The sequence below is a fragment of the Salvelinus alpinus genome, chromosome 26 (assembly GCF_045679555.1).
Source record: "Salvelinus alpinus chromosome 26, SLU_Salpinus.1, whole genome shotgun sequence".
In the NCBI taxonomy this organism is placed as follows: domain Eukaryota; kingdom Metazoa; phylum Chordata; class Actinopteri; order Salmoniformes; family Salmonidae; genus Salvelinus; species Salvelinus alpinus.
This window is the reverse complement of record NC_092111.1, coordinates 38,356,133-38,420,454: the sequence shown is the minus strand read 5'-3', so window position 1 is coordinate 38,420,454 and position 64,322 is coordinate 38,356,133. Positions and strand designations below refer to the sequence as shown.

Below are 64,322 nucleotides of genomic sequence, written 5' to 3'. Positions count from 1 at the left end.
TAAAAACACAGTTCCACTCACCAGATGATACTCATTTGAAACTTAACTTCTTTTTGAAAGTTATTCTTGAAAAAGGAGAAGCTAACAAATTAGCAACAACATAGCCTCACAGCTATTTTCAGGTCTCTCCAGAGATGATAGATTGGGTTCAAGTCTGGGCTCTGGCTGGGCCACTCAAGGACATTCAGAGACTTTTTCCGAAGCCACTCCTGCGTTGTCTTGGCTGTGTGCTTAGGGTCGTTGTCCAGTTGGAAGGTGAACCTTCACCCCAGTCTGAGGTCCTGAGCACTCTGGAGAAACCTTCATCAAGGATCTCTCTGTACTTTGCTCTGTTCATCTTTCCCTCGATCCTGACTAGTCTCCCAGTCCCTGCACACTGAAAAACACCCCCACAGCATGATGCTGCCACCACCATGCTTCACCGTACAGATGTTGTCAGGTTTCCTCCAGACGTGACGCTTGGCATCCAGGCCATCTTGGTTTCATCAGACCAGAGAATCTTGTTTGTCATGGTCTGAGTCCTTTAGGTGCCTTTGGCAAACTCCAAGCGGGCTGTAATGTGCCTTTTACTGAGGAGTGGCTTCAATCTGGCCACTCTACCATAAAGGCCTGATTGGTGGAGTGCTGCAGAGATGGTTGTCCTTCTGGAAGGTTCTCCCATCTCCACAGAGGAACTCTGGAGCTCTGTCAGAGTGGTCACCTCCCTGACCAAGGCCCTTCTCCCCCGATTGCTCAGTTTGGCCGTGCGGCAGGCTCTAGGAAGAGTCTTGGTGGTTCCAAACTTCTTCCATTTAAGAATGATGGAGGCCACAGTGTTCTTGGGGACCTTCAATTCTGCAGACATTTTTTGGTACCTTTCCCCAGATCTGTGCCTCGACACAATCCTTTCTCAGAGCTCTACGGACAATTCCTTCGACCTCATGGCTTGGTTTTGGCATCATGCAGCCTTAGAATGTATTAAAAATCAAAACATATAGCCCAACATTAGTATCGCAACTCAAGTTACATAAATAACTCTAAATGAAGCATATAGGAGGACCTGTTTCTTTGTTAACCGCTCAACACAGAATAGCCGCATGTGTTCACTCCCTCAAAACCTTTGGAGAAAATATATTTTCTATTTTAATTCAGCTTTGTTCAATTGTATTCTTCATACTATAAAATAATGCCACGGAATTCTAAACAAATCTTGTCTGCTAAATTAACTAGTGTAGCACACAGCCACATGGCATAGCCACATCAGGACCTAACATAAGGACAACTCAGAGTATGCTATTCTGTTCAATCTGAACAGACTACATTTTCTTCATATCATCCTTCTTTAGACCTACCTGTCTAAAATAAATAATGGATTTATTGTGACGGTGCAGACTATATTACGTGGATTTATTAGACTTTTTAAAATGTAGATGTTCCAATGGTCTGCATCAGGGGGTTGTAAGCTATGTGTGGAAGCCAAGAGATGATGCATGTGTTTATGTTAATTAACAGTCAATTACCATGAGACTGGCAGTTACTTGCTTGACAATCACCGGCTGACAAAATGTCATGAATACCACAGGCCTAGTCCCTGCCCATTCGGGTGTGGAAGGGAATTAAATTGTAGACCAGATAGCAAAAAGTGCTTTAAAACGAGATACAATTGATATTCATGTTCCACTGGATAAAGGTGAGGCCAAAAGTAAGATCAGAGCTATTTTGATAGATGTGTGGGCAGAAGAGATGGTACTCTGAGCAGAAGGGCACAAGGGCCGGCATATGCCCTCCAAAGAAAGGTCTGTGGACCATCATTCAAAGGTCAGATTAGGTCAATTGTGCCTAGGACATTGTACATTGAACTCGTCATTACATCTGGTTTGCAAGCATGTGAATGGATTGTGTCTGGAGTGTATGATCGATGAAACGGTGAAGCGTGTGTTGTTATGTTGTTGTAAGTATGGAAAATATATTGTTGTAAGAGAGGGAAAGATTGAAGTGTAGGGCCATTAATTGGATGTGGTTAGTGAGGTTTGGAAGGGATTTTGGGGAGGGTCTTTTAGAAGTTAGTAGGGTTCTACTGAGTTAGGTAAGAGGATTTAGAAATGAGACATGCTAGCTAGGTAGCTGGTATGCCAGGAGGAATCCAGGACAAAGAGAGTGCGCTTGTTTGAAATGGAAAAGCACCGCGGTAGATATTGATAAAGAAGAACATCAAGATGAAGCAGCTGCTTTATAAGTGGGATGCACTGTTGACCGCTACATCCCCAGGGGTTCCTGCTGATTGGACTGAGATTGTGACAGCCGGTTAAAATGGCGTCCCTTGACAAGACAAGATGTATGTCAGGAGAAGTGCAGCAATTGAATAAGGAGACGTATACTTGGAATACAGAGGACGAATGGAGAGAAAAAGAGAGGCAGAGGAGGTCTAAGAGAGAGAGAAAGAGGAAGAGGGTGAGCTAGAGTCGGATAAAAATGGCAGAAAAAAGGGAGATGGTTGTTAAAGAAGAATGGTAGAAATTGTAAGCAGAGGGAGCTGAAGACAGGAGGAGAAATGGAAGTGAATGAGGGTGAAGTATCAGTGGTGAAGTTCTCAGAGCCCTTGCACCGAGGGTCAGGATAAAGATGTTCCTGTGACAGTAGGAGTGAAGTTTTTGGAAAAAGTTAACCCTTGCCTTGTGGCTGATCCATTTGTGGTTTCAGGGTGGGTGAAAACAGAGTTGGGTGCTGTGGAATAGGTGAGGGTAACCATAAGTGGTCTTGTGATAACTGTTTGTGTTTCTGCTGGTCAGAGGGAGCAGGCGCTCCGTGTTAAACAAATGGGGTCAAGAGATGTGAATTGTTTTGCTCTCAAGAAAAGGGCGCCATTGAACAGAGTGATAACTGGGGTAGCTGTAAATGTGAAAGATGACCAACCGAAGGAGAAGATTCCCGGTGTTTGTGATACTCATCGTTTGGTGCGACGCAGACAGGGTGATGTGAGTGGTGAAACAGAAGAGTTATTGTCTGTTCTTTTGTGTTTTGATGTTGAGTCTTTGCCCGACAAAGTGATGTTAGGATATATAAGTTATCCTGTACGAGCTCTTGTGCCGAATACATTGTTGTTACATCTGTCAAGCTTATGGGCGTGTGGCAGCAGTGTGTAGGAGTGAGGTTCCTAGGTGTGAGAAGTGTGCAGAAGGACATGAGACAAAGGAATGTGTAGTATTGGGGAAAGTAGTGGTATGTGGTAATTGTAGGGGTACCCATGGGGCTGGGGATCAGAAATGCCCCGTGCGAGAGAGGCAGATTGAGGTTTCCAAGGTTAGAGTAGTGCAGAAGTTGTCATATGCTGAGGCAGTGAAGAAAGTAGAGGAAGATGGGTCAAGGGGGAGGGATCCAGAGAGGAGTGGTGTGAGTAGTAGATCTGTACCAGAACAGAGGGATAAATCAACAAGTGATATATGTTTCAGTAACATTGGATTTTTGGCATTTATAGCAATGGTTATCAACTATACTGGGCCGGCAGGTAGCCTAGTGGTTAGAGCGTTGGGCCAGTAACCGAAAGGTTGCTATATCGAATCCCTGAGCTGACAAGATAAAAATCTGTCGTTCTGCCCCTGAACAAGGCAGTTAACCCCACAGTTCCTAGGCCGTCATTGTAAATAAAAAAATTGTTCTTAACTGACTTGCCTAGTTAAATAAAAAAATACTGCAGTGATGGAACGTAAGCCGCAGAAAATAGAGGTTGTGCTGGCAGCCGCAGCGAGGTATTTGGGTGTGCGAGATTTGATGTCAGAGGAGTTACAGGGTGTGTTAAGTGTTGGTGTCCCATCCTTTCAGGCTGTTGGACTAAATAGATTTAAATAGTGGAGTATGGTATTTATTTATTTTATGTTTATTTTTTGTGAGTGTAGCGTTAGATAGTAGGGTATTTTGTTATATTTATTTATAGTTATTCTTTTTCAAGCAAAGTATTTTTTTTAAACTTCAGTTTATTTTAGTAAATACTTTATTAACACTTTTTTCCCCTAAAAACTACATTGTTGGTTAAGGTCTTGTAAATAAGCATTTCACTGTATTCAGCGCGTGGTGACAAATAAAATGTGATTTGATTTGAGTTATAGTCTAGTCTAGTAGGTGGCGGCAATGCAACATTTATTAGATGCCAACCGCGGTTAAACCTCATCGAAGAAGAAGGATTTATAAACGTGGAGCTCATGTAGTAAACCGTGATTGACCACACACTCCAGCACTGTAGGTGGCGGCATGCTTCTTAAACGTTTGTTTCCGGACCGCCATATGTCATAGATGAAGCAGAAGAAGAAGAAGCTGAAGAAGAAGTAGAAGAAGAAGCAGCTCAGATCGCGTTAAGAAGTGAAGATGGCGATAGCCTACGAGAGGTTCAATTTGTAAGTATTGTGCTTCACTTTTAAATGTATTTAAAAGACACCAATCAAGTATAAGCAATATCAAGTCGACGTTTTCAACTGCAGAGATGTACAATGGACATTTGTCATGATCTTGTCATGATTGTCAAAAGTCAGGTTGTCATTAGCTAGCTAACTTAGCTGGCTGAATGTTAGCTAAGTCAACAAACCCTTCAAATGTTAAATGCATTCAAGTGAGAAGTTGTGGGTGGGAGAGTTACTCATAAATATACATTTTTGGGGGTGGTTAAACGTAGTTATACCTTATCCCAACACTTTCTTACTAAAGCATACTACCAGAAGTAAACTGTCTGGCTCAGGACAGTTGTTTCACAGTGGTAAGCCACCAAGTTCTTGACATCTATTGCCATTTGCGGTGTAAGTTTGGGCACAAAACAAATCTTTGAAATGTGGACTCGCATATATTGCGTAAATCTGTTGGGAAGAAAAGTGCAATCATCACCTTGAAAATTAAGATTAGGGGCTCAATTCAATCCAACCCGCATTGCAGTATTTTCCGAATAGCACTGTTTTCAATGGTCAAATGAACTCAGATTGTTCTTGGGTACTGTATTAAAAACCTACAACCACTATCAGGGCGACCCTAATCACAGGTATGCTTTCACTTTTTCAGAATTAGAAGTGTGGGCACAGGATTAATATTATAAATAAAGGTCAAATATATATATATATATCTGCCCCCAACCTGTTCTCACAGCATTTCATATTATTCTGTACGTAAATCCGAGACGCTACATTTAGTTTGGTACATCATGTTACATTTTGTATGGTATATATTAATTTGTGAACGTTACGAATTACAATGTGTATGATATGTTAGGGGCGGCAGGAAGCCTAGCTCTTAAGAGCGTTGGACCAGTAACCAAAAGTTCACTGGTTCAAATCCCGAGCCGCTTAGGTGAAAAAATATTTTGATGTGCCCTTGAGCAAGGCACTTAGCCCTAATTGCTCATTTATGTTGCTCTGAATAAGAGCGTCAGCTAACTGACAAATTACGTTACGAATTCCAAGTTGTTGTTGCTAACAGCTGGCTGGGTTTTATTTATTTATTTATTTTATTTCACCTTTATTTAACCAGGTAGGCTAGTTGAGAACAAGTTCTCATTTGCAACTGCGACCTGGCCAAGATAAAGCATAGCAGTGTGAACAGACAACACAGAGTTACACATGGAGTAAACAATAAACAAGTCAATAACATGGTAGAAAAAAAAGAGAATCTATATACAATGTGTGCAAAAGGCATGAGGTAGGCAATAAATCGAATAATTATAATTTAGCAGATTAACACTGGAGTGATAAATCATCAGATGATCATGTGCAAGAAGAGATACTGGTGTGCAAAAGAGCAGAAAAGTAAATAAATAAAAGCAGTATGGGGGGTGAGGTAGGTAAATTGGGTGGGTAGTTTACAGATGGACTATGTACAGCTGCAGCGATCGGTTAGCTGCTCGGATAGCAGATTTTTAAAGTTGTTGAGGGAGATAAAAGTCTCCAACTTCAGAGATTTTTGCAATTCGTTCCAGTCGCAGGCAGCAGAGAACTGGAAGGAAAGGCGTCCAAATGAGGTTTTGGCTTTAGGGATGATCAGTGAGATACACCTGCTGGAGCGCGTGTTGCGGGTGGGTGTAGCCATCGTGACCAGTGAACTGAGATAAGGCGGCACTTTACCTAGCATAGCCTTGTAGATGACCTGGAGCCAGTGGGTCTGACGACGAACATGTAGCGAGGGCCAGCCGACTAGGGCATACAGGTCGCAGTGGTGGGTCGTATAAGGTGCTTTAGTAACAAAACGAATGGCACTGTGATAAACTGCATCCAGTTTGCTGAGTAGAGTATTGGAAGCTATTTTGTAGATGACATCGCCGAAGTCGAGGATCGGTAGGATAGTCAGTTTTACTAGGGTAAGTTTGGCGGCGTGAGTGAAGGAGGCTTTGTTGCGGAATAGAAAGCCGATTCTTGATTTGATTTTGGATTGGAGATGTTTGATATGAGTCTGGAAGGAGAGTTTGCAGTCTAGCCAGACACCTAGGTACTTATAGATGTCCACATATTCTAGGTCGGAACCGTCCAGGGTGGTGATGCTAGTCGGGCGTGCGGGTGCAGGCAGCGAACGGTTGAAAAGCATGCATTTGGTTTTACTAGCGTTTAAGAGCAGTTGGAGGCCACGGAAGGAGTGTTGTATGGCATTGAAGCTCGTTTGGAGGTTAGATAGCACAGTGTCCAAGGAAGGGCCGGAAGTATATAGAATGGTGTCGTCTGCGTAGAGGTGGATCAGGGAATCGCCCGCAGCAAGAGCAACATCATTGATTTTTACAGAGAAAAGAGTCGGCCCGAGAATTGAACCCTGTGGTACCCCCATAGAGACTGCCAGAGGACCGGACAACATGCCCTCCGATTTGACACACTGAACTCTGTCTGCAAAGTAGTTGGTGAACCAGGCAAGGCAGTCATTAGAAAAACCGAGGCTACTGAGTCTGCCGATAAGAATATGGTGATTGACAGAGTCGAAAGCCTTGGCCAGGTCGATGAAGACGGCTGCACAGTAATGTCTTTTATCGATGGCGGTTATGATATCGTTTAGTACCTTGAGCGTGGCTGAGGTGCACCCATGACCGGCTCGGAAACCGGATTGCACAGCGGAGAAGGTACGGTGGGATTCGAGATGGTCAGTGATCTGTTTGTTGACTTGGCTTTCGAAGACCTTAGATAGGCAGGGCAGGATGGATATAGGTCTGTAACAGTTTGGGTCCAGGGTGTCTCCCCCTTTGAAGAGGGGGATGACCGCGGCAGCTTTCCAATCCTTGGGGATCTCAGATGATACGAAGGAGAGGTTGAACAGGCTGGTGATAGGGGGTGCGACAATGGCGGCGGACAGTTTCAGAAATGGGGGGTCCAGATTGTCAAGCCCAGCTGATTTGTATGGGTCCAGGTTTTTCAGCTCTTTCAGAACATCTGCTATCTGGATTTGGGTAAAGGAGAAGCTGGGGAGGCTTGGGCGAGTAGCAGGGGGGGGGCGGGGCTGTTGGCCAAGGTTGGTAGTTAGGTTGAAGGGTTAGCTAACATCCTAAGTAGTTGCGAAGTAGCTAAAAAGTAAATAGTTGCAAAGTTACTAAAGTTGTCCGGGATGAGATTTGAACACGCAACCTTTGTGTTGCTTGATGTTCGCGTTATACGCCTACCAATCCACCCTGACCAACCACCCTCCTTTCGGGTTTTACCTTAAGTAACATTCTGTCTTATGTAACCATACTAATTGTAACACATCATACTAATTCGAGTGGCCTGGATTTACGTTAATCCATTTTTTAAATTGTATTTTATATTTCACCCTTATTTAAAACCAGGTAGGCCAGTTGAGAACAAGTTCTCATTTACAACTGCGACCTGGCCAAGATAAAGCAAAGCAGTGCGACACAAACACACAGTTACACATGGGGTAAACAAACGTACAGTCAATAACACAATAGAAAAATCTATATACAGTGTGTGTAAATGTAGTAAGATTAGGGCGGTAAGGCAATAAATAGGCCATAGTGGTGAAATAATTACAATTTAGAAATTAAACACTGGAGTGATTGATGTGCAGAAGATGAATGTGCAAGTAGAGATACTGGGGTGCAAAGGAGCAGAACAAATGTATAACAATATGGGGATGAGGAAGTTGGGTGGGCAATTTAGAGATGGGCTATGTACAGGTGCTCTGACAGCTGATGCTTAAAGTTAGTGAGGGAGATATGAGTCTCCAGCTTCAGTGATTTTTGCAGTTTGTTCCAGTCATTGGCAGCAGAGAACTGGAAGGAAAGGCGGCCAAAGGAGGAATTGGCTTTGGGGATGACCAGTGAAATATACCTACTGGAGCGCGTGCTATGGTGACCAGTGAGCTGCGTTAAGGTGGGGCTTTACATAGCAAAGATTTATAGATGACCTGGAGCCAGTGGGTTTGGTGACGAATATGAGCGAGGGCCAGTCAGCGAGAGCATACAGGTCGCAGTGGTGGGTAGTATATGGGGCTTTGGTGACAAGATGGATGGCACTGTGATAGACTACATCCAATTTGCTGAGTAGAGTGTTGGAGGCTATTTTGTAAATGACATCACCGAAGTCAAGGATCGGTAGGATAGTCAGTTACGAGGGTATGTTTGGCAGCATGAGTGAAGGATGCTTTTTTTTTTTGCGAAGTAGGAAGCCGTTCTAGATTTAATTTTGGATTGGAGATGCTAAATGTGAGTCTGGAAGGAGGGTGGCCATAGGGTGCCGCACAATTGGCCCAGCGTCGTCCGGGTTTGGCCGGTGTAGGACGTCATTGTAAATAAGAATTTGTTCTTAACGTTTTTGCCTAGTTAAATAAAGGTTAAAATATATATATGTGTGTGTGTATTGGGATGAAGTTTGAGCTCCCCACCTATTACAGCCCAATCCTTACTTCAGAAGGAACCTCCTAACCAATGAAAAAGCCCACTGCCACCTCTGCATGCGTAGCCTCCTCTTGGGTCACACGTTGGTGAACAACAACCCAGAGTCAGTAGGTGTAATTCAAATGAAAAACACACAATATGGAGTTGTTGTTATGCCAGCAGTATGTCCTGTTGTCCCCTGACTTTCCTGTGGCATGAGAATGTGTTGACATGTTGTGATGACCATAGGCGTCTAACAATAAGGATTTAGTCAGGCAGCCATTTTGTCTTCACCTGAAACTGCTAGGCCAGAGAAGTGGCACTCTAGGGCTCCGTAGTAACGCTTGTCCACTTGCCCGGGGCAAGTCAAAATTATTGCCGGGACAAGCAGATTATAGACTAAATTGTCCCAATGGACAACAATTAAGCTATTCCCATCAGAATTGTACCAGTGTTCTAAGGATGCGATGTGTTACACACTTGCCTCCCAATCTCTGCAGAGCCCATTGTAGTGTAATTATTGTTGGCCTGCATTGACAGGCACAAGCGGTCTTTTAAACATGCAGTCAGTCACAAGATGAGATTTAAAGTGAGCCTAGCTGCGTGTGCGCATTTTTGTTGCTACGGTATTCATTGTTAGTGAGTTATTTGCCCTGTTAAAGCTCATTTTTGGTCAGCAATGAAAAGTCCTGGAAAAGTCATAGTGTGGGCAGCTGCCAGGGGAGAGAGAGTGCGCAAGAGAGCGAGGCTTTCATACCATGTCATGTGTCTTCTCTGTCAGGTTGAGACTGGTCTACTACCAGGTCATGTGTATTCTCTGTCGTGTTGAGACTGGTCTACTACCAGGTCATGTGTCTTCTCTGTCGTGTTGAGACTGGTCTACTACCATGTCATGTGTCTTCTCTGTCAGGTTGAGACTGGTCTACTACCAGGTCATGTGTCTTCTCTGTCAGGTTGAGACTGGTCTACTACCATGTCATGTGTCTTCTCTGTCAGGTTGAGACTGGTCTACTACCAGGTCATGTGTCTTCTCTGTCAGGTTGAGACTGGTCTACTACCATGTCATGTGTCTTCTCTGTCGTGTTGAGACTGGTCTACTACCAGGTCATGTGTCTTCTCTGTCAGGTTGAGACTGGTCTACTACTATGTCATGTGTCTTCTCTGTCAGGTTGAGACTGGTCTACTACCATGTCATGTGTCTTCTCTGTCGTGTTGAGACTGGTCTACTACCAGGTCATGTGTCTTCTCTGTCAGGTTGAGACTGGTCTACTACCAGGTCATGTGTCTTCTCTGTCAGGTTGAGACTGGTCTACTACCATGTCATGTGTCTTCTCTGTCAGGTTGAGACTGGTCTACTACCAGGTCATGTGTCTTCTCTGTCAGGTTGAGACTGGTCTACTACCAGGTCATGTGTCTTCTCTGTCAGGTTGAGACTGGTCTACTACCATGTCATGTGTCTTCTCTGTCGTGTTGAGACTGGTCTACTACCAGGTCATGTGTCTTCTCTGTCGTGTTGAGACTGGTCTACTACTACTGCTTTAATGTATTATTATTCTCATTAATATTGTTTTTGCTGTTAATGGTAATCTCATGTCCACTACTACTTATTATTATTATATTATTATTATTATTATTCTCATTAATATTGTTGTTGCTGTTAATGGTAATCTCATGTCCACTACTACTATTATTATTATTATTATTATTATTGCTGTTGGTCCCACCATTTGTGTTATATGTATACTTTGACAATGTAAGTCATTTTAAGTTCATATGTCAATTGAATTGCGAGGGGAGAGCGCAAAAGAGAGAGAAGAGACATTTGCGCAACAGGTAAAGTACTGATATAGCCTACAAGACTAACTGGATAACCATCCAACCTACACAATATGTATTGAATTGGCTAACTCGCTAGTTAACTATAGTATTCTGTTATTAGCATGTATTAATCTCATGTCCTAAAATACCTTTCCGCCCGCTCTTTGTGTAGGCCATAATCGCATTTCGCTACGACCTCAATAACATCTGATTTTAAATGTGTATGCAACCAATAAAATGTGATTTGATTGGCCGACACACAGTTGATACAGGTGTGCAGTTGAAGAAACTGATGATGAATACTCCAGGTGTAAAACCATCTCTCAAGTGCTCCTAATTGGCTCGGATTCTCCTCTATTCTATACTGGCCATGAAATTCTGACAACAACAACAAAATAGCCTAATTAGAATAGCCTAATTAGAATAGCCTAATTGACAAGTAGCCTAACTCCTATGCTGTCAATATATCCCTGACTTGAACACGGACTATTTTAACCTTACAAATAGATCACCATCTAAGCTAGCTAACTCGCCCACCTTACCCATTTAATCCCTGGTTCATAGAGTAAGGTGAATTAATGTTTTGAAGACATAAAGACTATTCGGTGGTAATTGTTGTGTTGAAAGGGGGCCAACCCTCCTCCTGGAGAGTCCAGGAGAGATACTGGGGGAATGCAGGCTTTTGCTCCTGCCCTGCTTGAACACACCACATTGTAAAAATAAAAATAAAAATCAGCTGCTCAACAGGACCTAAACTGACTGTAGATCAAAAGCCTGCAGGCCCAGTAGCTCTCCAGAGGGGCTGACGGAAAACATGTGTTTTATACCGTAGCCTATCAGTGCAGTAATCTTACGTTGTGGGTGGTTAAGTGCATTGCTCAAGTCCACTACGGCACAGTTGTCATTATCTACATTTTATTGTCTGCCTGTAATAAACCTCAGGATTATTGTCTCATCGCTGTAATGTGCTGCATCTCAAGTGGCAGAAAGCCTTTCTGTATCATTGTGTTCCCTGATTGCTTTTCATGTCACTGGACGTTCTCTGTGACATGCTCCGTGGTGACCCAAGATCAGCATCTAAGGGAAACTTGACCCTACTCCACAACATGCCTGAACCTCTCCATTATTTTTCTACCCCCCCCCCCCCACAGGCACACTAGCCCAGAGAAGTTCTACATTGAGGCCTGTGATGATGGGGCCGATGCAGTCCTGGCCATCGACAGGGTGTCCAATGAGATGACCCTGACTGGTAAGACTTCGTGTACACCGTTGCGAAACGTTTTGTAACGGGAAACATAAACAAGCATTTGTTATTGGATGAATTCAGGTAGGTTCCCAGAGGCTTTATAGCTTCCTGATGGAGTAACTGAAGTGTGTAAGTTGTGAATAATTAATGTGGTTTTAAAACCTACAACTGCATAAAATGCTGGCAAAGTTTCTGCCCACCACTCTGTGGAGTGCAGAAAAAATATCTAGGTTTACAACTGAAGACTTACAGAATTTGCCTGGCCTACTCATGTGGATCGGTACAGGAGCTGGCTGTGTGTGGTCAATACAGGAGCTGGATGTGTGTTAACCATTGTGATTATAGTGTTTGTCCTCCATCTTGTTTCTTTAGGGAAGAAAGATGTTCCTCCGTCAGCCAACACCAGGCCCATCTGTGGCATCATGGGGACCGTCCGCTTGGTGGCAGGTAGGTCCACAGCCTGACCCAACACTGGACTGGTCCTTGTCACAGGATGTAGGCCTACCACTCGGTGCGTCCCAACAATATCTCCTTTCTCCTGAAGTGTGGAATCGTTCACTGATTCCCGCAAATCTTAAAACATTGGGATTGGTTTATGCACGGGCTAGAGCAGGGGTGTCAAACATACGGCCTGCGGGAGGTTTGAGTAAAAAAATAAACAAACTGTGAATAAATGATAACAAACCTACATTCATACAGTTTATTGACTTTATTATCTCTCTCGCTAATAATCACAGACATGAACGCTAGACAGTCAGGGAGCATCAAATGCCAAAAGTACAGATATGTTGTGGAGCCCGAGTGACTTTCAGATCAGTGAAGGGAATTGAACAAGTGCACACTTGGGGAGAAAGGGGTTATGTCCAAATAATCTCTCCTATCTTGTCTTTCAGGATATACCCCTGTACCTAACACACGTTACTGTTTTATATGTTGTGCTGACATGTTCACTGTGGTTTCCCCTTTTTCACAGGGATGTACCTGATTGTCATTACCAAGAAGAGGAATGTGGGCAGCCTCCTGGGCCACGCTGTGTGGAAGGCAGTGGATTTTGACATCATTTCCTACAAAAAGACTGTGCTTCACCTCACTGAGGACCAGGTGACAAGCAAACACACTCATACACTTTTAGGATATAAAAAAAACAAAAACATGTTTTACACTACAGACTACAGTTGGAAATGGAGGTGGAGACAGGCAAATGAGAGAACAGTAGGAAGAGTGGATGTGGGGATTAAACAGGCAAATGAGAGAACAGTAGGAAGAGTGGATGTGGGGATTAAACCCAGTCTCTGGCGGGGAATGTGATGCGAGAACAGTAGGAAGAGTGGATGTGGGGATTAAACCCAGTCTCTGGTGGGGAATGTGATGCGAGAACAGTAGGAAGAGTGGATGTGGGGATTGGACCCAGTTCCTGGCGGGGAATGTGATGAGAGAACAGTAGGAAGAGTGGATGTGGGGATTGGACCCAGTTCCTGGCGGGGAATGTGATGAGAGAACAGTAGGAAGAGTGGATGTGGGGATTGGACCCAGTTCCTGGCGGGGAATGTGATGAGAGAACAGTAGGAAGAGTGGATGTGGGGTTTGGACCCAGTTCCTGGTGGGGAATGTGACCAACAACGGGTTCTCCACTGGGGGGGTATTCTTAGAAGTTTTACACTCCCTATTCTAATACTCAACCCAGTCTGCTGGTTCTGGTTCAACCTCTTCCTGGTTACAGTAGCTATGGTACAGCTAACAGACAGTAGTGTTGAACTAGAGGACCTAGAGGACCTGTAACTATGGTACAGCTAACAGACAGTAGTGTTGAACTAGAGGACCTAGTTACAGTAACTATGGTACAGCTAACAGACAGTAGTGTTGAACTAGAGGACCTAGAGGACCTGTAACTATGGTACAGCTAACAGACAGTAGTGTTGAACTAGAGGACCTAGTTACTGTAACTATGGTACAGATAACAGACAGTAGTGTTGAACTAGAGGACCTAGTTACAGTAACTATGGTACAGCTAACAGACAGTAGTGTTGAACTAGAGGACCTAGTTACTGTAACTATGGTACAGCTAACAGGCAGTAGTGTTGAACTAGAGGACCTAGTTACAGTAACTATGGTACAGCTAACAGACAGTAGTGTTGAACTAGAGGACCTGTAACTATGGTACAGCTAACAGACAGTAGTGTTGAACTAGAGGACCTAGTTACAGTAACTATGGTACAGCTAACAGACAGTAGTGTTGAACTAGAGGACCTAGAGGACCTGTAACTATGGTACAGCTAACAGGTAGTAGTGTTGAACTAGAGGACCTAGTTACAGTAACTATGGTACAGCTAACAGACAGTAGTGTTGAACTAGAGGACCTAGTTACAGTAACTATGGTACAGCTAACAGACAGTAGTGTTGAACTAGAGGACCTAGAGGACCTGTAACTATGGTACAGCTAACAGACAGTAGTGTTGAACTAGAGGACCTAGTTACAGTAACTATGGTACAGCTAACAGACAGTAGTGTTGAACTAGAGGACCTAGAGGACCTGTAACTATGGTACAGCTAACAGACAGTAGTGTTGAACTAGAGGACCTAGTTACAGTAACTATGGTACAGCTAACAGACAGTAGTGTTGAACTAGAGGACCTAGTTACAGTAACTATGGTACAGCTAACAGACAGTAGTGTTGAACTAGAGGACCTAGAGGACCTGTAACTATGGTACAGCTAACAGACAGTAGTGTTGAACTAGAGGACCTAGTTACAGTAACTATGGTACAGCTAACAGACAGTAGTGTTGAACTAGAGGACCTAGAGGACCTGTAACTATGGTACAGCTAACAGACAGTAGTGTTGAACTAGAGGACCTAGTTACAGTAACTATGGTACAGCTAACAGACAGTAGTGTTGAACTAGAGGACCTAGAGGACCTGTAACTATGGTACAGCTAACAGACAGTAGTGTTGAACTAGAGGACCTAGTTACAGTAACTATGGTACAGCTAACAGACAGTAGTGTTGAACTAGAGGACCTAGTTACAGTAACTATGGTACAGCTAACAGACAGTAGTGTTGAACTAAAGGACCTAGTTACAGTAACTATGGTACAGCTAACAGACAGTAGTGTTGAACTAGAGGACCTAGTTACAGTAGCTATGGTACAGCTAACAGACAGTAGTGTTGAACTAGAGGACCTAGTTACAGTAACTATGGTACAGCTAACAGACAGTAGTGTTGAACTAAAGGACCTAGTTACAGTAACTATGGTACAGCTAACAGACAGTAGTGTTGAACTAGAGGACCTAGTTACAGTAGCTATGGTACAGCTAACAGACAGTAGTGTTGAACTAAAGGACCTAGTTACAGTAACTATGGTACAGCTAACAGACAGTAGTGTTGAACTAGAGGACCTAGTTACAGTAGCTATGGTACAGCTAACAGACAGTAGTGTTGAACTAAAGGACCTAGTTACAGTAACTATGGTACAGCTAACAGACAGTAGTGTTGAACTAGAGGACCTAGTTACAGTAACTATGGTACAGCTAACAGACAGTAGTGTTGAACTAGAGGACCTAGTTACTGTAACTATGGTACAGCTAACAGACAGTAGTGTTGAACTAGAGGACCTAGTTACAGTAACTATGGTACAGCTAACAGACAGTAGTGTTGAACTAGAGGACCTAGTTACAGTAACTATGGTACAGATAACAGACAGTAGTGTCAAATCCAATGTTAGGTAAATTCCAAGAATTCAATTCCCAATTCGATATTATCCCCAACAATTCCAAAAATTCCAATTTGAATTCAATTCCTTCATGCGTTCAGTCTGATCATGTTCAGTCTGATCATGTTCAGACAGCCTGGCTAAACTGGAAATATACCAATTTGTTAAAATGATTTAAAAACAAATCCTCTAGTCAATGTTTGATACTAAGTGCTTTACTGTAACTGGGAAATGTGCAAAAGTAGTGCACTATAAATGGAATAGGGTGCCATTTGGGACTCAGCCCCAAGTCATTGTAACTGAGCCCAGGGAGTTTAGAGCTGTTCCACAGTCAGAACAACGCTGGCTAACAGCACGGCTGACTAAAGGTCACAGTGAATTGCCTTTTTATTGTGGAAAACGGAAGTTGTCACACCTTTTACTTGATACGTAAAAAGAAAGACATTTTCTTATTAGAATTAGCAGTGACATTTTTGGGGTCTAAATGCTTCAAGTGTTTAATACTGTTCGTGGTTCAGTGGGTGTCGGCGGTTCAGTGTAAATTCACTTGGTGTTAGAAACCATGTATCATTTCAAATGGCTCCCTATTTCCTATACAGTGACCATCCCAAAGGTAGTGCACTACCAAGGGAATAGGGAACCGTTTGGGACACGAGGCTTGAATTGAATGTATTTGGCCGTCAGTCATCCAGAGAGAGAGGGACTACATTCATTGGCAAAAACAGGGAAATAAAGTGCTGACATAATGCAGGGAAGCAGCTGCAGCTTCGTAGGGGGGGGGCGAGGAGGGAAGCAGCTGCAGCTTCGTAGGGGGGGGGCGAGGAGGGAAGCAGCTGCAGCTTCGTGGGGGGGGGGGGGGGGGGTGAGGAGGGAAGCAGCTGCAGCTTCGTAGGGGGGGGGGGGTGAGGAGGGAAGCAGCTGCAGCTTCGTAGGGGGGGGGGGTGAGGAGGGAAGCAGCTGCAGCTTCGTAGGGAGGGGGGGGCGAGGAGGGAAACAGCTGCAGCTTCGTAGGGAGGGGGGGGGGGCGAGGAGGGAAGCAGCTGCAGCTTCGTAGGGAGGGGGGGTGAGGAGGGAAGCAGCTGCAGCTTCGTAGGGAGGGGGGGGCGAGGAGGGAAGCAGCTGCAGCTTCGTAGGGAGGGGGGGTGAGGAGTTAGAGGGTCAATCTAATTTGTTTTTCCTTTAATTCCTTGCATCCTCTCTCGTCTTCAGAACACATTGGAGAAGACATGAGTTTTAAGGTGTAATGTCACAAGTACAGTGAAAGGCCTTAATCGCAAACTCAAAACACAACAATGCAATAATTAATAACAATGTATTACTAGAAAAAAATAACACGAGGAATAAGAAATATGAACTCGACAAAGTAAGAAAGCATACTATATATAGGACATATTTAAGTCAGTTCCAATACCATATTTACATGTGCAGGGAAACTGGAGTGATGGAGTTAGATCTGTATAGGGGGAAGGGAACAGGAGTGATGGAGGTAGATCTGTATAGGGGGAAGGGAACAGGAGTGATGGAGGTAGATCTGTATAGGGGGAAGGGAACAGGGATACTGGAGTGATGGAGGTAGATCTGTATAGGGGGAAGGGAACAGGGATACTGGAGTGATGGAGGTAGATCTGTATAGGGGGAAGGGAACAGGAGTGATGGAGGTAGATCTGTATAGGGGGAAGGGAACAGGCATGATGGAGGTAGATCTGTATAGGGGGAAGGGAACAGGCGTGATGGAGGTAGATCTGTATAGGGGGAAGGGAACAGGGATACTGGAGTGATGGAGGTAGATATGTATAGGGGGAAGGGAACAGGAGTGATGGAGGTAGATCTGTATAGGGGGAAGGGGACAGGAGTGATGGAGGTAGATATGTATAGGGGGAAGGGGACAGGGATACTGGAGTGATGGAGGTAGATATGTATAGGGGGAAGGGAACAGGCATGATGGAGGTAGATCTGTATAGGGGGAAGGGAACAGGAGTGATGGAGGTAGATATGTATAGGGGGAAGGGAACAGGAGTGATGGAGGTAGATCTGTATAGGGGGAAGGGGACAGGGATACTGGAGTGATGGAGGTAGATATGTATAGGGGGAAGGGAACAGGGATACTGGAGTGATGGAGGTAGATCTGTATAGGGGGAAGGGAACAGGGATACTGGAGTGATGGAGGTAGATCTGTATAGGGGGAAGGGAACAGGGATACTGGAGTGATGGAGGTAGATCTGTATAGGGGGAAGGGAACAGGGATACTGGAGTGATGGAGGTAGATCTGTATAGGGGGAAGGGAACAGGGATACTGGAGTGATGGAGGTAGATGCAGTGCTTCCGGAAAAGTATTGAGACCCCTTGACTTTTTCCACATTTTACATTACAGCCTTATTCTAAAATGATTTCAATTGTTTTTTCCCCCCTCAATGTACACACAATAGCCCATAATGACAAAGCAACATTTTTATTTATAAAAAAAACAAACAGAAATATGACATTTACTTTCAGACCCTTTACTCAGTACTTTTTTGAGACACCTTTGACAGCAATTACAGCATCGAGTCTTCTTGGGTATGACACTAGAAGCTTGGCACACCTGTATTTGGGGAGTTTCTCCCATTCTTCTCTGCAGATTCTCTCAAGCTCTGTCAAGTTGGATGGGGAGTGTCACTGCACAGCTATTTTCAGGTCTCTCCAGAGATGATCAATTGGGTTCAACTCCGGCCTCTGGCTGGGCCACTCAAGGACATTCAGACACTGCATTGTCTTGGCTGTGTGCTTAGGGTCGTTGTCCTGTTGTAAGGTGAACCTTCGCCCAGTCTGAGGTCCTGAGCACTCTGGAGCAGGTTTTCATCAAGGATCTCTCTGTACATTGCTCTGTTCATCTTTCTCTCGATCCTGACTTGTCTCCCAGTCCCTGCTGCTGAAAAACATCCCCACAACATGATGCTGCCACCACCATGCTTCACCGTAGGGATAGTGCCAGGTTTCCTCCAGACGTGATGCTTGGAATTCAGGCCAAGGAGTTGAATCTTGGTTACATCAGACCAGAGAATCTTGTTTCTCATGGTCTGAGTCCTTTATGTGCCTTTTGGCAAACTCCAAGCGGGCTGTCGTGCCTTTTACTGAGGAGTGGCTTCCGTCTGGCCACTCTACCATAAAGGCCTGATTGATGGAGTGAGATGGTTGTCCTTCTGGAAGGTTCTCCCATCCCACCTGATTGACCATCAGGTTCTTGGTCACCTCTCTGACCAAGGCCCTTCTCCCCCGATTGCTCAGTTTGGCTGGGCGGCCAGCTCTAGGAAGAGTCTTGGTGGTTCCAAACTTCTTCCATTTAAGAATGATGGCGGCCACTGTTCTTGGGTACCTAAAAATGCAACATAAATGTGTTGGTACCCTTCCCCAGATCTGTGCCTTGACACAATCCTGTCTCGGAGCTCTAGAGACAATTCCTTTGACCTCATGGCTTGGTTTTTGCTCTGACATGCACTGTCAACTGTGTGACCTTATAGACAGGTGTGTGCCTTTCCAAATCATGTCCAATCAATTGAATTTACCACAGGTGGACTCCAACCAAGTTGTAGAAACATTTCAAGGATGATCAATGGAAACAGGATGCACTTGAATACTTATGTAAGGTATTTCTGTTTTTAAGTTTGAATACATTTTGTGAACATTTTGAAACCTTTCTTCGCTTTGTCATTATGGGGTATTGTGTGTAGATTGAGGAAAACATTTATTTGAATCCATTTTAGAATAGGGCTGTAACGTAACAAAATGTGGAAAAGGTCAAAGGGTTTGAACGCTTTCCCGAATGCACTGTACGTATAGGGGTAAGTTGTCTCGGCAACAGGATATAAGATAGTCAGTATAAATGTATCTGCATATTATGTGTGAGTGAGAAAATGGAGTTTGTGAGTGTGTAGGGCCGTGTGAATGTGCAGAGAGACAGTGCAAATACTGAAAAAAGAGGGGAGGAACCTTGAACCTTAACCTCCAATACTGTTGAGAAAGAGACGAGCAGAAAGACACATTGAGAAGTGCACACTTCAGGAGAAAAGAGAAATTGTGGACATAACCGTAGAGTCATTCATGTCTGTCTCTCTCTGGCTTTATTCCAAACACTTAAAAGACACACCCTATCCCCGCAGCCCTCAAATTAAGTGGACACTTCTGATGACGTTTGACAAGTATACACTTGCAGGGTAAGGGAGGAAGGAGTGATTATTATTATTATTTTTATTTTTTTACGTGGACCACCCTTGCCCGAAAATTCGTCACTCGTTCATCCTGCGATTATTGTGTTTTCATCCACCAGTAGCTTGTGGTGGCTTTACATGCGTTAGTCAATTATGAGTGCATGTCTACTTATGTTAACTATATAATTATTAATATATGCCTACTGTTTGATAGCTAGCAAATTCATTAGCTAGATAACGTTAGCCTGCCTAGCTGGAACTTCTGAAGGACAATGGTTTATTTCTACAATTTCCAAAAGATAACCAAACAATAACATATATTTACTTTTTTACATAGTAGCAACATTTCTAACTTATTTCTCCATGTTGAGGTTTTACGTTCCGGCTGACTTAGTGGATGTATAATCATTGCGAATTGAATTATGGGTAGTTTCAGGCCTCGGAGTGAACATAATTGTACACTAGCAAACTCGATCAAAAAGGAGGGCTTGAGGGGCTTACGTTTCAAACGGAGATTCCCCCAAGGGCATAAGGCGAGGGTAAGTGGACGAGGGTGTGTCTTTAAGTGTTTGAAATGTAGCTTTTCTCGCTCTCGCTTTCTCGCGCTCATTCAATTTGCTTTATTGGCATGACGCATCAATGTACATATTGCCAAAGCTTACGTTGGATATTTACAATATGAAAATAATAAGAATCAAAATTGTCAATGGGACAACAGTAACAACAATAACCAAGGGTCAAAATAACCATACATTGAACAATAACAATAAGCATACAGTAGAGGACATGTGCAGGTTGATTGGTCTGTCAGACACTGTCCCTCATTTTATGGCAGGCAGCAATGTAGTGCGCTGCCAACCCACAGCTCTCTGCGTTCTCCCTCGACAGGACGGGTAGCCTACTCATTAGAGAGGTCTTTGAAACCTTGAATAAGGGTTTCAAATTTGGGGAGATGATATTCTCTAATTGTTTTATATTTTTGACATTTTGTCAGGAAATGCAGCTCGGTCTCAGGTTCTGCTGTTGTGCAGTGGTTGCACAGCCTTTCCTCTACAGGGAGCCAGGTTTTCCTGTGTCTACCCTTCTCAATGGCAAGGCTGTGCTCACTGAGCCTGTACTTTGTCAAGGTTTTTCTAAGGTTTTGATCAGTAACCATGGTCAAATATTTAGCCACTGTGTACTGTCGATTTAGGGCCAGATAGCACTACATTTTGCTTTGTGTTTGTGCTTGTGTTTCCCAATAAGCCATGTAGTTTTATTTTGACTGTGTTGTAATTTGGTTTATCCTGATTTGATTGGATGTTCTGGTCCTGAGGCTTCAGTGTGTTAGTATAACAGGTTTGTGAACTCAGCCCCAGGACCAGCTGGATAAGGGGATTATTTTCTTTGCTCAGCTCTTGGCATTGCAGGGCTTGGTAATGATATGAGAGGGGGTCACTGTATTTTAGATGTTTCCAAAACTTAATTGCTCTTTTTTGAGTTTTTATTATTAGTGGATATTGGCCTAATTCTGCCCTGCATGCATCTCGCTTTCTCAAAATGCATCATAAGGGGATGCTGCCATTTGGGACATGAGATCATTGGAGGTTGTGCACCTTGACCTCTGTGCAGTAAACTCTGGGAGGGAGGTGAAGTGGACAAGGTTTAGAATGAAACACATTGACTCAGAGGGCTATTGTAATATGTAAGAGATGATTTCATCTGTTTTTGAAACCACTGGAGTCAGTTGAAGCTGTAATACTACTTCAGAACATCTGTTGCTGTCAATCTGATTCAGATGTATTTCATTTTGGGCTCCTGAGTGGCGCAGCGGTCCAAGGCACTGCATCTCAGTGCTGGAGGCGTCACTATAGACCCTGGTTCGATTCCAGGCTGTATCGCAACCGGCCATGATTTGGGAGTCCTATTGGGCGGTGCGCAATTGGCCCAGCGTCGTTTGAGTTTGGCCGTCATTGTAAATAAGAGTTTGTTCTTAACTGGCTTACCCGGTTAAATAAAAATAAATGTTTATTGGTCACCTAGTAAGATTTACTGTTAAATTTCATATGAAAAGTCCCTGGCTTTAACAGCCTCTCACATTTCATACACAACTCCTACTACAAAACTGCACTGTCATGATTGGTGCCCAGCCAGCTAAAATCCATTTTCTCCCCTCCCTCTCTCCAGACGCAAGACAACAAGACATTCCTGTCCATGATTAACAACGTGCTGACAACAGATGGATTCTACTTCTGCACTGACTATGACCTGACCCACACCCTCCAGAGACTGGCCAATGTCAGCCACGACTTCCAGGAGATGAGCCTGCTGGAGAGGGTGAGAGGGGGGGTTTGGAAGAGGATAGGAGAGGGGGGGTTTGGAAGAGGATAGGAGAGGGGGGGTTTGGAAGAGGATAGGAGAGGGGGGGTTTGGAAGAGGATAGGAGAGGGGGGGTTTGGAAGAGGGTAGGAGAGGGGGGGTTTGGAAGAGGGTAGGAGAGGGGGGGTTTGGAAGAGGGTAGGAGAGGGGGGGTTTGGAAGAGGGTAGGAGAGGGGGGGTTTGGAAGAGGGTAGGAGAGGGGGGGTGTGGAAGAGGATAGGAGAGGGGGGGTGTGGAAGAGGGTAGGAGAGAGGGGGTGTGGAAGAGGGTAGGAGAGAGGGGGTGTGGAAGTTGGTGGGGGGGAGAGGGGGTGTGGAAGTTGGTGGTGGGGAGAGGGGGTGTGGAAGTTGGTGGGGGGGAGAGGGGGTGTGGAAGTTGGTGGGGGGGAGAGGGGGTGTGGAAGAGGGTAGCAGAGAGGGGGTGTGGAAGAGGATAGGAGAGCGGGGGTGTGGAAGTTGGTGGGGGGGAGAGGGGGTGTGGAAGAGGGTAGGAGAGAGGGGGTGTGGAAGAGGGTAGGAGAGAGGGGGTGTGGAAGTTGGTGAGTTGGTGGGGGGAGAGGGGGTGTGGAAGAGGGTAGGAGAGAGGGGGTGTGGAAGAGGATAGGAGAGAGGGGGTTTGGAAGAGGGTAGGAGAGAGGGGGTGTGGAAGTTGGTGGGGGGGAGAGGGGGTGTGGAAGTTGGTGGGGGGGAGAGGGGGTGGAAGAGGGTAGCAGAGAGGGGGTGTGGAAGAGGATAGGAGAGAGGGGGTGTGGAAGAGGATAGGAGAGGGTGTGGAAGAGGATAGGAGAGGGGGTGTGGAAGAGGATAGGAGAGAGGGGGTGTGGAAGTTGGTGGGGGGAGAGGGGGTGTGGAAGTTGGTGGGGGGAGAGGGGGTGTGGAAGTTGGTGGGGGGGAGAGGGGGTGGAAGAGGGTAGCAGAGAGGGGGTGTGGAAGAGGATAGGAGAGAGGGGGTGTGGAAGAGGATAGGAGAGGGTGTGGAAGAGGATAGGAGAGGGGGTGTGGAAGAGGATAGGAGAGAGGAGGTGTGGAAGTTGGTGGGGGGGAGAGGGGGTGTGGAAGTTGGTGGGGGGGAGAGGGGGTGTGGAAGAGGGTAGGAGAGAGGGGGTGTGGAAGAGGATAGGAGAGAGGGGGTGTGGAAGAGGGTAGGAGAGAGGGGGTGTGGAAGAGGGTAGGAGAGAGGGGGTGTGGAAGAGGGTAGGAGAGAGGGGGTGTGGAAGAGGGTAGGAGAGAGGGTGTGGAAGAGGGTAGGAGAGAGTGGGTGTGGAAGAGGGTAGGAGAGAGTGGGTGTGGAAGAGGGTAGGAGAGAGGGGGTGTGGTAATAGGGGAGGGGAGAGAGGGTGAGAAATGACTATTGTTCTCTGTAATAAAGACCAATCCTAGACTCTACCTAACCCTCTAGGCTCTTGTGTAGACCTGGAAAGATTGGATCTGAGCCGTATGGCAAACTGTCTACCTCTATCAGAGGGCAAGGTGGAGCTACCACCATATTGCTTATAACTAACCGATTCTTGAAGTGAGTATTTTAGGAGCATAACAGTTGTTTTTGGACAGGACCAGAGTTTTCTCCTATTGCGCACCGAGCTAGTCAACCATAAAGACTCAGCTCAGAGAGTATCATCCCATTAGATGATGATGTTGATGATATCCCTCATCTATATTGGAGGAGTGTCACTGTGGTGTTTGGGCTCCTGCCATTCATGTAAACCACACTAGTCACCTTGCCCTCGTAAACACGCACGCACGTCACAGATGCATTTACTCATGTAAACAAACATACACAAACAGCTGGGGTGTTTCACCCACTGTCTCAGCTGGGGTGTTACTCTGTAGTGCTGAATGTGTGTTGTACCATGGTGTACAGTATATCTTCACTGTCTCCTATACTGAAACCTTGTCTGACTGGTTTTAATGGTGAGAGGAGCGTGTGACATAGTAACGCCTGTTCCATTTCTGTCCATACTGTCATTTCATTGGCCCTGGTCCAAAGTAGTGCTGTGTCCATACTCTCACCCTATTGGCCCTGGTCCAAAGTAGTGTTCTGTACAGGGAACAGGGACTGTACAAACTGATGGAGATTATTTACTGCAGGTTGATTTTAAATAATTTTTAAAATAAATGTGTATTTATTTATTTAGGGAAGTCTTAAGAACTAATTCTTATTTACAATGAAAGAAAGAAGCCTGCTCAAAATAAGAAATATTCCAAAACATGCACCCTGTTTGCAATAAGGCACTAAAGTAATACAGCAGAATATGTGGCTAATTAATTGTATGTCCTGAATACAAAAAATTATGTTTGGGGTAAATCCAACACATCACTGAGTACCAGTCTTCATATTGTCAAGCATGGTGGTGGCTGCATCATGTTATGGGTATGCTTGTCATCGGCAAGGACTAGAGGTTTTTTTTTAGGATAAAAGGAATGGAATAGAACTAAGCACAGGCAAAATCCGAGATGATACCCTGGTTGTCTGCTTTCCATCAGACACTGGGAGACAATTTCACCTTCCTGCAGGACACTAACCTAAAACGCAAGGCCAAATTATATATACGAATTCCTTACCAAGACTACATTGAATGTTCTTGAGTGGCCTAGTTACAGTTTTGACTGTAATCAACTTGAATATCTATGGCAGACTTGGAAATGGCTGTCTAGCAATGACCAACAATCAATTTGACAGAGCTTTTTTTTTTTAATAATGGGCAAATGTTGCTCAATCCAGGTTTGAAAAGCTCTTAGAGACTCACCCAGAATGACTCACAGCTGTAATCGATGCCAAAGGTGATTCTAACATGTATTGACTCATGCGGTTGAATACTTACCTAATCGATATATATTAGTGTTTTATGTTCCGTACATTACACATTTTAATCCCACTTTGTAACACAACAGAAGGGTTGTGAATGCCTTCCGAAGGCACTATAGACAATGAGAGTTTGATTTATTGGTTGGTTCTCCTGTTTCTAGGCAGATCAGAGGTTTGTGTGGAATGGAAGCCTTCTGAGAGAGTTCCTTGCACAGCCAGAGGTGAGTGATATGAAGATGACATCACAACCCCCCCCCCCCACCCACCCACCCCTTTGCCTTACAACACATTACACATGTCCACAGTCTTCGTTCTTTGTTTCTTATTCTAATGTACCGGAGGTAAGTGTATTAGAATATGGACAATATAACATGAACCTTACCCTTCAGAAATGAACTATGTTTGAACCGTAGCTATAGATGACCACAGTATTCGTTCTATCTTTTTCTTTCTTTCTTTGTTGTTCTAATGTATCCAGTTTAAAGGTAATACTTTTATTCCTTTTCAGCTCCACAAGTTTGCGATCCCTGTTATCCATGGATGTATCCTTTTCATGGTCTTGCTTCGCTCACACTGATCTGAGTGTAGTAATAATCAGTGGGCCCACATCACTACATAGAGTTTGAATGGGTCTCTGAGTGTAGTAATAATCAGTGGGCCCACATCACTACATAGAGTTTGAATGGGTCTCTGAGTGTAGTAATAATCAGTGGGCCCACATCACTACATAGAGTTTGAATGGGTCTCTGAGTGTAGTAATAATCAGTGGGCCCACATCACTACATAGAGTTTGAATGGGTCTCTGAGTGTAGTAATAATCAGTGGGCCCACATCACTACATAGAGTTTGAATGGGTCTCTGAGTGTAGTAATAATCAGTGGGCCCACATCACTACATAGAGTTTGAATGGGTCTCTGAGTGTAGTAATAATCAGTGGGCCCACATCACTACATAGAGTTTGAATGGGTCTCTGAGTGTAGTAATAATCAGTGGGCCCACATCACTACATAGAGTTTGAATGGGTCTCTGAGTGTAGTAATAATCAGTGGGCCCACATCACTACATAGAGTTTGAATGGGTCTCTGAGTGTAGTAATAATCAGTGGGCCCACATCACTACATAGAGTTTGAGTGGGTCTCTGAGTGTAGTAATAATCAGTGGGCCCACATCACTACATAGAGTTTGAATGGGTCTCTGAGTGTAGTAATAATCAGTGGGCCCACATCACTACATAGAGTTTGAGTGGGTCTCTGAGTGTAGTAATAATCAGTGGGCCCACATCACTACATAGAGTTTGAATGGGTCTCTGAGTGTAGTAATAATCAGTGGGCCCACATCACTACATAGAGTTTGAATGGGTCTCTGAGTGTAGTAATAATCAGTGGGCCCACATCACTACATAGAGTTTGAATGGGTCTCTGAGTGTAGTAATAATCAGTGGGCCCACATCACTACATAGAGTTTGAATGGGTCTCTGAGTGTTCTCAACAACCAATTTCAACTCGATGCAACTGAAATGATTCCCTCAGGGACACTTTAGAAAGTCATTACCAGGAGAGAAATCATAACGTCCTCTACTCAGAGTACAGCTCCAACAACATCCTCCACTTAGTGTACGTCTCAAATAGCAACCTGTCCTTTATATAGTGCGCTACTTTTTGACCAGAGTCGTATGTGTCCTAGTCTAAAGTAGTGCTCTAAAATAGGGACTAGGGTGCCATTTGGGACACGGTCTTAGGTACAACTTGGCCCGGTGCTGTAGCGGTGTATTATGTGAGGTCCTTGACGTCCCCGACCCAGTCGCCGTGATGAAGCCGTGCCGTATCAACGGGAAGATCTTTGAATGGATCCTCATATCCAGGAGGAGCTGCTTCAGGGCTGGGGTCAGATACTATGTCAGAGGTAAAACACAGGACTGCGTCTCAAATGGCACCCTATTCCCTATGTAGTGAACTATATTGGCACCCTATGCCCTATGTAGTGAACTATATAGGCACCCTATGCCCTATGTAGTGAACTATATAGGCACCCTATGCCCTATGTAGTGAACTATATAGGCGCCCTATGTAGTGAACTATATAGGCACCCTATTCCCTATGTAGTGAACTATATAGGCACCCTATTCCCTAAGTAGTGAACTATATAGGCACCCTATTCCCTATGTAGTGAACTATATAGGCACCCTATTCCCTAAGTAGTGAACTATATAGGCACCCTATTCCCTAAGTAGTGAACTATATAGGCACCCTATTCCCTATGTAGTGAACTATATAGGCACCCTATTCCCTATGTAGTGAACTATATAGGCACCCTATTCCCTATGTAGTGAACTATATAGGCACCCTATTCCCTATGTAGTGAACTATATAGGCACCCTATTCCCTATGTAGTGAACTATATAGGCACCCTATTCCCTATGTAGTGAACTATATAGGCACCCTATTCCCTAAGTAGTGAACTATATAGGCACCCTATTCCCTATGTAGTGAACTATATAGGCACCCTATTCCCTAAGTAGTGAACTATATAGGCACCCTATTCCCTAAGTAGTGAACTATATAGGCACCCTATTCCCTATGTAGTGAACTATATAGGCACCCTATTCCCTATGTAGTGAACTATATAGGCACCCTATTCCCTATGTAGTGAACTATATAGGCACCCTATTCCCTATGTAGTGAACTATATAGGCACCCTATTCCCTATGTAGTGAACTATATAGGCACCCTATTCCCTATGTAGTGAACTATATAGGCACCCTATTCCCTAAGTAGTGAACTATATAGGCACCCTATTCCCTATGTAGTGAACTATATAGGCACCCTATTCCCTATGTAGTGAACTATATAGGCACCCTATTCCCTATGTAGTGAACTATATAGGCACCCTATTCCCTATGTAGTGAACTATATAGGCTCCCTATGTAGTGAACTATATAGGCACCCTATTCCCTAAGTAGTGAACTATATAGGGAATAGGGTGCCATTTGGGATGCTGGCCTAGTACTGTACTGCGCAGTATTACTGGCATGTTGAATCATTAATGGCCCGGTGGACATGCGTAGTCATTCTCTCATTATCATTATTTGTTCTTCCTCAGGTATCGATTCTGAGGGTCACGCTGCTAACTTTGTGGAGACGGAGCAAATAGTCCTGTACAATGGAGGGCAGGCTTCATTCGTACAGGTGAGTTTGAAAAGTAGGAGACCATGGTGGTGGACAGGGTGGTGGGCGACATGGTGGGCGACAGGGTGGTGGGCGACATGGTGGGCGACAGGGTGGTGGGCGACATGGTGGGTGGTGGTGAACAGGGTGGGGGACAGAGTAGTAGTAGTTATTGATTAGGCGCAAGCCTTTTTATTTACTTTTTTTATTTTTTTCTGAAAATGTCCGTTTCCCTCCATAGACACGAGGCTCCATGCCCTTCTTCTGGTCTCAGAGGCCCAACCTGAAATACAAGCCCAAGCCACTGATCAGCAAGAACACCAATCACGTAAGGGCTTTTACATCTTCTGTCTGTTTCCATCTTTCTATTCCATTGTCAGTACAACAGGTCGAAGGTCAGGTAAACCCACTCTGTGGATCTTTCGTTTACCAAATCACCAATTGCCTAGTTAAATTAAATAAAATTAAAAAAATTAAATGTTTTTTCTCTCAACTGCTTCCTAGATGGACGGCTTCCAGAGGCATTTTGACTCCCAGGTCCTCATCTATGGAAAGCAGACCATTCTGAACCTGGTAGGCCCCTCTACTTAAGCCTCACAATGGCTAAAACATCACAGCATTGTGAGAGGGAAGCATTAGAGAGATGGATATAAGATGGTGTTCTTCTTCTAGGTCAACCAGAAGGGTTCAGAGAAGCCACTGGAACAAGCCTTTGCCAAGATGGTGACTGGCATGGAGAACGGCATGATCAAGTGAGAACTAACCACTCCTCTCCTGAATACCCATCTGGCTTATCATTTCAGTGATTTATACCTTTTAGATCAGGGGTGGGCGATTCCAGTCCTCGAGGTCCTGATTGGTGTCACAGTTTTGCCCCAGCTAACACACCTGACTCTAATAATCACCTAATCATGATCTTCAGTTTAGAATGTAATTAGATTAAATCATCTGTGTTTGCTAGGGAATAGGGATGGGGGGAAATTGTAACACCCCATATTGTTATTTTATTTTATTGCTATTTTGCACCCCAGTATCTATACTTATCATCTGCACATCAATCACTCCAGTGTTTAATTTCTAAATTGTAATTATTTCACCACTATGGCCTATTTATTGCCTTACCGCCCTAATCTTACTACATTTACACACACTGTATATAGATTTTTCTATTGTGTTATTGACTGTACGTTTGTTTACCCCATGTGTAACTGTGTGTTTGTGTCGCACTGCTTTGCTTTATCTTGGCCAGGTCGCAGTTGTAAATGAGAACTTGTTCTCAACTGGCCTACCTGGTTTTAAATAAAGGTGAAATAAATTAAATTAAAAAAGGCCCCCCGAGGACTGGAATTTCCCAGGCCTGTTTTTAGATGGATCTAGTGCATCCACTCACACAGACATGTTTCTTCTATTGGCTGCAGGTACGTAGCATTTGACTTCCACAAGGAGTGTAGCAAGATGAGGTGGGATCGTCTGAATATCCTGGTGGACAATGTGGCTGAGACACAAGATGAATACAGGTATTACTCTCCATATACACTCCTTTATGAATGGCTGCTAGTCTACACCCACAACCATACAAGTCTCAAGTTAAGTTGGTCCCGTGTGGCTCAGTTGGTAGAGCATGGCGCTTGCAACGCCAGGGTTGTGGGTTCATTCCCCACGGGGGGACCAGGATGAATATGTATGAACTTTCCAATTTGTAAGTCGCTCTGGATAAGAGCGTCTGCTAAATGACGTAAATGTTAAGTTCCTCCTAAATAACTCAAAGGACACTAGATAAGCTTAACCACGTTTAATTCTTCCCAAAGGGTCGATACAGCTGTGTTCAGACATCACGTGTTTCCACCACCACAAGTATATGGTGTTCTTCTAGGTCAACCAGAAGGGTTCAGAGAAGCCACTGGAACAAACTCCGATTTAGGCACTCCTCCTTCTCTCCAATCCTTACATCTATTATGGTTCGACAGGAACAAAGGAATAAACCATCATTTATTCCCTTCATGGGATCTGACCTGACCTCAACCCCCTCATTCGCCTAATCCACAGATGTCCATCCGTTTCCACTATAGCAACCCTGTGACTTCCTCCCGTCCGACCCAGCACATTCCAAAGCCTACATGGTTATCCTACAGATAGCCATTACCTTCTGATGTAAAAACCAGTCTCTTTCACCCCACATACTATACTTCTGAGTACAACAATGTTCCAAGTTTAACCCAGAATCTAACACTTATTAGCAAGAGGATAGACATACGAACATAGAGAGGCTAGGTTGCTTCCTTTCTACCCTTTTATCTCTGGTCTGTCTTTCAAGGTAAAATACCAGTGAGTACATTACAGTAGTCGGTCAGTGACGTCTGGATTAACCTCTGGGGGAAAATGTGTTCAGGTTTACATCCCAAATGGCACACTATTCCCTACATAGTGCACTACTTTTGACCAGGGCCCAAGGAGACAGTGCACTATGTAGGGAATAGGGTGCCATTTTAAATCAAATTGTGTTCGTCACATGCGCCGAATACAACAGGTGTAGGTAGACCTTACAGTGAAATGCTGATTTACAAGCCCTAAACCAACAATGCAGTTTTAAGAAAAATACCCCCCCCTCCCAAAAAAGAAATAAAAGCAACAAATAATTAAAGAGCAGCAGTAAAATAACAATAGCAAGGCTATATACAGGGGGTACTGGTACAGGATCAATGTGCGGGGGCACCCGGTATTCAGGTAATGTTTCCACTTTAATTATTAAAGTGACTATGCATAGCTAATAACAGAGTAGCAGCAGTGTAAAAGGGGGGGGGGGGGGGGGTGCAATGCAAATAGTCTGGGTAGCCATTTGATTAGGTGTTCAGGAGTCTTATGGCTTGGGGGTAGAAGCTGTTTAGAAGTCTCTTGGACCTAGACTTGGCGCTCTGGTACCTCTTGCCGTGCAGTAGCAGACAGAACAGTCTATGACTAGGGTGGCTGGAGTCTTTGACAATTTTTAGGGCCTTCCTCTGACACCGCCTGGTATAGAGGTCCTGGATGGCAGGTAGCTTGGCCCCAGTGATGTACTGGGCCGTACACGCTATCCTTTGTAGTGCCTTGTGGTCGGAGGCCGAGCAGTTGCCAAACCAGGCAGTGATGCAATCAGTCAGGATGCTCTTGATGGTGCAGCTGTAAAACCTTTTGAGGATCTGAGGACCCATGCCAAATCTTTTCAGTCTCCTGAGAGGGAATAGGTTTTGTCGTGCCCTCTTCACGACTGTCTTGGTGTGCTTGGACCATGTTAGTTTGTTGGTGATATGGACACCAAGGAACTTGAAGCTCTCAACCTGCTCCGCTGCAGCCTCGTCGATAAGAATGGGGGCGTGCTCGGTCCTCCTTTTCCTGTAGTCCACAATCATCTCCTTTGTCTTGATCACGCTGAGGAAGAGGTTGTTGTCCTGGCACCTCACGGCCAGGTCTCCACTGTGTCATCAGCAGACTTAATGATGGTGTTGGAGTTATGCCTGGCTGTGCAGTCATGAGTAAACAGGGAGTACAGGAGGGGACTGAGCACGCACCCCTGAGGGGCCCCTGTGTTGAGGATCAGCGTGGCGGATATGTTTTTACCTACCCTTACCACCTGGGGGCGGCCCGTCAGGAAGTCCAGGATCCAGTTGCAGAGGGAGTTGTTTACTCCCAGGGTCCTTAGCTTAGTGATGAGCTTTGAGGGTACTATGGTGTTGAACGCTGAGCTGTAGTCAATGAATAGTATTCTCACATAGGTGTTCCTTTTGTCCAGGTGGGAACGGGCAGTGTCGAGTGCAATAGAGATTGCATCATCTGTGGATCTGTTGGGGCGGTATGCAAATTGGAGTGGGTTTAGGTGTTGTGAGCCATGACCAGTCTTTCAAAGCATTTCATGGCTACCGACGTGAGTGCTACGGATCGGTAGTCGTTTAGGCAGGTTATCTTAGTGTTCTTGGGCACAGGGACTATGGTGGTCTGCTTGAAACATGTTGGTATTACAGACTCGGACAGGGCGAGGTTGAAAATGTCAGTGAAGACACTTGCCAGTTGGTCAGCGCATGCTCGGAGTACACATCCCGGTAATCCATCTGGCCCCGCGGCCTTGGGAATTGTCGTGTCTTTGACTATGCCAGATTGATTGCTATGACATGCTATTCTATAAAATAATTTCTCCGTAATTAATATTACCTGATTGAACTAATCATGTAAATATTAATGAACTAGAGAGGGACACCACGAAAGAATATTTATAGAGCTGTTATCTTTCGAATAAACTCTTAAAGATTTAGTAATATTTTACTAAATAGCAGTCACATTAATCGTCATTTTATTCAGTCTCATCTGAAAGTTGTAAGTCCTTGATTATCTGCAAGAATCCTGGCTAACAAGTTGAATCAGCAATACAAAATTGGGTTTAATTATTTATTTACTAAATACCTAACTAATCACACAGAATCACACATATACAATTAAATCATAACTTGATCACAAATTACGTCATACAGAAAAACGTCCCTAGCGGGCGGAATAGATATGACAGCTTGTTACACAAAGGAGATGGGGCTGTCTCTTAGTGAAAGAGCGGGAGACTGGAACATAGGCGAGCTGTGCTATCGTAAATACAGTATCTGATGCATTCTAAATTACCGCCCATTTGAAAAGGAAAATGCAATACATATTTACTCTGAGCTGCGCTTCAGTAGGTTGGTGGTAGATGGAAGACCGTATCGCCAACCCGAGTCCTCTGTCCTTTGGAGAATATCTCTGGTAGTCACGGGATACGTTGTAGTAACGTTGTGTATAGTAGACGGTATACTCGGACTGTCCTTCCTAACCTGCGTTTCGCTGTTGCTAACTCAACGGTTAGGAGATATCACTTCTGTAGTGAATACGAGTTCAAAGTTCATACCATTCACAATCAAAGTCCATGCTGATGTTGGCTTGGTTCTGTAGTTATTATCTGAACCATTCTGACACAGGACCGTCATCCTGGTGTACCCGGAACAGGAAGTTATATTCTTGTCTATGGCTTTATATAGTGGAGGGAGAGGGGTGTGTCTGAAAAGTTTATAACCCATGCCTCTTCATAGGGGTGGGCCACTGTGAGCAGAGGAAACCTTGTGAAAGTACAGATCTCTCATTTGGAAGCTAAAATTACATTTCACCTCTTCACAAATAATGTCATATTCAAACATTTCAATTAAACAACAATTCCATGTGAATCCGATACCTCTGACGTTTAGACTTTCCACAGTAGAGTTTGTCATTCTATCATTGATGAGAATGTGTCAGAGGGCAACCGAACTGACATAATATACCTTAAGTACCACGGCATATGTTCAGTTGGTCGGATTACCAGAATATAGTTCATTTCCCCCCACTTCTGATGTTCTCAGAATCTCTATGTTAACCAAGGGGTTTTCTTATGTCACATCAGTTATAGTAGGGAGAGGGAAAAAGGGGGAAAGAGGTATTTATGATTGTCATAAACCTACCCCCAACGTCATGACAGAATGTTGACCTGTTTCAAGGTCTTACTCACATCCACACACACACAGACACACACACACACAGCGCCAACTAACTCTCACGGTCTCACATCAGAATTAGACATTCATCCATGTTTCATGAATGTCATATTTTCGTAGTTCTTTCAAAACGTCAAATTTAAAAGTTTTTAATGTTAAGGTTAGACATGAACTCTGAATGGTTAAGGTTAGACATGAACTCTGAATGGTTAAGGTTAGACATGAACTCTGAATGGTTAAGGTTAGACATGAACTCTGAATGGTTAAGGTTAGACATGAACTCTGAATGGTTAAGGTTAGACATGAACTCTGAATGGTTAAGGTTAGACATGAACTCTGAATGGTTAAGGTTAGACATGAACTCTGAATGGTTAAGGTTAGACATGAACTCTGAATGGTTAAGGTTAGACATGAACTCTGAATGGTTAAGGTTAGACATGAACTCTGAATGGTTAAGGTTAGACATGAACTCTGAATGGTTAAGGTTAGACATGAACTCTGAATGGTTAAGGTTAGACATGAACTCTGAATGGTTAAGGTTAGACATGAACTCTGAATGGTTAAGGTTAGACATGAACTCTGAATGGTTAAGGTCAGACATGAACTCTGAATGGTTAGGTGGTGTCCCAACATTACAGTGCTGTTACTGGCTCTGTGGATATGTGTTCTCCTGACTCCTCTGTCTCTCTGCAGCTACTTCATGGTAGACACGGAGGGGAAGGTGTTGTCCCAGCAGAAGGGGACGTTCCGCAGTAACTGCATGGACTGTCTGGACCGCACCAACGTCATTCAGAGCATGCTGGCCCGTCGTTCCATACAGTCCCAGCTACAGGTAGGAAGTCCTCCAGAGCTGGCCCGCCGCTCCATACAGTCCCAGCTACAGGTAGGAAGTCCTCCAGAGCTGGCCCGGCGCTCCATACAGTCCCAGCTACAGGTAGGAAGTCCTCCAGAGCTGGCCCGCCGCTCCATACAGTTCCAGCTACAGGTAGGAAGTCCTCCAGAGCTGGCCGTCGTTCCATACAGTCCCAGCTACAGGTGTGTGGATGGTACACGCTTCTTTTTGCTAGACGGTACACTCCGATGGAGCAGACAGAGTACCCCATTCTGCCTCAATACAGTCCCAGCTACTGGTGTGTGGTTGTTACACTTAAACTCAGAGGGATCCTTTACTGCCGACTAACTTATACAGTCCCAGCTACAGGTAGGAGGGTTGCACTCATTATCACTTGAAGAGAATAAAAACCTGACCACCGCTCTGCAGTAGTATTCACAACTCATTATCACTTGACAGATACTCAGCGACCAGGCAGAGTACCTCAAACCCCCTTGTTTCACACACTGTGGGAGTTATCATTCTGACAGTTACAGGAGGCAGAGAGTTGAACCAAGGGTTGAACAAAGACAACTAGCTACTGTTTCCCACAGTTGAATAACTTACTATTGACAGTTTTATTTTAGAGAACAAGCTGAATGACTGAGCCCTAGTTCCCTACCCTATCCCCTTCTAAATGGACTTATGTATGCTTGTTTGGTGGTTGTCCACAGAGGATGGGTGTCCTGCATGTGGCCCAGCGGATTGAAGAACAGGACGATTTTGAGAAGATCTACAAGAATGGTAAGTGGGCCCCGCCCCTCTCTAGGCCATCAGTGGCAGCTACTTTAGGTCTTTTTACACTGCATCATTTTAGCCCAGGGCTACCACTAACCTGGGTTAAACTTAGCCCGAGGCTACCACTAACCTGGGTTAAACTTAGCCCGGGGCTACCACTAACCTGGGTTAAACTCAGCCCGGGGCTACCACTAACCTGGGTTAAACTCAGCCCGGGGCTACCACTAACCTGGGTTAAACTCAGCCCGGGGTTCCACTAACCTGGGTTAAACTCAGCCGGGGCTACCACTAACCTGGGTTAAACTCAGCCCAGGGCTAAGGAGGCTGTCAGCCCCCAGGGCTAAGTAGGCCGTCAGTGTGTGAACGCAGCTTTTAAGTGTCATGTGAGGTTGATCTGTCTAGTCTGTCACACTGCTCTGCTCACTAACAAGGTCTTGTCTGTTTTCTGTGATAGCTTGGGCTGACAATGCCAATGCATGCGCCAAGCAGTACGCTGGTACGGGAGCCTTGAAGACTGACTTCACCAGGTATAGAAATGCGTGTGCTGCTGACCTCTGAACTATACAGTGCCTAGAGATATTTTCTACACCCCTTTGAACTTTTCAACGTTTTGTTGTGTTACAGCCTGAATTTCAAATGGATTAAATTGAGATGTTGTGTTACTAGCCTACACACAATAACCCATAATGTCAAGGTGGAATTATGTTTTTTGACATTTTTACAAATGAATAATAAAATGAAAAACTGAAATGTCAAGTATTTTATGTTATGACAAGCCTAAATAAATTCAGGAGTAAAAATGTGCTTAACAAGTCACATAATAAGTTGCATGGACTCACTCTGTGTGAAATAAGTGTTTAACATATTTTTTTTATGACTACCCCATCCCTGTACCCCACACATACAATTATCTGTAAGGTCCCTCGGTCGAGCAGTGAATTTCAAACACAGATTCAACCACAAAGACACGGGATGTTTTCCAATGCCTCACAAAGAAGGGCACCTATTGGTAGATGTGTAAAAAAAAAAAAAAAAAAAAGCAGACATTGAATATCCCTTTGAGCATGGTGAAGTTATTAATTACACATTTTGTATGGTGTATCAATACACCCAGTCACTACAAAGATCCTAACTCAGTTGCTGGAGAGGAAGGAAACCGCTCAGGGATTTTAACATGAGGCCAATGGTGAATTTAAAATAGTTACAAAGTTTAATGGTTGTGATATGAGAGAACTGAGGATGAATCAACATTGTAGTTATTCCACGACAATAACCTAATTGACAGAGTGAAAAGGAAGCCTGTACAGAACAAATATATTCCAAAACATGCATCCTGTTTGCAACTAGGCACTAATGTAATACTGCAAAAAATATGGCAAAGAAATGAACTATGTCCCGAATACAAAGTATTATGTTTGGGGCAAATTTTAATAAAACGCATTACAGAGTACCACTTTCCATATTTTCAATCATAATGGTGGCTGCATCATGTTATGGGAATGCTTGTAATCGTTAAGGACTGTGGAGTTTTTCAGGATAATAAATAAATGGAATGAAGCTAAGCACAGGAACAATCTTGGTTGTCTGCTTTCTATCAGACACTGGGAGATGAATTCACCTTTCAGCATGTCAATAACCTAAAACACAAAGCCAAATATTCACTGGAGTTGCTTACCAGGAAGACAGTGAATGTTCCTAAGTGGCCGAGTTAGTTTTGACTTAAATCTACTTAAAAATCTATGGCAAGACCGGAAAATGGTTGTCTAGCAATGATCAACAAACAATTTAACAGAGCTTGAAGAATTTTGAAAAGAATAATGGGTAAATGTTGCACAATCCAGGTGTGTAAAACTCTTAGACTTACCCAGAAACACTCACAGCTGTAAATGTGATATTTATGTTTTTTATTTTCAATACATTTCTACAAACATGTTTTCACTTAGTCATTATGGGCTGTTGTGTGTGTATATGGGTGAGATAAAAACATATATTTAATCCTTTCAGAATTCAGGCTGTAACACAACAAAATGTGGAATAAGTCAAGGTGTATGAATACTTTCTGAAGGCCCTGTATACAGTCCTGCATGTCTGTGTGCTGCTGACATCTGAAATATATACAGGCCTGCATGTCTGTGTGCTGCTTACATCTGAAATATATACAGTCCTGCATGTCTGTGTGCTGCTGACATCTGAAATATATACAGGCCTGCATGTCTGTGTGCTGCTTACATCTGAAATATATACAGTCCTGCATGTCTGTGTGCTGCTGACATCTGAAATATATACAGGCCTGCATGTCTGTGTGCTGCTTACATCTGAAATATATACAGGCCTGCATGTCTGTGTGCTGTTGACATCTGAAATATATACAGGCCTGCATGTCTGTGTGCTGCTGACATCTGAAATATATACAGGCCTGCATGTCTGTGTGCTGTTGACATCTGAAATATATACAGGCCTGCATGTCTGTGTGCTGCTGACAACTGAAATATATACAGGCCTGCATGTCTGTGTGCTGCTTACATCTGAAATATATACAGTCCTGCATGTCTGTGTGCTGCTGACATCTGAAATATATACAGTCCTGCATGTCTGTGTGCTGCTTACATCTGAAATATATACAGGCCTGCATGTCTGTGTGCTGTTGACATCTGAAATATATACAGGCCTGCATGTCTGTGTGCTGCTGACATCTGAAATATATACAGGCCTGCATGTCTGTGTGCTGCTGACATCTGAAATATATACAGGCCTGCATGTCTGTGTGCTGCTGACATCTGAAATATATACAGGCCTGCATGTCTGTGTGCTGTTGACATCTGAAATATATACAGGCCTGCATGTCTGTGTGCTGCTGACATCTGAAATATATACAGGCCTGCATGTCTGTGTGCTGTTGACATCTGAAATATATACAGGCCTGCATGTCTGTGTGCTGCTGACATCTGAAATATATACAGGCCTGCATGTCTGTGTGCTGCTTACATCTGAAATATATACAGTCCTGCATGTCTGTGTGCTGCTGACATCTGAAATATATACAGTCCTGCATGTCTGTGTGCTGCTTACATCTGAAATATATACAGGCCTGCATGTCTGTGTGCTGTTGACATCTGAAATATATACAGGCCTGCATGTCTGTGTGCTGCTGACATCTGAAATATATACAGGCCTGCATGTCTGTGTGCTGCTGACATCTGAAATATATACAGGCCTGCATGTCTGTGTGCTGCTGACATCTGAAATATATACAGGTCTGCATGTCTCCAGAGACTATGCTTGTTTAGTTGGAGGTCAACTGTTTGTTGTGTGGCTTCAATTTGAGGTCACCTTTTCATTTCTATGCAAACTGTCTAGGTACTATCTGGTTGGTAGATAATGTCCGTGTGGCCATGAGATGTTGATGGTGGTTATTTCTCCTTCACCTGTCATTCGTATTGCTACGTGGACATTATGGTAGACAGTCTGACTACTTGCTTGTTGGTGACTGACAGTTTCTGTTATTGATGGTTGTTATAACCTGTCTTGTTGGGAGAGTTGACAGTGTGTGTGTGTGTTATTTCCTGTCCTTCATCAGGACAGGGAAGAGGACCCAGATGGGTCTGGTGATGGACGGAGTGAACTCTGCCATCCGTTACTACAAGAATAACTTCTCTGACGGCTTCAGACAAGTACGTCTGATTTTACAATTTTAAAAAGGCCTAGAAAAATAACACATTTTGAACTACATACGGTAGGAATAATGTATTACTGTCAGATATCTGCTGTGTAGATGGACCAATTTCCTGCTTACGACCAATGTTGTTTTCCTCCAAAATCATAATTTTACAAAAACATAATTCTTCATCCATGAGTTTGAGAGACATGGAGTTATTTCAATGTGTTTTTGTTGTCAGTCCTTTTTAAGCAATGAAGGGTATGTGTGTTGTCTCCAGGATTCCATTGATTTGTTCCTTGGAAACTACGCTGTTGATGAAACAGACGGACCAACTCCACTTCGCATCCAAAAGGACTGGAAGTTCCTCACGGTCAGTTGCCTCTCTCCATCTCACAGTAGTAATGGGGATGTATCGTGGGGAGAGGCCCTTTTTGGGATGTCCTGGCACCAGTCAGGATGTCCAGACTGATCGTCATGTTTTGTGATTCACTTTACATGACTACGTCTCTGGTCCTCTCCATTTATTTGTATTATTTTTTTTAAATACTGAGTTCTGCTTTCCACCCCAAACTATGAGTAATGTATTTTTGTTGTCTTTGTCTTGCAGCTGCCCATCATCATGGTGGTAGCATTCTCCATGTGTATCATCTGCCTCCTCATGGCTGGTAAGAAAAAAACATCTGACAACCACTTGTCTAAAGGAACATTCTAGCCTTTTAACTTTTAGCTCTGTTAACCTCAGGACACAAGGGCATGCTAGTTCTGTTTGTGTCCTTAACAATTCGTTGTGATCTCTGGTCACACAAATTTATATATTTATGGTCTCTGACAAGTTTCCCCCTCCATCTTTGTATCCTTGATATTTGTCGTTCTCTGACGAGTGGTGTCCCTCTCTCTTTCCCAGGTGACACGTGGACTGAGACCCTGGCCTATGTGTTGTTCTGGGGCACTGCTGCTGCCGTCACCGCTGCCGTCATCGTCTTCAACGGCCGTGACTTCGTGGATGCCCCCAAACTGGTGCAGAAAGAGAAGATGGACTGAACGTGTGTGTGTGTGTGGAAAGCAGCTCGGCCCAGCGGACTCCTATACCTCTTCATCTTCATCCAACTCTTCTTCCTCCCGGCTGCTTGAGGCTCGGACACTGTACTGACCTGCTCTCCACACTGTCCTCCTAGGTTACGTTCCAAATGGCACCCTATTCCCTATATAGTGCACTGGAATAGGGTTCCATTTGGGACGTAGCCCTATAGTTTCTATAGGGGTTTCTACGCCGACCCAGAACTCCTATTTATCAGGCAGCGTACCTACTGAAGCCGCTCTGAACTCTACAGTCTCCTATCAGACTCTGTCCTCCTTCACCTCCTTCCTAGCCCACCTTCCTTAGATCATGGTGTATGCTGACCTTTTTTTATTATGTTTAATTTCTCTGTGTTGGACAAGGCTGGTGTACAGTCGGTCAACCTCGGTGATGGTTTAACCACTTTGAAGGCACCACACGGTAATGGCTATTACAGAGGTCTCTCAGAAAACATTTTTGATGGCACTTTAGTGAATTGCAGCGTAATTCTTCATTTTTCATGAAAGCAACTTTAATAACAAGACGATATTCAATATTCTTGTTATACATTAAATTAATGGTTTCTTTGGTTTAACTTTTCTGTTTACTGTAATTCAAATGCAATGTATTTTTAGACTAGGAAACTACAGAGAAACGGTTGGCACTATAACATGCACTATAATGACTGGGGTACATTGTTTAGAAAGATAACATGTTTTGGTTGTTCTCTTGAATGTAATAAGCCTTACTATACTACTAGTTTAAAGAACACACACACACACACACATATATATATATATATATCTTTAAACTAGCTAGTTCCCCTAGAGACGAATGACGTGGGGGGGAGAATGTATTGCTACTATGAACATAAATCATGCAAAATATTTATGAATCTATTTTTAAGTAAGGGTTTCTTGCTTAGCTTACCATCTTTTATTTTTTTGCATTTTGGGTGAACATGAAATAAGTTGCACATAGTATGTGATCTGAGCGGTGGGAGATGTCGTTCATTCATTGTTGGTTATAGGGTAGTCACTATACCATAGTTCTGTCATAACCTTGACTTGTCAGTATTTTCTAGTTTAGGGATTGTTATGCTCCAGGTACAGAATTTAATTGAATTTAAAACCACACTTTAGACCTGCCTTACAAGCTTCCCCCCCCCTCCATGATTTGAGGGAGTGGACGTAACCATTCCTTGTTATCATGAATGTGATTTCTCCTCTTAATGGGTTTCAGATTTTTGTCTATTCAATAGATTTGTTTTGAAGACAGTTTATGTTGCTATGCCTTTGTGTGTCTACTTTCCTGTTCTGATGATTTCCATCTTGAATATGCAGTGTTGAGCACTTATTCTAAATACAGAAGTAGAGGTCACGGTGTAAAATATTTTACAACATCAGCACAATTCCAGTGTTCCTTTTAGAATGTATTATTGTAATCTGCCAGTGATTTACTACAACATTTTAACGCTAAATTAGGATGTATTAGTTAATATACTAGAACTAATATTTCTTCTAGCTGGGCAGTGGTAACTGCAAAGGAGGGAGGACCAACACAAGCTTGTCTACTGTTGTGTTTCCATGAACATCCTTGCAATTATATATACTGTATATTTTACAATGAGATTGTATGCTGAGCACTTATTTGCAGAGTCTATACTAAATGTAAAGATCAAGCAGTGATTTTATATATATATTTTTTTTATCTGGATGAGAATTTAGTGATCTTTTGTGAATCAACAACCGCATTTAAAGGCGTATTATTTGCCTGGTGAATATTTTTTGCTTATATGGGGATTGGAAAGAATCTTGGGTTTACGTTTTGAATATTTATCTCAGACACTGGAGGTTGGTAGCACCTTTAATTAGGGAGGACGGGCTTGTTGTAATGAGGGGAATGGTACAAAACACATGGTTTCCATGTGTTTGATGCCGTTCCATTCGCTCCGTTCCAAGCCATTATGATGAGCCTACCTCCCCCTCAGCATCCTCCACTGTTCTCAGAATATTAGATGTATTTTGGAATATGGTTGTTTTTGTGAATGTATTAATAGTGGATGATTTTTCTTTTTTGAAACCCATTTTTTTTCCCCCTTCCCTCCGTCACCATTCCTTTTGTTGGTTTTCAAAACCCTGAACATTCCCATAATACATGTAACTGAGCTGTGATGTAGCCTGGTCCCAGATGTGTTTGTGCCATCATGCCATGACAAATCAATGAGTGACATGGAGTTGGCATGATAGCACAAAGAGACTGGAACCCAGGATAGCTATGAAGACCCTGGACAGTATATCAACCGACTGAGGTTAGTTGTAGACTTTTACATTTTGTAAGAGTAAGTGGTGGGCTGTTTACTATGAAACTAGTTCTCGATCTTGATTGGTTTACCAGAAAGGCCATGTTCCCAGTAGGTGCGCTAAAAAGATCATAGAAACGACTATTGAATAAAAAATATCCAAGTACTGCCACTGGCAAGGACATGTTATTGAGTGGTTCAGGGGTATGACAGGATCAGTAGCTTGCTACAGTAATTTGATTGGAAAACTTGATAAATTATTATACTTACATCCAATCAGATGGAATTAAGTAAACAACACTATAGTGAACGACGTAAGATCTAACTCGTAATGTCATTGGCAATTGTGCTCTTTCATCATGTACTCGAATAGGCCATCCTACCTATCCCTAGCCCAATATTGGACTAAAGGAGCTTAACATTACTCCTTAGGCTCAGTTCAAGGACCTTAAATGTTCTGTTTAAAGGGCGAATTGGCTATGGATGCCAAAACAGCCAAATACTCCCTCTAAACCCGAATCGATTCACAATTGCGGTACGGTTCTAGAAACAAATCCCTCGACTTTCATATCACATCAAAATAATTTCAACATATGCAAAATACACACGTACTGTAGACTGTTTTTAACCGTTTTTAACACGGTTGCAGCCAACAGTACAGTTTCAGTTAGACGCCACAAACGTGTGTCTTCCGTTTACACACAGGTGAACACAGTGTGTTCCGTTTTACACACAGGAGACGCAGATAGCTAATTAGCACAGGTAGTCAGTCCACTCTGTCTTCCATCTGTGAGCTGTAAATGGCCAGTAAGAACCCTAATCCTGTAAAGGTATCAATTCAACCTTTAGTTTGACAATTATTTCTCGCTGATATGCAAGATAAGGTCCTTATGCTTCCAAAACCATATTGCAAGCGATCCATGTTAATGTTCAGATCGAGCGTCGCGGTTCTTATTTACAAAACTCCCCCCTACAGAAGACTCCTTTGCCCAATGATCCTTATGTGTAATGTAATTGAACTGAGTCACGATTAAGGGTTAATTTTTCCCCAATGTCCTAGGACTAGGTAATGACCTTGCTGTAAATTAAACTGTCAACTGACACATTATTCCCTACTTGTTTGATTCCACGTAAGAGGTTTATGGATGATTTATAAATAAACTAACAATGTTTTGTGCTCAAGTTGATATTTTTTTAAATATATTTTGGGGGCGCATGACAAGGAGTGGCACAAACAGATCTGGGACCAGGCTAGAGAAGTATTTTTTTGCGCTTGCGCAGAAACGTAATTTCTCTGTCGCTTCTTCCGACACGACACGTACAAGGGGTTGTGTTTCATTTAAAGGGTTCACACTTAGTTGTAAAAAAAGCTTTACAATTTCAGGTTCAAAACATGAGCACACTATGGATGGGAAACGTGAGTATCGAACTGTTTCAATCGATTTTTTTTTTAACACTTCCGCTTATTTGACAGCATACTAACGTTATTTGGTTAGCTAGCTAACGTTAGTGGCTACCTAAATAACGTTAAGTGGCTAACTAACGTTAGTTAACTGACTTGGTTTATTTGTGCTAAGCTAACTTGATGCAGATGGTACTGCATTTTGACACCTAATGAGTAGCTAAACACAGCCTTTATAACATTTGCAGGTGACGTGTGGTAGCTAACTTATCTACGTTAGCATGTTATGATAACGTCTTACTGTGTTTGTTATGATAGTTGGAGCCCTATATGGACGAGAAGTTCATTACCCGAGCCTTCGGCACCATGGGGGAGTTGGTGGTGAGTGTACGGATTATACGCAACAAGATGACTGGGTGAGTTTTTTCGCTAACGTTAGGGCGTTTGACCTGAAAGTGTAGATCTGGTAACGTTAGCTACAATAAATAGCCACACCAATCTGTTGACATGACAAGGCGTAGCCAGGACAAACATATTTAAACAATTTCACTGATATAGTCGATAGCACGTTTTTGGCTCATTCAGTAATTTTTACCTGAAAGTAGATTCCTGTTTCTAAACTGCATACCCACCAGTATTTACGAAGTGGTCACTCAAGACTGAAAAATGATTAGCTTATTCTACTGTAATCAATAGCGCATGCAAATGAGTCACTCACAACGGTATTGTCTTGAAGTCAATGGAACTGGGACAATAACAGCAGCAACATGTACTGTTTGCTCTCTTCTAGCAGTTAAGAGCATTGGGCCAGTAACCGGAAAGGTCTCTGGTTCAAATCCCAGAGCCGACTAGGTTAAACATCGGTCTGTGCCCTTGAGCAAGGCACTTAACCCTGATTTGTATGTCAGCTGTAAGACACTCTGGTTAAGAGCTTCTGCTAAATGACCTAAATGTAATGAACTTGGGTATACTACATCTGTTTATAGATGACAACCTGTAATAGCCATTTATCAAGTTCTATATCTGAGAAGATTATTTTTGGTAGATGGCCAATACGGAGAAGGAAACGCAACATTTTTTTGACTGGATAATTTAAACGAATAACCACCTCACATCTGTTTCTAAATAGAGGCAGGGGTTGGGTTTCTTTTAAATGATAGCTTAACTCTCAAATCCATTAATTAATGTGAGACAAGAGACTTATAGGAGCAGCCCCCCCAAAAAATGTCTAAAGCACCACTTACACTTACCATGAGTACTCTGTTGCGATTGAAGGCTCCGTTGTTAGACTGGCGTGGCATACTTTGAATTTTTTCCAAACTCAGTCTTCTTCAGACTGGTCTGTCTGTCAAAGAACAGGAAGTTACCAAACTACAGAAGTAGATGAGAAGATGGCAATGGGTTTATGGGATTGCTAGTAATTTGTAAACAATGACCCATTCCTGTTTTACTTTGTGATGGTAATGACATTTGTGTATAACTGAGTGTTTATGGGTAATATGAACAAGGCTTAAGTTCCACTACAGACTGGATTGAGTATGGGAAGAAGAAAAAAAACACTGATCAAAATAAACAGATCAATATCTTTGCTTTAGTACCAATCGATTTTGTGGGATCGTGGTCACTATGAACTTTTATGCTAACATCACCAATCTGAGGTAAAAAGACTTGTATTTCCTGTAATTCTTGTGTAGTGAAAACGTTAGTCTGTGTGATGTAGTCACATGGTCGGTCCGCCATTGGGAAATTAGAGTACTGTAACATAATTTTAATTAACATATTTTTACAACAATTACATCTAATTCTTCCTACTTTAAGAGTTAAAAAATGCTCCTAACCATTATTTAACCAGGCACTCTAAACTAGAGCGTCCATCGGGTCTCTGCAGCAGGCTGAAGGTTTGACCTCCCTACAAGGAGTGGCATGATAGCACAAACCGACTGGTACCCAGGCTATAGCGACACACAATACACCGCTAAAAGAAGCCATCCTTTTTGAATGCAACATTGGACTGATATCCCTTCTCTGTGTTGCTCATCAGTAGGGGTGCAGCAGGCTACTGCTTCGTGGAGCTGACAGATGAAGCCACAGCTGAGCGGTGTCTTCGTAAAGTCAATGGAAAAGCACTACCAGGAGCCACGCCGGTAAATATACCGTTTAACAAGGCTACTTGCATGTCATAGATTCTAGTAAACATCCCGAATGGCACCCCATCCCCTATATAGTTCACTACTTTTGACCAGAGCCCTATGGCACCCTATCCCCTATATAGTTCACTACTTTTGACCAGAGCCCTATGGCACCCTATCCCCCTATATAGTTCACTACTTTTGACCAGAGCCCTATGGCACCCTATCCCCTATGCAGACCTAAATTGTAACAGTTTATAAATGCTCCCTTTCGGTGACTTGAGCCAAACACAAGATCTGTATGCCATTAGCCACATTTTAGCTTTTGTAATAGGTTAATGCATATTGTCATCATATTGTAAATGATCATTTTTAAAGGAAGCCTTTTTGTACTTAACAGCCAAGAAGATTCAAGTTAAACCGGGCCACCTTTGGGAAGCAAGGAGAAAGCGGGTATATCAACCAGCTTGATTGTAAGTCAAACTGTATGTCATGAGATGCTGTATAGAAGCGTTGGAAATTAATGGCAAAATTCCTTTTGTTTTTTCTTCTCTCTGCTACAGTCCACTCTATTCTCTGTTTGTTGGGGATCTCACACCTGAAGTGGATGACGGGATGCTCTACGAGTTCTTCTACAACCGCTACCCATCCTGTCGTGGGGGGAAGGTGGTGCTGGATGGCACGGGGAACTCCAAGTGAGTCCAGCAGGATGTTATAATCACTATGCTGCGTTTCCATACATCCAGATTTATGTGATTTAAAAAAAAATATATATATATATATATATATATATATATATATATATATATATACAGTGGGGCAAAAAAGTATTTAGTCAGCCACCAATTGTGCAAGTTCTCCCACTTAAAAAGATGAGAGAGGCCTGTAATTTATCATAGGTACACTTCAACTATGACAGACAAAATGAGAAAAGAAAATCCAGAAAATCACATTGTAGGATTTTTTATGAATTTATTTGCAAATTATGGTGGAAAATAAGTATTTGGTCACCTACAAACAAGCAAGATTTCTGGCTCTCACAGACCTGTAACTTCTTCTTTAAGAGGCTCCTCTGTCCTCCACTCGTTACCTGTATTAATGGCACCTGTTTGAACTTGTTATCAGTATAAAAGACACCTGTCCACAACCTCAAACAGTCACACTCCAAACTCCACTATGGCCAAGACCAAAGAGCTGTCAAAGGACACCAGAAACAAAATTGTAGACCTGCACCAGGCTGGGAAAACTGAATCTGCAATAGGTAAGCAGCTTGGTTTGAAGAAATCAACTGTGGGAGCAATTATTAGGAAATGGAAGACATACAAGACCACTGATAATCTCCCTCGATCTGGGGCTCCACGCAAGATCTCACCCCGTGGGGTCAAAATGATCACAAGAACGGTGAGCAAAAATCCCAGAACCACACGGGGGGAACTAGTGAATGACCTGCAGAGAGCTGGGACCAAAGTAACAAAGCCTACCATCAGTAACACACTACGCCGCCAGGGACTCAAATCCTGCAGTGCCAGACGTGTCCCCCTGCTTAAGCCAGTACATGTCCAGGTCCGTCTGAAGTTTGCTAGAGAGCATTTGGATGATCCAGAAGAAGATTGGGAGAATGTCATATGGTCAGATGAAACCAAAATATAACTTTTTGGTAAAAACTCAACTCGTCGTGTTTGGAGGACAAAGAATGCTGAGTTGCATCCAAAGAACACCATACCTACTGTGAAGCATGGGGGTGGAAACATCATGCTTTGGGGCTGTTTTTCTGCAAAGGGACCAGGACGACTGATCCGTGTAAAGGAAAGAATGAATGGGGCCATGTATCGTGAGATTTTGAGTGAAAACCTCCTTCCATCAGCAAGGGCATTGAAGATGAAACGTGGCTGGGTCTTTCAGCATGACAATGATCCCAAACACACCGCCCGGGCAACGAAGGAGTGGCTTCGTAAGAAGTATTTCAAGGTCCTGGAGTGGCCTAGCCAGTCTCCAGATCTCAACCCCATAGAAAATCTTTGGAGGGAGTTGAAAGTCCGTGTTGCCCAGAAACAGCCCCAAAACATCACTGCTCTAGAGGAGATCTGCATTGAGGAATGGGCCAAAATACCAGCAACAGTGTGTGAAAACCTTGTGAAGACTTACAGAAAACGTTTGACCTCTGTCATTGCCAACAAAGGGTATATAACGAAGTATTGAGATAAACTTTTGTTATTGACCAAATACTTATTTTCCACCATAATTTGCAAATAAATTCATAAAAAATCCTACAATGTGATTTTCTGGATTTTTTCTCTCTCATTTTGTCTGTCATAGTTGAAGTGTACCTATGATGAAAATTACAGGCCTCTCATCTTTTTAAGTGGGAGAACTTGCACAATTGGTGGCTGACTAAATACTTTTTTGCCCCACTGTATATGTATATACACTGCTCAAAAAAATAAAGGGAACACTTAAACAACACAATGTAACTCCAAGTCAATCACACTTCTATGAAATCAAACTGTCCACTTAGGAAGCAACACTGATTGACAATAAATTTCACATGCTGTTGTGCAAATGGAATAGACAAAAGGTGGAAATTATAGGCAATTAGCAAGACACCCCCAAAAAAGGAGTGATTCTGCAGGTGGTGACCACAGACCACTTCTCAATTCCTAAGCTTCCTGGCTGATGTTTTGGTCACTTTTGAATGCTGGCGGTGCTCTCACTCTAGTGGTAGCATGAGACGGAGTCTACAACCCACACAAGTGGCTCAGGTAGTGCAGTTCATCCAGGATGGCACATCAATGCGAGCTGTGGCAAAAAGTTTTACTGTGTCTGTCAGCATAGTGTCCAGAGCATGGAGGCGCTACCAGGAGACAGGCCAGTACATCAGGAGACGTGGAGGAGGCCGTAGGAGGGCAACAACCCAGCAGCAGGACCGCTACCTCCGCCTTTGTGCAAGGAGGTGCACTGCCAGAGCCCTGCAAAATGACCTCCAGCAGGCCACAAATGTGCATGTGTCTGCTCAAACGGTCAGAAACAGACTCCATGAGGGTGGTATGAGGGCCCGACGTCCACAGGTGGGGGTTGTGCTTACAGCCCAGCACCGTGCAGGACGTTTGGCATTTGCCAGAGAACACCAAGATTGGCAAATTCGCCACTGGCGCCCTGTGCTCTTCACAGATGAAAGCAGGTTCACACTGAGCACATGAGCACATGTGACAGACGTGACAGAGTCTGGAGACGCCGTGGAGAATGTTCTGCTGCCTGCAACATCCTCCAGCATGACCGGTTTGGCGGTGGGTCAGTCATGGTGTGGGGTGGCATTTCTTTGTGGGGCCGCACAGCCCTCCATGTGCTCGCCAGAGGTAGCCTGACTGCCATTAGGTACCGAGATGAGATCCTCAGACCCCTTGTGAGACCATATGCTGACACATGCACATTTGTGGCCTGCTGGAGGTCATTTTGCAGGGCTCTGGCAGTGCACCTCCTTGCACAAAGGCGGAGGTAGCGGTCCTGCTGCTGGGTTGTTGCACTCCTACGGCCTCCTCCACGTCTCCTGATGTACTGGCCTGTCTCCTGGTAGCGCCTCCATGCTCTGGACACTACGCTGACAGACACAGCAAACCTTTTTGCCACAGCTCGCATTGATGTGCCATCCTGGATGAACTGCACTACCTGAGCCACTTGTGTGGGTTGTAGACTCCGTCTCATGCTACCACTAGAGTGAGAGCACCGCCAGCATTCAAAAGTGACCAAAACATCAGCCAGGAAGCATAGGAATTGAGAAGTGGTCTGTGGTCACCACCTGCAGAATCACTCCTTTTTTGGGGGTGTCTTGCTAATTGCCTATAATTTCCACCTTTTGTCTATTCCATTTGCACAACAGCATGTGAAATTTATTGTCAATCAGTGTTGCTTCCTAAGTGGACAGTTTGATTTCATAGAAGTGTGATTGACTTGGAGTTACATTGTGTTGTTTAAGTGTTCCCTTTATTTTTTTGAGCAGTGTATATTTAACCTTTTATTTAACTAGTCAAGTCTGTTAAGAACAAATTGTTATTTACAGTGACGACTACCAAAAAGCCTCCTGCGGCGACGGGGGCTGGGATAATAAAAAATAATTTAATAAAAAATATAGGACAAAACGTATCACGACAAGAGACAACACTACATAGAGACCTAAGATGACAACATAGCATAGCAGCAACACGACACGACCACAGCGCGGTAGCAGCACGACGCGACCACAGCGCGGTAGCAGCACGACGCGACCACAGCGCGGTAGCAACGCGACGCGACCACAGCGCGGTAGCAACGCGACACGACCACAGCGCGGTAGCAACGCGACACGACCACAGCGCGGTAGCAACGCGACACGACCACAGCGCGGTAGCAACGCGACACGACCACAGCGCGGTAGCAACGCGACACGACCACAGCGCGGTAGCAACGCGACACGACCACAGCGCGGTAGCAACGCGACACGACCACAGCGCGGTAGCAACGCGACACGACCACAGCGCGGTAGCAACGCGACACGACCACAGCGCGGTAGCAACGCGACACGACACGACCACAGCGCAGGGTACAGACATTATTGTGCACAGACAACAGCACAAAGGGCAAGAAGGTAGAGAAGACAATACATAACGTGAAGTAGATGGCATGACAAGGCTATTTCCACTAGATCTACTGTTGCTAGTACACTAAAGGCTATCCTACTATTAATTATAATACGGTCACTACTTCTACACTAGGGTTGGGCAATTCCAGGGGGGCCTGATTGGAGTCACAGTTTTGCCCCAGCCAACACACCTGACTCCAATAATCATCTAATCATGATCTCCAGTTTAGAATGCAGTTTGATTAATCAGCTGTGTTTGTTAGGGATGGAGAAACAGTGTGACACCAATCAGGCCCTTCGACGACTGGAGTTGCCCACCCCTGTTCTACACTAACAGTTTAAATGTCTAAACTTCTTCCACTACATGTACCAAAAAAGTCTTCACAGCTGAAGCGTTCTAGTTATTTACTTGCTTTGTTTGAGTGTTTCTCTTGTTTCCAGGGGTTGTGGGTTTGTCCAGTTCCCAGACCAGAGGCTTCAGAAGCTGGCGCTGGAGGAGTGTCAGGGAGCGGTGGGGCTCGGGAGCAAGCCATTACGACTGAGCCTAGCTGCTAACAAGTGAGTTATACTTCAATTCTTACTGTGTTAAAATTCTATAAGCCGTCTCCAGACATGGCTTATATAGTGTAGTAAGAACTTGCGTTCTTCATTTGTATAACCCGTTAGTTTTCCAAACCATCTTTACATGACCATAAGAGACCTTCTCGTCTAACATCTCATTCCAAAATCATGAGCATTAATATGGAGTTGGTCCCCCCCTTTGCTGCTATAACAGCCTCCACTCTTCTGGGAAGGCTTTCTGCTAGATGTTGGAACATTGCTGCGAGGGACTTGCTTCCATTCAGCCACAAGAGCATTAGTGAGGTCGGGCACTGATGTGGCGTAATTAGGCCTGGCTCGCAGTCAGCGTTCCAATTCATCTCAAAGGTGCTTGATGGGGTTGAGGTCAGGGCTCTGTGCTGGCCAGTCAAGTTCTTCCATATTGATCTTGACAAACCAGTTCAGGATGGACCTTGCTTTGTGCGCTGGGACATTGTCATGCTGAAACAGGAAAGGGCCTTCCTCAAACTGTTGTCACAATGTTGGAAGCACAGAACTGTCTAGAATGTCGTTGTAGCGTTGAGTTTTCCCTTTACTGGAACTGAGGGGCCTAGGCCGAACCATGAAGAACAGCCCAAGACCATTATTCCTCCTCCACCAAACTTTACAGTTCGCACTATGCATTGGGGCAGGTAGTGTTCTCCTGGCATCCGCCAAACCCAGATTCGTCTGTCGGACTGCCAGATGGTGAAGCGTGATTCATCACTCCAGAGAACACGTTTCCACTGCTCCAGAGTCCAATGGTGGCGAGCTTTACACCACTCCAGCCGACGCTTGGCATTTGCACATGGTAATCTTAGGTTTGTGTATGGCTGCTCTGGCATGGAAACCCATTTTCATGAAGCTCCCAACGAACAGTTATTGTGCTGAAGTTGATCCAGAGGCAGTTTGGAACTCAGTAGTGAGTGTTGCAACTGAGAACAGACGATTTTTACGCGCTTCAACACTCGGCTGTCCCGTTCTGTGAGCTTGTGTGGCCTACCACTTCGTGGCTGAGCCGTTGTTGCTCCTAGACGTTTCCACTTCGCAATAACAGCCCTTACAGTTGACCAGGGCTGACGAATTGACTTGTTGAAAAGGTAACATCCTATGACGGTGCCACGTTGAAAGTCACTGAGCTCTTCAGTAAGGCCATTCTAATGCCAATGTTTGTCTATGGAGATTTTATACACCTGTCAACAACGGATGTGGCTGAAATGGCTTTATCCACTCATTTGAAGGGGTGTCCACATACTTGTGTATATAGTCTATGCTAAGCTGTGTCTATGTCCTACATATTGTTTGACTATTCCGCTCGTCAGTCTTTTACAAAGCTCTCAAGAAGACCTGAGTAGAGTAGCTTTTTTTTTTTACTCATAAAGATATGGGTTTAATCATTGTCCGATTCCTCGGGTTACACATAATGTAATCTCTCTCAATTCAATTTCAATTTAAAGGCTTTATTGTCATGGGAAACATATGTTAACATTGACAAAGCAAGTGAAGTAGATAATAAACAATAATAAAAATGAACAGTAAACATTACACTCACAAAAGTTCCAAAAGTATAAAGACATTACAAATGTCATTATGTGCAAATAGTTAAAGTACAAAAGGGAAAATAAATGGCCATAAATATGGGTTGTATTTACAGTGGTGTTCTTCACTGGTTGCCTTTTTCTTGTGGCAACAGGTCACAAATCTTGCTGCTGTGTCTCTCGCTTCCCCCCGTCTCCTTTTTAGAACTCGGCATAATCAATCAGACAGCAGGGGATGGGGGTCACACGGAGGAGGCTACAGACACAACCAGAACCAATACAATCAGCACAATCAACAGCCGTATGGTAGTGGATGGGGCTCTTGGGGCTACGACCAGAATGGAGGCAACTATGGCGGCTACAACTACAACCAGTATGATTACACACAGAATCCTGCACAGGTAAGATTGCATCCCTTTACTGGTGCCGTCACTTGTTGTTAAACATGCAATATTAACACCTTCATGCCTTGTGTTTTCCTTCATGTAGTTATGACTTTTCAATATACACCGTCATTTTATTAAAAAACTAATTTAACATTTCAGGAAAATGAAGCTTTTGAAGATGATGGTCTGGAAGGTTGGTGTTTTTTCCCTACTTGTTTTTCACCAGACTAGTGTGGACGATGAGCTAAAAGATTCTTGAGGAATTTTAGGTGGTTCATAATGAACATAGATTGATATCCTGCATGTTCAGAGGATTTAACAGTATATGTAATTTAGCGAAGGTAAGTCGGACTCATGCTTTTGTGATGAGGTAGACCTGCCTGCAACTTCAGAATCATTTGTCTCTCTCGGCCCAAGGGGGAACTTCCTCCTAGATCTAATGGTTAAAAGCATTGGTTTCCCCGTTAGAGAGACTGGGGTTCAGATCCCACCCGTGACAGCAGCAGGGATCAAATAATCACTGTGGCAACCTTTCCCTCCATTGTAGATCCTAACCCAGAGCTGGATGTGGTGGAAGCCAACAGGAAGTTTATGGAACACAGCGAGGAACTGTATGATGCCCTTATCGAGTGCCACTGGCAACCCTTGGAATCCTCGGAACAAACCTTTGGAACCACGAGTACCCTTCCAGAACCTGTCTACTGTTGAGGCAATATCCTCTTGCTATGTTATTTGGCCTTTCATATTATATTCTGTAGGCTAAAGACATCCCCAGTCCTTGACAATAATTGCCATTTGCTTACAAACATTGTTTGTTAATCAACAAATGATTTATTTTGTGCATCTATTAACATCTATTTTTTTTGTTTTTTAACAAAACAAAAAAAACAGTGAACACGTGGCTCATCCTGTACCTAAGAATAGCTTCCCATTTTCATGTCTTATGCGTTGCTAAACCGCAAAGATGATGTCTGTATCCTAAATTGCCCTCTATTCATTTGTGCAGCATAGCTTTTATTTTTTTTTTTTTTTTTCATGGCTCGAAGGTCACTGGTCAAAGGTAGTGCACTATATAGGGAATTAGAGGGCCATTTCAGTGTTAAAAAAAAATGTATTCATGTATTTTCCCTTCTCAATTGAGGAGTAAGTGATTGAGTAATCTGCAGTGTTACACTGCCTTCTGTCTGTTTCCATATGTTTTGTAAAGTAAGAATAAACATATGTATCATGTTGCCAGGTAGAAATGTCCTATAGAATGTCCCAACAAAAATGACAGTTGTTTCCAGTTTCATAGAGTTTAGCAAACATACAATGTTGTGGAACGGCTGCAGATAGAAATGACATGTCACAGAGCTGAGGTGATTCCTTCTACATGTCACAGACCTGAGGTGATTTCCTTCTACATGTCACAGACCTGAGGTGATTTCCTTCTACATGTCACAGACCTGAGGTGATTTCCTTCTACATGTCACAGACCTGAGGTGATTTCCTTCTACATGTCACAGAGCTGAGGTGATTCCTTCTACATGTCACAGACCTGAGGTGATTTCCTTCTACATGTCACAGACCTGAGGTGATTTCCTTCTACATGTCACAGACCTGAGGTGATTTCCTTCTACATGTCACAGCTGAGGTGATTTCCTTCTACATGTCACAGACCTGAGGTGATTTCCTTCTACATGTCACAGACCTGAGGTGATTCCTTCTACATGTCACAGACCTGAGGTGATTCCTTCTACATGTCACAGACCTGAGGGGATTCCTTCTACATGTCACAGACCTGAGGTGATTCCTTCTACATGTCACAGAGCTGAGGTGATTCCTTCTACATGTCACAGAGCTGAGGTGATTCCTTCTACATGTCACAGACCTGAGGTGATTCCTTCTACATGTCACAGACCTGAGGTGATTTCCTTCTACATGTCACAGACCTGAGGTTATTCCTTCTACATGTCACAGCTGAGGTGATTTCCTTCTACATGTCACAGCTGAGGTGATTTCCTTCTACATGTCACAGCTGAGGTGATTTCCTTCTACATGTCACAGACCTGAGGTGATTTCCTTCTACATGTCACAGACCTGAGGTGATTTCCTTCTACATGTCACAGACCTGAGGTGATTTCCTTCTACATGTCACAGACCTGAGGTGATTTCCTTCTACATGTCACAGACCTGAGGTGATTTCCTTCTACATGTCACAGACCTGAGGTGATTTCCTTCTACATGTCACAGACCTGAGGTGATTTCCTTCTACATGTCACAGACCTGAGGTGATTTCCTTCTACATGTCACAGACCTGAGGTGATTTCCTTCTACATGTCACAGACCTGAGGTGATTTCCTTCTACATGTCACAGACCTGAGGTGATTTCCTTCTACATGTCACAGACCTGAGGTGATTTCCTTCTACATGTCACAGACCTGAGGTGATTTCCTTCTACATGTCACAGACCTGAGGTGATTTCCTTCTACATGTCACAGACCTGAGGTGATTCTTCAATTTTTTTTCTATCAACGTTCCAAAACATTGTACGCTGCTTAATGTTCCCCGGCCTCTATTGAGTGAGAGGGCTCCGGATGGCCGGTTCAATCAACAGAAAACCACATGACAGTCGCAAGGTTTCCCAGTGACTGAAGGGGAGGCATGGACTGCCATAGCCAGAGGGACCTCCATTGAATGAATCCCATGGTGGACAGGATTTGAGATTATTTTGCATGACTAGGTTTACTCTGAGTTTGTGTTTTTAGTTTGAGTTCCTTTTTGTAATCTTCTGCAGTTGTGAGAGACTTCTTCCTCCTTTTATTTGACTTATCTATGTACATATTGTTTTTAACAAAATTACAATCCCTTTTTATAAACTGATTTGATTGACTATCCACTTCATTACCATACGCTTTACTCACAACCAAGGCCTGTATGCAATGACAGATGACAGTTTTGGGCAATGATGTATATAATTCAGTGTTCATATGCTAGTCAGAACTAGGAAACTCTGAAATATCTGCCTTGGTAACTGGGTGGATGTGTAGAACTACAACCAGTTAGCAAGTCGTACATTTCCTAGTTCCGACTGGCACTGGAATGCGGCATTAAACACTGGATTGCTGAAGCTATGTATTGGCAGTTGAGAGGCGTTGACGACACCGGTCGGCCATATTGGCACTCCCCAGTGGAAGAAGTCCTCCATAGGAATTAATGGAATTTACTGTGTTTCAAGGACAAAATTACATGTATTTGATTTTTTTTTTTTTTTTGTAGTGGGGACGGTAACACTTAGTATTAATAACAATTTGAAGGATAAAAAAAAATATGACTTGCCTAGTTAAAGGTTACATGAAGAAAACAAGTGTGTGTGTGTGTATATATATATCATTTGTATATATATATATATATATATATATATACACACACACACACACACCATTTTTCTTTACATTGATCTCACATAACTTGTATGCATTATGGTGTCTAATAGAATAAACGTGTCAAAAACCAATAGCATTTCTATAGCTTACAAAATGTTTTACAATTGAGTACCAAACAGATTTTGGGGCTACCGAGTGGCGCAGCGGTCTAAGGCACTGCATCCGTGGTTCGATTCCAGGCTGTATCACAACCGGCCGTGATTGGGAGTCCTATAGGGCGGTGCACAATTGGCCCAGCGTCGTCCGGGTTTGGCCGGGGTCATTGTAAATAAGAGTGTTCTTAACTGACATGCCTAGTTAATAAATAAACCAAAAGATGGCTACGCGGTGTCTTTAACGAAGCGTTCCCTGTCAGCAGAGAGGAAGAGCGGGGATTCAACTCGGTGGAAATCTGTCTCACCTCCAGCAGGTGGCTTTTTTCCCGTCTCGTCATTTGGTAAACAAAACAATTGCTTATTTCCTACGTGAGGTTTATTTGCTCGAATATACGTTTCGTAATGCGTAAATTACTACGAGTGAACTGATGAGTATGATACGTGACATACCCGGCAACTTTGAGAAAAAGCACATGGGCGTTGTCTCAAGATGGCTATGCATATTCATAACATGAGGCTAGAAATATATTGAATGCAGGCGGTTGACGTCAACAATTATCGAATATATTAAAAATGGATGAGACGTATCCACCAATCCAAAGAAAGGATAGGCGGGAGCTAGACAGCCGGTAATGCGCTTCGTGGACAACGACTCCCATTGTTTGGGGAGGAGAGACATTTATCTTGTCAGTTTATCCAAAATCTTGCTGTCAGTTATCCAGGGTTTATACACATTGGTGTTGGGAGGGTGGCTTTTTGACGAAGGTGCAAAGCGGATGTTTGCTACAGCCAGCTAAACAAGTAAGAATGTATTATTTTCCGTTTCAAGCGAACTAGGTATAGGTCATGGTGAATTAAAAAGGCACATTTTGTTGACACGGTTTTTCAATTCGCTGTGGGGTTGTCTTCCGCACATGATGTTTCTGTGGTAACTAACGTTGCTAGCTAACGGATATTTACAGCAGCTTCAGACTCGGATGCCTGTCGGCAATCATAGTCGTCATTTCAATTATAAGTTAGAACACTCATCATTAGATAGCTAGCTACATCCTAATAAACATAAGTTATCTAGTTTTATGGATAACATGAGTTAGGTAGTTTGCTACATTAGTTAAATCTAGTTAGCTATCTAACGTTAAGACTAGCTGTAAATAATTTGATTTACCTAACGTTAGCTAGCTACATTATGAAGGAAGTACCCAGCAACTAGGGCTAACTCTTGCTTGTGTCCCACTTTGAGCAAGCTAGCCAGAGATTGAGGAGGCATGTGGCAGTCTGATGATATTTTGGGATTGAGTATCTGGTCTTCACTCTGGCACTCACTGCCACTGTCTGTGTTTCTTGGACCCCCCCCCCTGTCTAATAGGATGTAATGAACATAACGTCGATTAGCTAATGGTTATCCTAGATACCCTTACTAAGAAAAGCTATTGTTGAACTGACCCAGACGGATTGCAAAAGTGTGTAGTCATTACTTTTAACAGATACTATTGTAATGTCAAATCATACTTCACACTTCATTATGAATCTATGACAGCACTTCTCTCCAGTTAGGACTAGGCATTTAGCTGTTTTGTAACTTGTGACACATTCATTAGGCCTATCTTAGGACAAACCTGTTTTGATAACATTCTCTGTACTCACAGTGATGTATTGATAGCAAAACAAAAAACGAGTTTCTACTTTCTCCTCCCCCAGAGTTTTTCACCCACCTACCTACACTACCGTTCAAAAGTTTGGGGTCACTTAGAAATGTCCTTGTTTTTTAAAGAAAAGCACATTTTTTTGTCCATTAAAATAACATCAAATTGATCAGTGTAGACATTGTTAATGTTGTGAATGACTGTTGTAGCTGGAAACGGCAGATTTTTTTTTAAATGGAATATCTACATAGGCGTAGAGGCCCATTATCAGCAGCCATCACTCCTTTGTTCCAATGGCATGTTGTGTTAGCTAATCCAAGTTTATCATTTTAAAAGGCTAATTGATCATTAAAAAAACCTTTTGCAATTATGTTAGCACAGCTGAAAACTGTTGTGCTGATTTTAAAGAAGCAATAATTGCCCTTTAGACTAGTTGAGTATCTGGAGCAGCAGCATTTGTGGGTTCGATTACAGGCTCAAAATGGCCAGAAACAAAGAACTTTCTTCTGAAACTCGTCAGTCTATTCTTGTTCTGAGAAATGAAGGCTATTCCATGCGAGAAATTGCCAAGAAACTGAAGATCTCGTACAACGCTGTGTACTACTCCGTTCACAGAACAGCGCAAACTGGCTCAAACCAGAACAGAAACAGGAGTGGGAGGCCCCGGTGCACAACTGAGCAAGAGGACAAGTACATTAGAGTGTCTAGTTTGAGAAACAGACGGCTCACAGGTCCTCAACTGGCAGCTTCATTAAATAGTACCCTTAAAACACCAGTCTCAACGTCAACAGTGAAGAGGCGACTCCGGGATGCTGGCCTTCTAGGCAGAGTTGTAAAGAAAAAGCCATATCTCAGACTGGCCAATAAAAATAAAAGATTAAGATGGGCAAATGAGCACAGACACTGGACAGAGGAAGATTGGAAAAAAGTGTTATGGACAGACGAATCTAAGTTTGAGGTGTTCGGATCACAAAGAACATTCGTGAAACGCAGAAAAAATGAAAAGATGCTGGAGGAGTGCTTGACGCCATCTGTCAAGCATGGTGGAGGCAATGTGATGGTCTGGGGGTGCTTTGGTGGTGGTAAAGTGGGAGATTTGTACAGGGTAAAAGGGAACTTGAAGAAGGAAGGCTATCACTCCATTTTGCAACACCATGCCATACCCTGTGGACAGAGCTTAATTGGAGCCAATTTCCTCCTACAACAAGACAATGACCCAAAGCATAGCTCCAAACTATGCAATAACTATTTAGGGAAGAATCAGTCAGCTGGTATTCTGTCTATAATGGAGTGGCCAGAACAGTCATTGGATTTCAATCCTATGGAGCTGTTGTGGGAGCAGCTTGACCGTATGGTACGTAAGAAGTGCCCATCAAGCCAATCCAACTTGTGGGAGGTGCTTCAGGAAGCATGGGGTGAAATCTCTTCAGATTACCTCAACAAATTGACAACTAGAATGCCAAAGGTCTGCAAGGCTGTAATTGCTGCAAATGGAGGATTCTTTGACGAAAGCAAAGTTTGAAGGACACCATTTCATTTAAAAATCATTATTTATAACCTTGTCAACGTCTTCACTAGGGTTGCACATTTTGGGGAATATTCAGATGGAAACTTTACGTGGGAATTAACGGGAATATATGGGAATTAACGGAAATATATGCATATTAATACTGTTTAAATGTAGGTGTTTTTTGTATTGGATATATTTACTATATCATATGGAGATAGAAACACAAACCTTATACCTTATCATAAGTAGACATAATTGCAAATTATTAAATCCTTCTAGTATAATTTTATTTTTTATAATTTGTTACGAATTGAACTTTAATTAAATGAGTTGACTCTTCACATGGGATGATTTCACTGAACAACAAAAGGGAATATTGGAATGATCCTTCACATCTCCCAAAAACGTTTTCAACACATCTGTAAAATGATAGTCTAGAAACTAAAGCTTTGGTTGTCTTCCTCTCAGGCTTCCATGTCTTCTCCCTGGACCTCCTCAATGTCCACCTCTTGAACATCAGACTCTGAGGCCTCATCTTCACTGTCACTTTCCAACCTTGTTCAGGATGGCTCGTTGTCAGGCTCAAAAAGCCTCAAATTTGCGCAGATGGCCACCAATTTTTCAACCCTTGTATTGGTCAGCCTGTTGCGTGCTTTGGTGTGTGTTCCCAAACAAGGACCAGTTGCGCTCTGAGGCGGCTGATGTTGGTGGGATTTGGAGGATGATGGAGGCAACAGGGGAAAGAGCCTCAGATCCACAAAGTCCCTTCCACCAGGTGGCTGATGAGATATGTTGGCACGACTACCATATTGCATCTCCGTCCCAAAGCCCTTGCTTGGAAGTGTACTTTGCCAGACTGCCAAGAACCTTGCCCTCATCCAGGCGAAGGTGGCGAGACACGGTAGTGATGACACCATAGGCCTTGTTGATCTCTGCACCAGACAGGATGCTCTTGCCAGCATACATGGGGTCCAACATGTACGCTGCAGCGTGTATGGGATTCAGGCAGAAGTCTTCATGCTTTTTGATGTATTTCAGAACTGCATTTTCCTCTGCTTGGCGCAACAGTGAAGTGGGTAGGGCAGTACGGATTTCTTCTCTTACATCTGCAAGTCTGAACATCAGACTGGATGGCATTGTCTCCCTAAATCTGTGCAATGGCTACTGCTATAGGTTTCAGGAGTTTCAGGCTGCTTATCCCTCTCTCCCAAAATACATAATCCAGAAGGATCCTCTTGATGGGGCTGTCCATATCGGCAGACTGTGATATGGCCATTTCTCGGAGAGACTCCTTCCCCTCCAGGAGACCGTCAAAACATGATGACAACACCACCCCAACGGGTGTTGCTGGGCAGCTTCAATGTGGTGATCTTATTCTTCTCACTTTGCTTGGTGAGGTAGATTGCTGCTATAACTTGATGACCCTTCACATACCTAACCATTTCCTTGGCTCTCTTGTAGAGTGTATCCATTGTTTTCAGTGCCATGATGTTCTTGAGGAGCAGATTCAATGCATGAGCAGCACAGCCAATGGGTGTGATGTGAGGGTAGGACTCCTCCACTTTAGACCAAGCAGCCTTCATGTTTGCAGCATTGTCTGTCACCAGTGCAAATACCTTCTGTGGTCCAAGGTCATGGATGACTGCCTTCAGCTCATCTGCAATGTAGAGACCGGTGTGTCTATTGTCCCTTGTGTCTGTGCTCTTGTAGAATACTGGTTGAGGGATGGAGATGATGTAGTTAATTATTCCTTGCCCACGAACATTCGACCACCCATCAGAGATGATTGCAATAGTCTGCTTTCTCTATGATTTACTTGACCTTCACTTGAGCTCTGCAACCAGCAAATGAGTAGATAAATCATGTCTGGTTGGAGGGGTGTATGCTGGGCGAAGAACATTCAGAAATCTCTTCCAATACACATTGCCTGTGAGCATCAGAGGTGAACCAGTTGCATACACAGCTCCAGCAAGACATTCATCAGCATTTCTCTGACTACGTTCCTCCATTGAGTCAACAAAAACTTCTGATTCCAGGAGGACCATGAGCTGTTGCTATCGATAAGGTGTCTGATTCATAATTTTTTTCACCTTGAATAGAAGTAGAGGGACTTTTGTCAGAGGTTGCTTGTTGTGAGCGCTGAGGGAACTTTATGCACTTGGCCAGATGATTCTGCATCTTTGTTGCATTCTTCACATGATTTGGCACAGTATTTGCAAATGTACACAGCTTTTCCTTCTACATTAGCTGCAGTGAAATTTCTCCTCACATCAGATAGTGCCCGTCACATTTTCCTGTAAAGATGAGTAAAAAAACAAACAAATACAATTCCATATACAGATAAATAGTTAAGCAGTTAGTTTAAACAACTCCTTTTGTAAGATAAATGTTTTAAATGAAACATGTATGGAAACCGGTGAATTAACACTCCTCAGTTAGCAGGCTCAAGCAAGCTAAAACTAGCTAGCAGAAATTGTTAAAAAGTTACACAATTTATACACTCTTTGCTGTAGGCTACTATTTACTAGTTAACAACAAATCATGTATGTCATATAAAATATATTCACCCACCCAGTATTGTAATCAAAACTTACCAGAAAGCATGTAGTCCTTGGCTCAAACAGTGTAGTAGTTTGGGCTCAATAGCATCTCTTTAGTGTGCAAGATCTTGAGTATCAGCTGCACATGTGATAGAAGAATGTTCTGTTCATGCAGAGGGTTACAATTCCATTGAATTGGGGATAGTTTAACCAAAATATGCCACAAGACCTAGAATTGCCTCATGTGTATTCCACAAAAGAAGTTCACTGTTAGCTGAACTTTTTTAGGTTAATGAATTTAAGCAAAATTCCCAGAATTCCAGGGCTTAAATTCCCATGGAAATTTACCGGAAAGTTTCCGACCCTTTGCAACCCTAGTCTCGACTATTTCCTGTTAATTTTCCAATTCATTTCATGTATGTTTTCATGGAAAACAAGGACATTTTTTAAGTGACCCCAACCTTTTGAACGGTAGTGTACATATGTTCCCATTATACCTGCCACCCAACCCCCAACAGTCTCCACCCAACAGTCTCCACCCAACCCCCAACAGTCTCCACCCTGCCCCCAACAGTCTCCACCCTGCCCCCAACAGTCTCCACCCAACAGTCTCCACCCTGCCCCCAACAGTCTCCACCCTGCCCCCAACAGTCTCCACCCTGCCCCCAACAGTCTCCACCCTGCCCCCCAACAGTCTCCACCCTGCCCCCCAACAGTCTCCACCCTGCCCCCCAACAGTCTCCACCCTGCCCCCCAACAGTCTCCACCCTGCCCCCCAACAGCCTCCACCCAACAGCCTCCACCCAACAGCCTCCACCCAACAGCCTCCACCCAACAGTCTCCACCCAACAGTCTCCACCCAACAGTCTCCACCCAACAGCCTCCACCCAACAGCCTCCACCCAACAGCCTCCACCCAACCCCCAACAGCCTCCACCCAACCCCCAACAGCCTCCACCCAACCCCCAACAGTCTCCACCCTGCCGAAGAGCACACCGCACAGGCAGCAATGTCTTCTGGTAAAGCAGGCCGCTATCTCACCCAGCCACGAGACTCCAATACCCTCATCCAGACATGCAGCTCCAACATCCAGAAGATCACACAGAACAGTAAGTATTGCTGCTGAGAGTGGGCAAACCAAAGGTAGGAGATTTGAGTAATTTAAGATTCATTCATGCAAGTCAAGACTTTGTAATCTATGCTAGATGTATCCTAAAGCCTACAGTTTAGAGGATGTAATCTATGCCTGATGTATCCTAAAGCCTACATTTTAGAGGATGTATGTTTTTGCATTTCCCAGCTGCCCAGATAAAGAGCATGGTGAATCAGCTGGGGACGGGACAAGACACCAGCGAACTGAGGGACAGTCTGTAAGTATTCTCGTTGTTTTGCTTGTACATACACTGACAAATGTATTCATGCGCCGAACACAGAACAGACCATGTGTGTGTGTGTGTGTTCTGCTACTCCCTGAGAGTCTGCTATCTCCCTTACTGATTTTGGACATCGGCTCATGTTCATTCAGGCAGCAGATACAGCACTTTACCAACCTGCTGGCCAAGGAGACCAACAAGCACCTGAAAGACCTGGGCTCCGTCTCACCATTTTCAGCACCGTCAGAGCAGGTCAGTGTCTTTTCCAATGAGTTTGTGTGTGTGTGTGACTGACTCCTCAACAATGACATTGGGTAACCTTTGTGTTTGAATAGCTCCAGGTTGAAGTGTCCCATAGGTACTGATCTAGCATCAGCTTCCTCTCCCCCCTCAATCCTAACTTTAACCATTACGGGGGAAATGTAAAACTGACCCAAGATCAATGTCTAGGGGTAACTTCACCCTACACCGCTCCTTGACAGTGACAACTCACTGACCGTGACAATACGTTTTGAATGACCCATTTCTTCTTTGCTCAACCCACAGAGGCAACAGAAGATCCAGAAGGACCGACTGATGAATGATTTCTCCGCTGCCCTCAACAACTTCCAGGCCATCCAGCGCCAGGCAGCACAGAAGGAGAAGGAGTCTGTGGCCAGAGCCCGAGCTGGTTCCCGTCTCTCAGTAAGGCCAATGTCATACCATTGACAAGTTTCCTATTTTCAAATTTTCCAAGTGGATATTTTGCTTATGTAATGTCTGGCTCCTCTCTGTCAGGCTGAAGATGGTGCCTCTGAGGAACAGCTTGTGTCTTTTGATAAGTACGTTCAAGCTTCTCTCTCTCTCAAAGGAAGATGTTTT

At 43.7% G+C, this 64,322-nt stretch overlaps 3 protein-coding genes and 1 long non-coding RNA gene across 9 annotated transcripts in view; all 4 read left to right on the top strand.

Annotated features, from left to right (window-relative positions):
• The first annotated feature begins 4,223 nt into the window (after nucleotides 1-4,223).
• On the top strand, nucleotides 4,224-41,320 carry LOC139555280 (phosphatidylinositol-3-phosphatase SAC1-A). Its single transcript, XM_071368960.1, has 20 exons — nucleotides 4,224-4,367; nucleotides 11,770-11,867; nucleotides 12,237-12,311; nucleotides 12,838-12,965; nucleotides 21,922-22,071; nucleotides 25,080-25,139; nucleotides 25,427-25,460; nucleotides 26,719-26,820; nucleotides 28,018-28,103; nucleotides 28,324-28,410; nucleotides 28,587-28,655; nucleotides 28,755-28,834; nucleotides 29,501-29,599; nucleotides 34,298-34,436; nucleotides 35,150-35,219; nucleotides 35,668-35,740; nucleotides 38,791-38,884; nucleotides 39,149-39,241; nucleotides 39,479-39,536; nucleotides 39,776-41,320. Exons 1-20 carry the CDS (start codon nucleotides 4,339-4,341, stop codon nucleotides 39,910-39,912), a joined length of 1,761 nt encoding a protein of 586 aa, XP_071225061.1. The 5' UTR covers nucleotides 4,224-4,338; the 3' UTR covers nucleotides 39,913-41,320.
• A 2,185-nt stretch (nucleotides 41,321-43,505) lies between these two features.
• On the top strand, nucleotides 43,506-53,739 carry LOC139555281 (tRNA selenocysteine 1-associated protein 1-like). 2 transcript variants are annotated; one of them, XM_071368961.1, is made up of 9 exons: nucleotides 43,506-43,647; nucleotides 43,951-44,048; nucleotides 45,674-45,776; nucleotides 46,162-46,214; nucleotides 46,325-46,456; nucleotides 50,815-50,931; nucleotides 52,696-52,891; nucleotides 53,036-53,069; nucleotides 53,424-53,739. In XM_071368961.1, the coding sequence occupies exons 1-9, from the start codon at nucleotides 43,624-43,626 to the stop codon at nucleotides 53,582-53,584; spliced, it is 918 nt and encodes a 305-aa protein (XP_071225062.1). In that variant the 5' UTR covers nucleotides 43,506-43,623; the 3' UTR covers nucleotides 53,585-53,739. The 2 variants fall into 2 exon arrangements, with proteins under 2 accessions (XP_071225062.1, XP_071225063.1); XM_071368962.1 differs by having other exon boundaries at nucleotides 43,510-43,647; nucleotides 45,677-45,776.
• A 3,266-nt stretch (nucleotides 53,740-57,005) lies between these two features.
• On the top strand, nucleotides 57,006-58,914 carry LOC139555284 (uncharacterized). The gene is made up of 2 exons (XR_011670971.1): nucleotides 57,006-57,197; nucleotides 58,095-58,914. It is a non-coding gene; the product is annotated as an uncharacterized lncRNA (long non-coding RNA).
• Nucleotides 58,915-62,558: 3,644 nt separating this feature from the next.
• The window catches only part of LOC139555282 (syntaxin-12-like), a 5,486-nt gene continuing 3,722 nt past the window's right edge, over nucleotides 62,559-64,322 (top strand). For 4 of the 5 annotated variants that reach the window (XM_071368963.1, XM_071368964.1, XM_071368966.1 and 1 more), the window contains exons 1-5: nucleotides 62,963-63,197; nucleotides 63,389-63,458; nucleotides 63,614-63,713; nucleotides 64,008-64,145; nucleotides 64,239-64,282. In XM_071368963.1, coding sequence (XP_071225064.1) covers nucleotides 63,098-63,197; nucleotides 63,389-63,458; nucleotides 63,614-63,713; nucleotides 64,008-64,145; nucleotides 64,239-64,282 — 452 coding nt within the window. In that variant the 5' untranslated portion in view covers nucleotides 62,963-63,097. Of the gene's footprint in view, nucleotides 63,198-63,388; nucleotides 63,459-63,613; nucleotides 63,714-64,007; nucleotides 64,146-64,238; nucleotides 64,283-64,322 lie in introns of all 5 variants that reach the window. The other variant, XM_071368965.1, reaches the window with a different exon arrangement.

Excerpts from the sequence above, each read along its gene's own strand:
- LOC139555280 (XM_071368960.1), top strand. The coding sequence starts at position 4,339 with ATGGCGATAGCCTACGAGAGGTTCAATTT. Across the intron at positions 22,072-25,079 it reads AGATGAGCCTGCTGGAGAGG|GCAGATCAGAGGTTTGTGTG; the intron begins GTGAGAGGGGGG and ends TCCTGTTTCTAG. Across the intron at positions 35,741-38,790 it reads TTGAAGACTGACTTCACCAG|GACAGGGAAGAGGACCCAGA; the intron begins GTATAGAAATGC and ends GTCCTTCATCAG.
- LOC139555281 (XM_071368961.1), top strand. The coding sequence starts at position 43,624 with ATGAGCACACTATGGATGGGAAAC. Across the intron at positions 45,777-46,161 it reads CACTACCAGGAGCCACGCCG|CCAAGAAGATTCAAGTTAAA; the intron begins GTAAATATACCG and ends TGTACTTAACAG. Across the intron at positions 52,892-53,035 it reads ACACACAGAATCCTGCACAG|GAAAATGAAGCTTTTGAAGA; the intron begins GTAAGATTGCAT and ends TTAACATTTCAG.